The sequence below is a fragment of the Cupressus sempervirens genome, chromosome 2 (assembly GCF_028749045.1).
Source record: "Cupressus sempervirens isolate cs-2001-9-10 chromosome 2, ASM2874904v1, whole genome shotgun sequence".
Classification (NCBI taxonomy): Eukaryota; Viridiplantae; Streptophyta; class Pinopsida; order Cupressales; family Cupressaceae; genus Cupressus; species Cupressus sempervirens.
In genome coordinates this window covers 686,578,253-686,650,341 of record NC_143119.1, presented here as the reverse complement: position 1 = coordinate 686,650,341, position 72,089 = coordinate 686,578,253, and the positions used below count along the sequence as shown (strand labels likewise).

The following is a 72,089-nucleotide window of genomic DNA, read 5'->3' as shown; positions in this document are numbered from 1 at the left end:
TTTACCTAGTGGGGGTTGGATTTTATAGGCCCCATTAATCCTCCATCTAGTGCAGGTCATACATGGATTTTGGCTACTACTGATTATTTCACTAGATGGACAGAGGCAGTTGCCTTGAAGGATGCCACAGAACCATCAGTTGTTGAATTCCTTGATGGAATTATATCTAGGTTTGGTGCTCCTTCTACTATCATCTCGGACAATGCTAGGTCTTTTGTTGGAACCCAGATTTGTGCATGGGCAATGAATCACAATATCTACCTGAGCACATAATCAAATTACTATCCTAGGGTAATGGTTTGGCTGATTCTTCCAACAAGAATCTGATCATAATCATGAAGAGGACAATAGAAGACAATCAGAGGGTCTGGCATAAGAAATTAAAAACTGCTCTGTGGGCTTATAGGATAACACCCAAGAGATCTGTTGGGAATTCACCTTTTTTGCTGGTATATGGTAGGGAGGCCAGACTCCCAATTTCATTAGAATTCCCATCCTTGGAATTGGCTCATTAGCACGAATTGATTGAAGATAATGTCATGTCAGTAAGAATGGCAGAGCTGATTGAACTAGAAGAAAAGATAAATAAGGCTATGCAAACCCTAGAGATACATCACCAGCAGATGAAAGGAGTTTTCATAAGAGAGCTAGGGTCAAAACCTTCAGAGAAGGAGATTTAGTTCTAAAGTGGGATTTTGACAGAGAAAAACTAGGAAGACATTCCAAGTTTGACCCACTATGGAGTGGCCCCTATCTGATTGCCAGTTGTAAACAGGCTAATGCATTCCAACTGAGCAGACCCAATGAAGAGATTTTGCCCATTCTAGTTAATGGGATGTATCTTAAAGCTTGTTTCTAATTTGGGTCGAGTTCCTGTATATTGGTAGTTTAGTTTCTTTTCTGTTGTTTCCTACTTTTCAAGAAGTACGCGGGCACAGCCGTCTCCCTATGAGGTAGCAGATTTTGAGGTGTCTCAGGTTGCAGAGGAAGTTTTGTTTTTGTTTCTAGTTGTAGTCGTAGAGTTAGGGTTTTCAATGTCTTGATCTCCTTGCAGAAGGGTTAGGGTTTTGTAGTTCTCAGATTCACACTTTTTTGACCCTATGGCCCAATGGATTGTTACAGGCACTGGTCATGCATCGAGCAGGCTCGTGCCCCCTGTGAGTCACCAAAAATGTTATCATTTGCTCACCCGCCAAGGATTTGAATTTTAAATGTCCAGCCCATCCAACGGCTAGTCCTAGAATTAATATTATTTTAATGTGTAGGAGACATCAAAAAATCTAAACGATCAAACCATATTAAAGTTTCCACGGCCCGTAGGTTCTCTGCTGTCAAATCTAAGTTAGATCTATGGTCGGTGCTATCTCCCCATCAGAAGCTGTGCGAGATTTATGTTAACGACATGGCACCCTTTTTCCATGTGTCTAGTGGGTCCAACGGGCTAGGCAACAGGTTCGGTGATTCAAAAAAATTTTGCGGCACCGTGGGTGCTATGTCGCTATCGTGTGTTGGCCAAAAAATTTTCATAGTGACATAGCGCCCAACGGAAAGGTCTGATAGCGGGAAGGTTGCGTCACTGGGAAAGTTAGCAATGAGCGGTCAGTTTATCAGGTTGAAAAGCTTCAAAATGTGGCAAGGCGCCATGGTGTCAATAGAAAGCTCATGAGTTTTTCGATAGCGACATAGCGCCTAGTTGACACATGTCCCTCAGTAGGGTCAAGGTGGTACAAACCCTCCAAGTTGGTGCTTTTTCAGACCAAGGTCGTGCTTCGTTAGGCCAATGGGGAGCAACCATGTATGCCAGGTCAGAATACAGTCAGTGTCACTAGTGAATGAAAGGGTTAAGATCTCCACTGTCGGATCTGCAGAGATCAACGACAGGCACCATCATGCTATGGATAAGCTGCACAAATTTTATGTTAACGACATGGTGCTTGGAGGACATGTGTTCGATGGGTCCAAGTTTGGAGGTGTAGAAAAGAAAAATGGTTGGTACATGGCTAGTTTCTATTGATCGATGCACTGAGGAGTAGTATATCTTGCTTGCCATCAGATTAAGTTAGATCGACAAAAGGCGCCATGTCACCATGGTGAAGTTGCACGATCTTTACCATAGTGACATGGTGCCCTTTCACCACGTGTCAGCGGGGCCAGGTCTCACTAGGGTACGTCGGTCAGATATTGCCAGGTGTCATTTGGGTGTAGAACGGTTGCTAAGCTAGCGCCAGATATGATGGGCTCAGGTAAGAATAGTATAGTGGTATGACGAGTCTCCACAATCGTCAGATTTAAGGCATATCGATGGTCAGTGCTATCTTGCCTTCTGAAGTTGCACGGCAGATACCATGGCGACATAGTGCCTTGTTGACATGTGTCTCACTAGCTCGGCTAGGGTTGGCGGTTAATGGCTGACAGTTAGTGTGATTACTGCAGTTAAAGATAATAGTTCGAAGGTGGCGCAGTTAGTCCAACGTAAGGAACGGTTAGCACATGGGACCTTGATTAGGTGGCAAAATAAAGAGAGGCGATTGGCCCGCATGGCCTAGTTGGTGCATAAGGAACTAGTTGACTCTCTGACCCCCATTGATTCATGAACCTAAGGCGTGAAGGTGATCGATTTTATCTTGCGATCCATTCTTCATGATCAATCCTGATTTACCAGAAATGAATGTGAAACATAGGGAGACACTCCACTGTCTCAGCCGATCCATCTACCTGGTCAGAGCAGAATTATGGTGTTGTTCTTTCTTCTCCAAGCTCATTCTTAGAGGAATATCAAATTTTGGTACTCAAGACCACCAGATCTTTGATTGGATTTTTAGGGTGAGAAGTTATTACCAATAGGTAAGAAGTAAATATAATGCAAAAATCTTCAGTTATGCTTGAGCTATAAAGGCAATTCTATGATCTTTTCTGAGAGGATACTCCTTTTCTGATTTCTTTGTTACTGCTCGCAGGTCTGTAGTGTAAAATTCGCTTTGTCTCTAAGCTATATAACATTCTGTATCATCTCCTTCAGCCATCAATGTGTATGTGCATCTGTCTTGCCTCTCATTAGTGTATTGTTGAGATCAGTGTCTTGTATACTATATCTATTCTTGGCCTATTAGATAATATATAAGTGAAATCCTTCTCCTTATGTTATTCAGTTTGGTTTCTTGATCTGTATGTGGTTATTGATTGATATAAGTCTGGGTGTGTATGTCCTTCAAATGTTATCTTGGTTTTGTAGTGCATATATGGGTAGAAAGGAAGTCTGAACACTCTATTTTGGTGCATCACCTCCTTAGATTAGACTAGGTAGATTTTCTTTTGTGCTCTCCTTCTCCCTTTTCCTCTCCAAGAGTAGATAGGTGCACCCTGATAGAAAGAGGAAGCCGACCTTCTCTGGAGACTCAACCTCGCAGTTCAAGTCCCACAGCTTGGAGGTCATTTCCATGTTTCACTAGGTTGTCCTCGCGCATAGGCCTTGGACAAGGGTGCAAACCTAAGTGACAACAGTTGCCTCTATTTTCTTAATCTTTTTTTATCTTACTAAGTTCTAATTTTTCAAATATTCATCGATTTCTTTCATTCCATATTTCCCACATAATGATTGCAAGTGTAATATTCCAAATTTCTCATAGACACTTATCCTATTCTTAATTGGCCAATCCCTAATAAATCCCTTTATATCATAAGGTAAAGGGGAAGTCCAATTGAACTTATTCTTTACCCAATACCAACAATCTTGCGCAAAGGGGCAATTAAACAAAATATGCTCCATACTTTCAGATTCATTTTTGCATAGACTAGATCTGGATGGTCCTTCAAATCCCATTCTAGAGAATCTATCAGTTGTAAGAATCTAATTTTGAATTGCTACCCAACTGTAATAACATGGTTGTATCTCATCTTATGGTGCAAGTGTGTAGCTCTCTACAAACTCAACAACTAAAATTATGGTTCCAATTGGAAATGTATTCTTACATATGTGAAATTGTCCATCAAGCCAACTAGCATATTTAGAATGTTTAAAATACTTTGGTATTCTCACACTCTTAAACTCCTCCATATATATATGACAACTAACTTTATATATAACTAGATCACACCTTCTTCCAATTTTCCCATCATTCAATTGATATTCAATAGATTTGAATCTTTTTACACCAACTAATTGTTGCCAAAATGTAGTCAAAGATTTTCATGCAAACACTCATCTACCGAAAAAGGATTGTCACACATATCACATGTATCAGAAAGACATGCATTGAAAAGAAAATATTTTTCATTATGTGTCTTACAAAATAAACCTAATATGAAATCCTTTATAGTTTGAGGTGGTATTTTTATACCACATTCCTACAACATTTCTTTTCTATGCATGGTACCACGTATAGATTGAAATACATCATAATGGTAACAAAATTGAACATGAGTTTTCAACAACATGTGATTCTTTCCTTGTTAATCTTTACATACCATGGTTTACACTTTTCAAAAGATCTTTGACTAATGGTAATAGTTAGCACCTTATCATCTAAAATATTTCTGAATAATTTAATTTGAGTAATGTCAAAAAGGTGTTTAGGATGTGCATCATGTATTTTTAAGCCAACTCTCAATTTAAGATCATCTTTTGATTTAGGTGTTACTCTTGTATTATCATGCCAAAAAAATTAAACCAAACTTTTGACTTCACTAGTAAGTTTCATATCATATCTTAGGAGTCTACCACTAGAAGTCCACAAACTATTTTTTGGATCATATTTAAAGTTAACCCTTCTCTTTAAAGCTCTTTCTAATGTCTTATGATTTGCATTAAGATATACACTTATGTTACTAATCAATATTTTTCCAGTAATTGATTTGTTAACTAAAATTGGTTTAATTTCTTGTCATGCTACATTCTCATCTTTTGAATGACTTCTCTTTCCAATAACATCAAAGGCACTAGAAAAAGTGGATACAACTTGTTTTAATGACTAATTTTATTCTTGAGTTTTGTATACATTCCTAAACTTTTCATTACCTTTCACATTTTAAATATTTTAATTAGTTGCAACATCAACTGACATTGAAATGCAAATTTCTTATTATAAAAAAAATCTCTATATAATATATTACCATGTGTCCTAATTTGTCTCCATGAAACCAATCTATGAAGATTATCTAGAACATCTTTAGAAAAATGAAAACTATGTTTATGCACTTTAGTATCATTTAGACATGTTTCCTCAGTACTTGATGTTTCCATGTACAAATTCATACCATTTTTATTTTCAATTGACATTTCATTTTCAATGTTATTTGAAATTTGAATCTCATTTTCATTTTTTCTTGGTATTTCTTTCATGGCTTGCATTTCAATTAGAGTTTGTTGTGCATGATCATTTGGCAATCTAGTCTCATAAAGAGAACCTAAATCATATAAATCATAACATACTTCTACAAAATCACCAATTTCATCATGAGAAAAGACTCAAGGGTTTGGAGACATACATGCATTGAATGTTTGATTAGAATGTGCACCTAGATCTTCTTCTATTGGGTTCTCTTCTTTAGCCTCTTCATCAATCATGATATCATCAATGTCTTTCTCTTCTGAAATATTATTCAACCCTCTAAGTCTTTATCTTCTCTCTCATTGGCATTGTGCTTCTTTCTCTTTGTTTGTTGCAATCTCCTCATTTTTTAGAACTTCTATTTCTTTCTTTCTTCGATGTTTTGATCCCATGTTTGCACCAGTTTTGAATTCAAATCAATAGGTTGCAAATTATAGAAGATGATAAGAAAACTAAATAATTGTGACAAAAATTTGCTATTATAGCTTGAAACTATCATTCAATCATTGCAATCATTGAAAATTTCTTTGTGGGGAATCTTTTGGGCCCCAACAGGTACTTCAGGATTGGGTACTGAATTTTTAAATAATCAATTACCCAATTTTAAATCGGGCACATGATTTTAAATAACTAGGTGCCCGATTCTAAATTAGGCACCCAATTTTTAAATAATTAGGTACTTGATTGATTAAATATTGAGTGTCGAATTCTAATAATAGCTAAATTTGAATCGGGCACCCAATTTTTGAATTGCAAATCGAGTGCCCAATTCTAATGCCATGGGCAAGAATTTCCCTTAGGCATCAAGTTTTACCTTCAGTAAAGGCATGGAATAGGCTTGGTGGGAGCAAGCATGTATTTTTATGAACCAAATTTTGACTAAGGTAATTAATCAACAATTTTAGAGATTTTTGTAATTTTTCTATTGTCATCCCTGCAAAATGAAAACCCATTATAGGTCTTCCTGTTCTAAATTCAAAAATATAAATTTTATAGTGTTATGAGTTCATTTTCTATTTATTTATTTATTTATTTTTATTGGTAAAATGACCAAGGCCATTATGATATATATATAAAAATTAAAATAGTTACAATAGCGTTCCTCTGTTCAAACGGGCACTGGTAGAAAATAACAAGGAAAGAAAACCTCCGGTCTAGCCCGGGACCTCAGTCCTATATTATTACACATACAAAGGGGCATACCACAGTCACAATATCCTGATTAAACTTCACATTTGGTAATTATTTACATTGAAAATACTATATAGTGCTTTGTGAATCTAGCAGCTCCTTTTAGTGAGATTTTGGTAATCTTTAATCTAGGTGAAGTGATCAAAAGGTTGCATCCCTGTTTGATTGCCTTGCCATTGAAGTGGTTAGTAGTAATGCTTATATAATCTTTGAGCATTTCTATCCAGTACTAAATCAAATAATTTTGAAAAAAAGAGGCGCAACACAAACAACAATACTCTCTTGTCAAAGTTAGAAATAAGCTCTAAATAGCGCCCACATATCAATAAAGGAACCTAAATTAGATAAAAAGAGAACAAATTGACATATAGAAGCCAAATTGTTCCTGTGTTTGATCCTCTACCTTACTAAACTTACACATAAATTAAATAAGGAAAACTACGAAAAGAGATAAACAAGTTCCTGACCTAGGATACTTAGATTGGGTCATGACTACCATAGCCTGATCATACCAGAGCTGAAAAGAAAAGAATCAACATAAGAAATATAAAGTTACGTTGGAAACTCTCTAAAAACAATCATAAACTCCAATATCCAAGAGCTCACAAAAAATCTTAGACTAGGGAAATGAGGAAAAGCTAGATTAAGCCAGGCCTCCTACACTCTAAGGTTATCTGGACTCAGAATATCTATATGCAGCTACTCGACCACCTCTTGGGAATTCCTCCTAAAGAGAATGTAATGAAACCTTGCTCAAAGTAGAGCAAGAAGAAAACCTACACTAAGGCTAGCAATATAATGGTTACCAAAAGGGTAGAAGGAAAACTAGAGGATAGAGGACACTGATAACCAAGGAGATAAAACCAATATTGCATGAAGAGAGAATCATGGGGAGGGTAGAAGACATAGAGCTGAGAAGCTCAAAACATGACTAAAAGTTTGCTCCAAACCCCTGCTACCAAGAGAAACACAGCCACACTTCGAGAGATCATGCCATAATCGAATGGAAACCATGCTAAAATGCCATACAATAGCATAACAAAAGATTCTGAAATGACATTAATCCTATCCCAAAATCTAGTAGCTTTTAAGAAGATGAGAGAAGACCAAAGAACCAGACCAAGAATCCACACTTAACATAGAACTCTTATCGAAAGGAGGAGTTCAATTGGACAACCCTCTCCTTAAAAATAAAAACTTAATACAATGAAGGAATCCATACAATCCGTGTATTTTGAGAAAAGAACCTTCTCAATTACATCTGTTAAGCTAAGGAAACTCTAGCATCTAACACCATAACAGCACAAAAGAGAATAAGTATAAACTAACAAGCTAAAGACTACATAAATTATCAAAAAAAAATGAATACTTTCATTCCTAATTAGGGACCATATATTAATTCATAAGAAATTAACCTAAACAATATGTATATAGAGACCAGTTAAGAAGACAGATCTATGGCATGAAAACTAACTACTTTAAACAAAGAGGGAAATTGTGATCAGAGGACATACGCCAAAGTCTTATCAACACATTTTCAAAGAAAAAAATAGATAAGCAACCCATATAAAGAAAGAGACCTAAATTAAGAGGTGTGAGCCAACCTGATCATTGCTTAAGCATAATTATTCAAAATACCCACATTTAGAGTATGCATAGAACAAGTTCTTAAAATAAAGAAGGATCTCCATAGCCCTAAATTATGATTATCCTAAATAGTAGCCATATATTATATATAAAACTGAGAGGTTCTTATACATAAAGCTAAGAGAGTGAAGTTATGATATAACATCTGTACATATGTATCATACTAAGATATTTAACTATAGAGTTGAAAGCATACTAACAAAATTGCTTACTCTATATAAAACCTTACTAATATGATACTAGTCTTAAGAGAAAATCATATTTCAACTAGACCTCTTCCTTCCTTCCACTAGACCATGATTACATCCTCGATGTCACTAAACTATTCCACCTAGTAATTTTGTAGGATCTCAAACTCAACTTTCCTTCTACTCGTTCTTTCTGCATTTGGTGTGCTGAAGTCTAAATCATTCAGATTCTCGAATGTTACCCTGAGATGGATGTAGGTATTAAAGAGATGGAGATAATTAATTAGCCATTCCACGTTATCTTTAGGAATGATGTCCCTCCAGTGAAGAAGAAAATCCAAACTAGCCTCCATCTTTGTCCACTCATGATAAAATGTAAAGTTCTCTCGTATGAGCAAAGATTGGCGGTGGGGAGCTATGTCAAGATCTGGATGGCCAAGTGGAAGATTCATATATTTCTTGAGGAAAGGAATCCTAATTTTTTTTTCTATACTATAGACCACTTGTTCAAGCCCCTTTCTCCAAGAAGGGACAAATAGGTCATGAAAAAGCCTAACTATGCTATCAGCTTGAACTTTGGCTCTTACCAGATAGCCAATGAATGACCCAATGATGTCACTATTTTTTCTCCAAGTATATTCATAATCAGAAAACCCTGCACCCAGGACTTTTTTGATAGAAAAACGTGTCATGTCATCCATTGGGTGTAGAATTTGATTCCATCTTTCGGGTTTCACTACTCCACAAAAATCCATAGTGCGCTTCTCTGAAGTATGGAAGAGAGCTATATTGGATTCCATGCTCAATGATGATAGAGAAGAGCGGAGTCCAACTGATAACACTTGTGAGATGCAAAGGGAAAATTCTAGAAGGCAATAGTTAAACTACACGAGCATATGTGAAGAAGAAGATAAAAAATGATAAATAAATGTTGAGCCAGAGCTTGTGATCAGCCATGATGAGGAAGATAATTACACGATTCTCTTGACAATCACACATACGAAGCTAGTGCCGAGTTGATGTGAATGGTACTACAACCATCCATATCAACTAATGATTATTAATGCTAAACCATAGGGTATCAAATATATAAAGTAGACAAAAATGGAATAAATTAATATAGATAGAATAGTACTCAATCTGTTGGGACATAGTCTAGAAGAAGATTTTAAAGATAGTTTAAAAGGGTCAGATGAGAATTAAACAGGCTCAAAGAAAAATCTACCTTAAATATGGGTAAAATAGAAAATTAGAATGCTAAGGAGCTAGAGAGTAACCATCATTTAAAAGCAAGGAGTTAATTCTATCTGCTCCTAAGTTAGCAAGATGATTTGCAAGTTGATAAGCTTCTCTATAGATATGACCGATCCTAAAGTCAACAAGCTTGTCTATAAGGATAGAGCCACTTCTAGTTGAGAATTGAGTGCCCAATTGGGAGTGGACCATTTCCTTATAGCATTCACAATAATCTAAGAATCACCTTTGATAAAAACTTTAGGTAAATTAAGTTGAAGACATAACTGGATTCCTTGGAGAAGGGCCTCAAGTTCAACTATATTATTGGATGTTGGCAGAATCAACTGAGATTTTTTGGCTATCCATAGCCCATCCCCATTATGAATGATACATCAAATCCCAGCTATGCCCGGATTTCCTCAAGATGCCCCATCAAAATTTAGTTTAACCCATCCAAGGGGAGGTGGCTCCCATTTAAAATTCTTCTTGGAATCTTTATTAGCCTTAGAGTAATATAGAGGGGCATTAATCAGATTAGGCTAGGTTTTCTTCATGAGGCCATCCCAGTTGGAGAATGATCCTTCTTCTAGGTTCACTTTTCTTAAGTATGCATTAATAGTTTCTACTATGCAAGCTTCTATTTTGGATATAAGAATCTTAGGTTTGAAATCCAAATTGCAAAAGATGTAGCGATTCCTTTCCTTCCAGATTTCCCAAATCATGATGGAAGGCGAAATGTTCCAAAGTTTACTATAGACATCTATGCCACTAAAAGATGGCCATCCTTAAATTAAATCAGTAAATGATATAGGAAAGGGGGCTGACCACCCCAGCATCTATCTAAGCCATTCCCAACATTTTTGGGAATACGGGCAAAGATAAAGAAGATGATCCACGTTCTCTGAACTTTGGTGGCAGAGAGCACATCTTGAAGGGCCTTGAATACCTACAACATTTAATTTGTCCATAGTGAGGATCCTATTTTGAATTGCAAGAAAAAGAAAGAATTTGGCTTTCGGAAGGCAGGAGGGGTCCCAACAAAGCTTAAGTGGGATGTGCAGGAATACTGGTTTATAAGCTTCTAGAATGGCCTTGTATCCATCTTTGACATTGTATTTCCCATTATTAGATGCTACCCCTATAAGGGAGTCTCTTTTATTAGGCTATATAGGTTTCCTACCTTCCACAAACTTCTCAAATTGGTAGATTGATTCTTCATCAAAATCTAGACCTCTAAGAGATTTCCAATTCCATGATGGAGAGCCTTCAGAGTCCACTAGACAACAATAGTTTCTCACTGGGTAAAAGCATAGATCTGTGTCACCGTTTGTGATACAAAAACCTATTTTGGTCAAATCTCATTTCTCTATCAAAACTCAATTTAAAAAAAAAACTAAAAATACCCTTTTATAGATTTCAGATTCAATATCATCATTATATAAATTTTTGAGTGTTTTGATTAGTTATAATATGCTATAATCTAAAAATATTATAAGTCGATATTTCAACATTTCAGAAGATGCTCTCTCAAAAAATGAAAAAAATAGTAAATCATATCAAAAAAATAAAAAAAATATATTTATCACTAGAGGAGAGAATCCTCTTCATGAATATGTAATTTTTTTTCAAGAAGGTATAGATTTGATAGGGAAGTTTTGACGGGAGGAAAAAACTATTGGATTCTGACAAGGTCGAACTTGAGTACTTATAACAAAAAAATATACATCAAAAAAAATTATTTCTTGTTTTGTGCACTAGCTATACATGTCATCTATAAAATATTTTCAAATCATAACAAAAAAAGATGATTTGCACATACTTGTTTGACGGGAACTACATCCTATATTTTTTATAGTTAAAAAAGGGACTTGAAAATAAAATAAAATGAATAAATTATTAGTCAAAAAAATAATAAAAATTATAGGCATAAAATTCATACAATTCTACACATTTCATCAGTTTACATCATCTTCATATTTTAAACACAAATACCATTTTTTTTGTCATTAATGTTGAACTATCACATTCTGATATCACTTTTCTTTATAAAAGGTGACACAGGTTTGTGCTTTTACCCCACTTTGTTGACCCAAATCTCAGTTAGCCTATTCTTAAGAGTCAGGGGTACTTTGTAGGAGGAGAGTGGAGGTTTACCTTCCCAGGAATCTTCCCAGAATAATGCTTCTTCCCCACATCCAACATCCCAAGTTAGGCATTTATTGATCAAATGGTAACACTTCAGCATAAAGTTCCAACATTCAGACCCTTTAGGAGGGGAGCTAATTCTAAAAATTGAGAGTGGGTCCTCAGCAATAAGATATTTATTATAGAGGATCTTAGCCAATTTACAATTGTATTCATGATATAGCCTCCAAATGAGTTTTTCCCCTAAGGCTTCATTTTGCCACTGTAGGTTTTTGATCCCTAAACCCCCAAGGGTCTTAGGTTTGCAAATATTTTCCCACTTGATAAGAGCTAATTTATCGTCATTGTCCTGATCATTCCAAAGAAAGTTCCTCATCTTGGAATTAAGTTTTTTTAGATTTTGATTCGATATAGGGAGGCAAGACAGAGGGTAAGTTGGGATGGCTGAAGGCACTACACAGATTTTAGTGCATTTTCCAACCTTGGTGAGCCATCTATCTTTCCAGGAGCATAACTTTGAATCCAATTTTACGAGAGTATTATCCCAAACCTTTCTTGATTTTCAACCTTTTTCTAGAGTTATACCAAGTATTTACATGGGAAGGTTCCTTTCTTGAAACCCATAATCCTACAAATATGAGATTCCATATCTGGAGAGGTATTTAAGAAGAAAATTTGCAATTTTAGAGTATTGACCTTTTTTCCTAAGGCTTCCATATATAAATTCAAGATACCTTTAAGGGAGAAAGCTTCAAAAATCTTACTCTTGCCTAGGAGAATGCTGTCATCAGCGAATTGTTGATGTGTAATATTAGGCATTTTTTCGTGATAGTGATACCCGATATTCTCTACTTATTATAAGCATCTATCACCGCTCTCCCAAATGCTTATGCCATTATGATGAAAAGAAAGGGAGAAAGAGGATCCCCTTGCTAGATGCCTCTCAAAATATCAAAATAGCCTTCAGGTGTACCATTGACAAGGATCGAGATCTTAGGTGTCGATATGAATTTGAAGATTAAGTTAACACATTGACAAGAGAATCCAAATGCTTCTAACATCTTGCATAGGAATATCTAATCCACCATATCATAGGCTTTTTGGATATCCAGTTTCATGAGCATAAATGCTTCCTTATTGAGGCCTACAGATTGAATCATCTCTTGAATGGTGACGATGCCATCAAGGATGGATCTTCTTGGCATGAAACTATTTTGTTCCTTAGAAATAATCATGGGGAGAATCTCTTTAAGCCTGTTTGCTAGAATTTTTGAGAAGATTCTATAGACAGTATTGCACAAGGCTATTGGTCTGAAATTGCCTGGAGATTTAGGGTCACATTTCTTTGGAATCAGAGTAATGAAGGAATGATTGATTTCAGGAAGGATGGAGCCACCGTTTCTTGAAGCTTCAATAGCTTTCCAGAGATCCTGACCTATAATATCCCAACACTTTTCGAAGAAGAAGGCCTGGAATCCATCTGGGCTCGGTGATTTATCTGAGTTCATGTCAAAAACCACTCTGTTGACTTCTTCTAAAGTAATGGGTCTATTAAGGTTTTTATTGTCATCTTGGGCAACAATTTAGGAATAAATTTTAAAAGACTAGATTGCATAGTATAATTTGAGAAATGCTAGTTATTCAGTAGATCCTGAAAGAAATCAACAAAGATGTCTACGATTTCTATAGGATTTTCAGTATAGTTTCCTAGCTAGTCTTTAATGCATGTGATTCTACTCTTGTCTCTATTATATAAGGTAGAATTGTAAAAAAAAAATTGTATTGTGATCACCCTCAGCCAACCATTTTTCTCTTGATTTCTGTCTCCAAAAGGTTTCTTCTTTGGATAAGATTGACTCTTGCTTTGCTAGCAATTCCTTTTCGAGGAGATAGCTACTATTATCCATGCCCTTTCTGACGATCTCTAAATTTAAATTTTTAAGTTAATTTTCTATATCCATCTTTTCTTTAAATATGTTATTAAATTGTTATGTATTCCATTTAAGGATGCGCTCTTTTAGCATCTTTAATTTCTAGATAAAGATAAACATTTTTTATCCTACACAGCTGTCTTGGTCCCACCATAATTTGACGTTATGGATGAAATTTGGGTCCAGAAACCACATCTTTTCACATTTGAAGGGGTTTCTAGAAGGCTTGAGAAGCTCAATAAATTCAAATCTGACTGGGAAGTGGTCTGATCCAGCAATGGGAAGAATTGAAGACTAAAAATTTAAGTTGTTAATGTCTAATTCACCTTTGATTAGAAATCTATCAAGCTTCTCTGCAATATAGGCAAAGTCCTTTCTCCTGTTGTTCCATGTATAGGTCCCATTACTGGTAGGAACGTCAATTAAATTGTGCAGAGTGCACCATTCTTTAAAGTCTCTAGATGCTTGTGAAAGCACTTGTGAACCTCCTATCTTTTCCTTAAAATCTAGTATCATATTAAAGTCAACCCCTAATATACAGAGTTTGTTATCTAGACTATCCAAGAGTTGACCAATCTAATTCCAAACTAGTAGTTTATTTGTATTGTTAACAAGACCATACACATTAATAATTGTAAACTTTAAATTAGATTTTAAACTTTGTACTTTGCCACTAATCCAATTTCTATTACTGTTATGAATATTAATATTGACCTTCCTAGGATCCCAGAGGATGCCCAAACCTCCTGAGGCCCCTACTAATTCTTCAAACATAGAAAACCATACTCCAAGCATTTCGCTAAATTTATCTAATTCTATTAAATTTAATTTAGATTCCTGAATGAGAATAATATCAGAATTAAAGGATTTGAGGTTATGCTTAAATAACCCCTTTTTGCTAGAGGCATTGAGGCCCCTAGCATTCCATGTGGTGAGTTTCATACTTGAGCAAGAAGGCACTTCCCCTTCCCATTGTGAAATAGTTGATCTATCTTCTGTCCATCCTTGTTGAGACTCTCTGTTTCTCTAAGTTCCTTTAGTGACTTTCTCCCTCTTTTGCCTTTTGTTTTACCACAATAAGGAGACTTAGGCCCAATTTGTGTCATGTGAATCCCAAGCTGTCCAATGTTCATCTCTACTTCCTATACTCTATCAATCTTTCTTGCTAGCAATTGTTCCTATTGCTCTAAGTTATTATCTTCAGCAATCTAGTTATCTATTTTATATTGTTTGGAAAATTTTGAGATCAATTCTTTCCTTTGAATGTTCTATATATCTCTTTTGAGATTTTCACCCAAATAGTTTTCACCTCCCAATTCAAGGACCCTCCGAATGAGTTCCTCCTTCTATGTTATTGAAGACTTATCAAGATTTTTTGGATTGAAAACTTAGACCAGCTCCTTAGTAAGCTGATCAATCATTACAATGTCCTCCTTTGCCATATCTACTTTATATAAAGAATCTGAGATACATTCCTCATTTAGAAATTCTTGAAACTCCAATATTGGTAGATCTTATGCTGGGATCTCTCCCTTCTGTGTCTATTGATCCGAGCCATTAGGAGTAAATGGTGAGCTGATGCTAGCAAGGGGAGTCTACCAGAATTTGCTAAATGTTTCAGGTGGATACACCATGTTGACTGAAGCCAAGGGCCGAGTTGATAGAAAGGTGTTCATGTCCTTTCATGGCTCTTTATTGTTTCTTTTTCTACTTGAGGTAACCATCACCGAATTTTCTCTTTCCTCTAAAAGAGTTGCTTCATTATCCTCTAGGTGGCCTATTTGATATGGAGTAGAAACTTCTTCCTTATGAGGATCATAATTCTCTAAACTATTTGATTCTATTCTTGCCCTCTCTTTGTCCCATGTATTTGGTTGATCCTTCTCTAAAGTGAAGGGAGAAGATGGGTACTCATTCGGGGTCTGCCAAAATTTGGGTACTCCTTTGATTCTCTTACTGCTGTGTTTCACTATCTTTGGTTCAACATTTCTTTGTGAATGCAACCACTCCTAGTCCTGATTCTCTACTGTAATGGAGGTTTTGTTCCTTCCCATCTCTGCTGCAGAGAATAGAAGAGTGTTTTCTTTTTCTAATATGTTTAGATTTAAATTCTTATTTTTATCTCTATCCAAATCAATTTTAAATACCTCTTTTCTTCTGAATAACTCTCTTGTTTTGTAAAAAAAACATTTTAGAGAGACCTTCTTCTTTTTTGTTGTTTCTTGTTGTAAGTCTAGTTAGTACTAGGCATTCCTTATCATTCTTATCTATATCTTTATGTAATTCCTTCTCAAATGTCTTACAATTTTATCTAGTTCTATATTAAGATGATTTGGGCCAACCCAATCTTCCTTACTGGTACTGACATTCTAATTTTCCAAATCAGCTGGAGCTGAAACTAGGCACTTTCCTTGCTCTTTATCATTGATAGTATCTTTGATATGTACAAAAGCAGGTTCTTCTCCGATTTCAGCAATATTCTCCTTTTTGTTTTGTTGCTAAGGTTTGGTAGATTCATATCCACTTTTTATAGTATCATTTCTGATTACATTTGTTGCTTCTTTCTTATGTTTTTTTGATCTCTTTGGGGATCTCCCAACCTTCCCCTCTTAATTTTTTTCCGTGAAATCTGATCTTGGCACTGGTGAGGAATCTATTACTTTGCCTATTATGATGCTTTTTAAAGAGGTTCTCAGCCTATTCTGAGCATTCTGATCATTCTGATTCTCTAAATAGGAGATCTCCTTACCTTGTTCTTGCGTCCTGATTTTTATTATAGAGCTCACCCTAGGGAATTTATTTCTAAAATCTAAGGTAAGGGGAAAGATCTTGGGTCCTATTTTGTGTAACTCATCAGATCTCAGTATGTCAATGATTTTCCATTTATGTAATTGAAATTTAATGTCATAAGAAGCTTTACCTGTTTCAGCTCTCTTTTGGATTTCTGAAGGATGTTTAATGTTAACATTAATGAGGATTTTAACATTATTACAATAGAAAAAAGATGCATCAATAGCTATGACTTCACCAATTGCAGAACATAAAGAATAAATAATGTCTATATTGCACAACTCCGGAGGGAGAGCAATCAGGGAAAACCATGTGGGGATCATGCAATCAACCATTTCTAAGTGAAAATTATGGAACCATTCTAAAAATTTGACACAGTAACCTCTAAGAAAACATTCAAAAATAGAAATGAGTTCTTTCTTAACAAATTCTTCCTCACATTTTAAGAACAATGTATTGTCTGAATGGTGAAAAATACTTACATGTTCCTGACAGTTGTCTTTTAGCCACTCTATTAAAAGTGAGATTTCTTCTAGTAGGCCATTCCAGATAGTAAAAACCCCCTTCTTAAGACAATCATACCAGGAGTCATCTGCTGCTTCAATGGAAATCTTAATAGGATTATCTTGGGGTTTCTTAGGGGGAAATCCTGAAGTTGTTTTAGGGTTAGATGACTAGTTGGTATTGATTTGTCTGGGATGAGGGGGAATGTAGGAAGAAGGGGAAAAAGGCTTGAAGGGAATCTTAGTGGCTAGGGTCATGGCCATCTGTGATTTACTCCTTGGATGAGATAGAGGATTTATAAGCTTGGGCTGCACATATCTAGTCAGATTGAAAACTTGAATTTGATCATCTAACTGTTCGACGGTGAAAACTAGGAAATGTGCACAAGATTCATATCTATTGGAGGAGTCAGAAGAGGCTTTTGCAATGTTTACTTGAAGTCCTCCTTCCTAGCATTGGTGTTGATTTCCTTCTGTATGTTCTTCCAAGACCAAAAACCTATTGGTCGTCGAAACCTCAAATCTAGCACCCGCTTTCCCAAGCTTGTTATGAATTTTGTTGCGTTAGCTATGGAGCGGTCTCTCCTATGGGGGTCTCTAGGATGTTTCTTTTTGTTTCAATGCCTCCACTTTTGGCCTACATTTTTCGAAAATTTAATGTTTGAATTTGTCCAATTTTCTATTTTTTTATTACGTATTAATCAAAAGTGTCGTTTAAACATAAAATAGTGAGATTCACTAAAACTTTAATAAAAAAATTTATTTTTCATATTTCTTGAATTAATTTACATGTCATTAATCTTCACACAATTCTTTTGAAGTTAAAAAAAATCTTTAAAGTTCAATTTTGATTAAATTATGGTGTTCGTACACAAGAGGTTTTAGAAATTAGTTTAATCATCAATTAAAAATTAATAATAATAATAATATTCATTAAAAAATTTAAGAAAATTATACTAATCAATCTTTGGTGTGTCAGGTAATTTCATTTGAAAGGGTTCACAAAAATTCATATAGTTGTGTAAAATTATTGTATCCATACATGAGTGTGGTATGGTCCTGAAATAGGAATTTTGAAATTTTGGTTTTTAAAGATCCATACCAAAAAGGTTATCTATCATATGGGTATAAAAATAAATTATATATTCAAGAAGGAGATTCAAGACACTTATTTCAGAAGTTTTTTATATTTAATTTCTAAATGCATCAAAGTTTCACATCAATTGACAATATATTTCAAAAATAGGAAAAATAGTTCCACTTTTTGGCCAAAAGTGAGACTCAACTTCTTGCACTGACCCTACTAAATTTTAAAATATCTTGCCAAGACTTTTTTTCCTTGAGATACATTAAAAAGATAAGTTAGAGATGTGCCTCACCCATGCATTGTGTGCTTGTATAGGCTAAAGATGGGAATGAGATGATACCTAGTGAGAGGTATGACTAGTTTTCCTCATTTTAGTGAGATAAATTAGCACATGATCATATGAATACCTTCACAACATAGACTAAGGAAAAGGAAGATGAATTGAAGAGTGTAATCAATCAAATCAAGAATGCAGATGCTCAAGTAATTTATAAATTTCACAAAATAGTTAATTTTCTAAATATTATTTATGTGATTTGTAACTTATTTTAAACAACCAACTAGAACAATCCATGTGGGCATATTTTTATGGTCAAGCTATGTGGCTACATATCTCACCATTAGATGATGTAGAAAGATATGGGAGGCTTAGAAAAACTATTGTATGTTGATTGGGATTCACATGAGAATTATTGAATAGACTAAAGCCATGTGGAGTCTTAGTGATAATAATTGGGGAAGAATGTAAATAAAAATTTATCAAGAGAGGGAAAACCTTATCTTTTTTCTTTACTGAAGAAAGAGCGAAAAATGGAGGAAAAAATAAAAGATGATTTAAGAATAAATTAAGGAATTAACAAAGGAAGTATGGCATCATAATTGATTTGAGAGTGAGCATAGATAATGGAGATAATTGAATCACCATATTCATCATAGATTTGTGTGTGAGGTAGATGATAATTCTCCGATTGTAGTATTGATCCATTTCGATAGAGAAAATCCCTATGGTTGGTTTTATCTTGTCTAAGTCCATTAGTTGTGAGTAGTACCTTGATGAGTTGTGATATGTGACTCTATGGTAGTACTTTGGACATTGGTTTATATATTTTTTGTTCTCTGTGTGATTTTATCTTTCTTATGCTCTTGCATTGTGTTTATACTCAAACCTTGTATTTTCTTTAAGTCATGCATTGGTTGGAATGAGTGTAGCCTTCTTGGCGTGACTAGTGTCAACAACCACATAAAATGTGTACCTTACAAACTACATTCAAATTTCTGCATATTTTATTTTTACACATATATTATATAAAATAAATAACTTGTACATATTTTAAATCATTTTTTCTAACTTTTTTTTTCTCTAAAATTTTATTTCTACTTGAGGGCCTACTTTGGCACATCATGATCCTAGACATACCTCAAATGTTAATTTGTCCTTGCTATTTCCATTTCTATTTAGTTTCCATTAGAGGTCAGCTATATACAGTCTTGGTATTAACATTTTGTAGTTTCTCGATTTCACAATAGATTGAATTTACTTACATAGGCTATATGTATACTTGCCTCAAATAATGATATATTTGATAGATGAATTTTAGTAAATTCTTCTACAATTATTGAGTTATTCCCATATAAACCATAATAATATAAGTGATAATTATAGAGGTAGAACCAGACGATGTTACTATAACATGTATTAGCCATATATATATATATATATATATATATATATATATATATATATATATAATACCCCACTCTAACTCAACACTTTTAGAAGGTAGGAAGTTAACCCCTTAATACTTGTCCTTAGTTGTTATTAGGGAAAGGAGTGATTTATTTATCCTATGTTTATAGTATCGCAAAGCATGGACTATCTAATAATGTAGATTCTAACATCACTCTAATTTATATTAATATATTAGAATTTCAACAGATAGTAAAATCAACAAATATTATTTTATTGTTGATTTATGTTATACACATATAGATATGTGTATGGGTATTTTACTTATTTAATTAGAAAATTCAATACTAACTGATGACAGTGATTTGTACCTTAATTTTTACATGATTTGATTTTTTAAATACCCTTTTGAACATGTATTTTAATGATTTTTTTCATACTTCAATCTTAGAATAAGTCAAGAAAGTACAATATTGATGATGCCCAAATATGTAAATATGCGTCAACAATAATATTTCCAAAATATATTACACATACATTCATCATACTGATGGCTATATAAAATCATTTGAATGCCTTGTTAAATGTAAAATGGTGGAACTGTTATGATGGTAGTGGCTTCCCAGCCAAAAAGGATTTGGTCATGGTCAAGGCTCTTGAAGGTTGATAGTTAGGTACTTCATGCCCAGCTCCTCTAACTGTTGCAAATGTCAAGCCCTTATAAATTACACTAAACCCCCCAACATCGAAGTCTCCATTCATCCAAGGATACCATTCTTCTTCTATTGGAAGCTTAAGTGCATTAATGGAATATCTTGTGCCAGTCACAGGAACAATCGCATCCACATCCCCGTTACAATCAAAATCATTTACCATTAGTTTGATTTTGCTACCAGATTATTCTCATTAAACACTTCCTATCAATAACATTATTTTTCCTTTATACCTGTAGACTAGTATTCTCAATCCTGCTGCCATCATTCTTCGATATATTGGAAACATTGTGGTCTCAGATCTTGAGTATGAAAGTACATCACTATTTAAAGAAGAAGATTGGAAAATTATTAGATGGTACTCTTCAAAGTCCTAGACTTTGTAAGATCAAACGAATAATCGTACATATTTAAAAATATCAATTTCATACACTCGTACCTGCATTCAGTCCATGGATAAGACAAGTCTGTTACATTCCCATGAAGAGCACTTTGCACTTGTGGGGTGTTAAAGGTGTGTAAATACATAACCAGGACTACATGCATCAAATCCATTTAATCCATTTGTTGAGGTATCATTCTGCAATTTAAGGAGAATAAAACATATATCTACTTATTCAATACATATAAAATATGACATAGAAAGCATTGTACTACATCAAAATTTCTATGTCAAGAGATTCTAGCACCATGTTTACATACTTACAATAGAAGTAGAAGATGGCCAAATGGGATCTGGATGGGATGGACAAAGTGGGGCATAGATATTATAACGATTTATCTCTCCATCGGTAGATTCTGCTTTAGACTCAAATTTATTGTTAAGAATTCTATGGCTTGATCCAGATGAACTACAACGCTGATCTGCATAATTTTCATCTGATATTAATGCATGTGACCATGCATAATCAATAGATCCACAATCATCTTTATCCGCATTCATTATTCCATTTCCAATCTATACAACACAGTTTTTCAATAATAAGAATTCCAAATAATCCACTCTATCAATGTGTATTGTTTATACACATTTTCCTCACTTATCTAAAGATCACTAAGATTTATTCTACTTTGAGGAATTTTTCTGCTGCAGGAGCAAGTGCTGGGCAGAGGAATAAATTTTTGGTTTGCAATTGTGATGGTGTTTAATTTTAGGGCTTAATTTAATATTTTGTTATAACTTTAGTAAAGGTTTAAACAAAACCTTTACGGATCTGGTGGTTGCCAAAACTAGTTCTTAACTGTTTGACTTTGTTTATAAATTCCCTCTAAAATCTTTTGGGAGAGTATGATTTGAGAATTTTCTTTTCTGTGTGAAGAAGGACTGAGATGGACAGATGAAATAAATAAAATTGTAGTGCTTTCTTGCTACTTGGATTTTGGTTTTATTTTATTCACACTGCAAATTGATTAGGGATGCATATCATATCTTTTGTTTTTTGAATAAAATAGTAGTAGTAGCATTGTTTTCTTTTTGTAGAAGTTATCATTGCAACAAGCCAGACTCACACTAGAATCTTTGGAAATTAAATTGGGCATACTTTCAGAATCAGGCATAAGAAAGGACAAGCCAATAAGGTGGCTGATGCACTTAGTAGAAGAATGTTAGCAGTGCAAGAAGTACAAATCCAAAGCATGGGTGTAGATGCATTGAAGGGAATGTATGCGGAAGATAGAGATTTCAGCGAAGCATATGAGGTTTGCACTAAATTGGAAATAGTTTTCATTCTACTTTTTCTGAATTCATTGTGCAAGATGGACTGTTGTTTAAGGGAAGCCAACTATGTATTCCCAAATGCTCTATGCGGAAAAATGTTATTAAAGAAAAACATTGTGGAGGTCTTAGTGGTCATTTTGGACTCAACAAGACATTAGAATTCAAATAGACATTAGGAAGTTTGTGGAAGGTTGTCTGGTGTGTCAAAGGGCAAAGGGAATATCAACAAATGCTAGACTTTATCAACCTTTACCCATACCAAACAGACCTTGGGAGTGTTTGAGTATGAATTTTGTCATGGGATTTCCAAGGACAAAGACAAGTTATGACAGCATATTTGTGGTTGTTGATAGATTTAGTAAAATGGTTCACTTTATTCCATGTAGAACCACTAATGATACGAGTTATATTGCTGGACTATTTTTAAAGAAATAGTTCATATTCATGGTTTGCCATTGAGCATTGTATCTGACAAGGATAGCAAGTTTGTGGGTCACTTTTGGAGAACCCTATGGAAGAAGCTAGGCACAAATTTATCTTTTAGTTCAGCCTATCATCCTCAAACAAATGGGCAAACTAAAGTGGTTAATAGATCCTTGGAAAACCTTTTGAGGTGCTTGACACGAGAACATGGAGGTAGTTGGGATGCTATCATACCTCAAGAAGAGTTTGCATATAATGACTAAGTGAATCATATCATAGGCATGAGTCCTTTTGAAGTTGTTTATGGGAGAGATCCAAGGTGAGTTTTGGAACTCAAAAATTTGGATGGTTTGGAGAAAAGGAGTTGACATGCAGAAGACTTTGCTGAAGCAATGGTGGAAGTGCATAAGTACGTGAGGAAAACTCTACAACAGAATAATCTAAAGCTGAAGACTAAGGTAGATTTGAAAAGAAGAAATGTACAGTTCAAAGTTGAAAACATGGTTATGGTTCACTTGAACAAAGATCAGTTACCTCGGGGCAGCCATACAAAGTTGATGATGAAGAAGATTGGCCCATGTAAAATTTAAGAAAAGTATGGAAAAAATGCTTACAAAGTGGCATTGCCTCCAGATGTAGCTATTTCACCTATATTTAATGTCTTAGATCTCACATTGCATAAAGGTTCAAACAAAGAAGTTGGTACAGAAGCAACAACACATGAATCAAATGACTAGATTCAAGAATTGCCTTCTAAAGAGACACCCCAGATGGAAAGCATCATCAACAATAGGGAAGCCATGAGGACAAGACACAAAGTACATATGGAGTACTTGGTTAAGTGGAAGGGCCTTCTAGATTCTGAAGCTACTTGGTTGCCTGAAACAGAAATTCTAAGGCAAGGTGGGGATATACAATAGTTGGTCTCTAAGAGGACTTGAGACAAAATTCACCCCCGAGAGTATGCTGCAGGAGCAAGTGTTGGGCACAAGAACAAATTTTTGGTTTGCTATTGTGACGGTGTTTAATTTTAGAGATTAATTTAATATTTTGTTATAACTTTAGTAAATGTTTAAACAAAACCTTTATAGGTCTGGTGGTTGCCAAAACTAGTTCTTAACTATTTGGCTTTGTTTATAAATTCTCTCTGAAATCTTTTGGGAGAGTATGATTTGAGATTTTTCTTTTCTATGTGAAGAAGGACTGAGATGAACAGATGAAATAAATAAAATTCTAGTGCTTTCTTGCTACTTGGATTTTGGTTTTATTTTATTCACACTGCAAATTGATTAGGGATGCATACCATATCTATTGTTTTCTAAATAAAATAGCAGTAGTAGCATTGTTTTCTTTTTGTAGAAGTTATCGTTGCAGGAAGCCAGACTCACACTAGAATCTCTGGAAATTAAATTGGGCAGTAATGCCTCTTGCTCGCATAATCACCATGTGAAGTGGCCTGAGTGTGGTGGAGAGTGGGTAGGAGGAATGTACATTACTTTCTTCATGGCCATTTGTAGGAATGGGCTACAGTTTGAAGAAACATGTGTTTAGTAAGGCAACATCCCTATGTGCTCGCCATGAATGAACACATGTAACCTGCAAGGTGTTGTTCATATTTGATGTTTCCTTGTAGTTTTTTTTAATTTCTTCTTTCCATCCAATATTGAGCCTATTATAGGCTTTGTTGTTGTTATCTCCTCATCATATTGGTATGAGAGCGAGACAAGATCTTGGTGGGAAGTGTATGTCTGCAGAAGAATGACAGGCTGGGGCTGAGGCTCACACCATGCTTTCAAAAAGTATAACTCCAGATGCCATCAGAAAGATGATGAAGGAACTTCTAGAAGAGAAGTTGAAGGAGTTCAAGAAGTCCAGTAAGAAGGATAAGGAGAATGAGGTGGAAGAAGGTACCAGTGGAGATGAAGAAGAACAACAACACCAGGATCCACCAACAAAATTTGGTACAGATCAAAAGGCACTTGTTGATGCCTTAAAGTGAATAAAAGGAGATATTACTGATAAGCTACCTACATATGGAGGTAATCTCAATAGTGAGGAAGTGATTGAATGGATTGAAGCAATCAAAAATTACTTCGAGTTGAATGAAGTTCCAAAGAATGATAGGGTAAGGATTGCAAAAGGAAAGTTGAAAGGATCTACTCTCTCATGGTGGAATTATATTCAAGGAGAAACGATACAAAATAACAAAAATATGATCTATTCATGGGAAGTGATGAAGGGAAAAATCAAGGCACAATTTTTGCTTGCAGATTATGAGGTGCAATTGTTTAAGAAGTTGCAAAGCTTGAGGTAGTGAGACATCAACGTGAATACCTATATAGAGGAGTTCCATAGGTTAACTCTTAGGGGGAAAAAAAAAGAGAAGGAACCAGAAAGAGTGGCTAGATATTTAAATGGTCTAAGAATGAACATACAAGAGGAGATCAGCCTCTTGGCCCCAGATACATTGGGGAAGTGTTTTCAACTTGATCTTAAAGTTGAAGAGAAGTTGAAGAGGAAGAGTGATCAGAAACAAGGAGGGAGAAGTGGAAGGAATGACCGAGGTAGGGGAAACTTCAACAATAGAGGACAAAGCTAGAGGTCCCAAGATTAGTCTAACCCTAAGGAGCAAGCGGGTGACTCAAGTAGCAGAGGAGGCTATGGTGGAAGGGGATATAATGGAGGAAGGTTAGATGGATTAGGTAGAGGATCTAGGTTCTCAAGAATGAAGTACTACAGTTGTGGTCGGATAGGGCACCCAAAATATAAGTGTCCAAAAAGGGCATCTACTTCTCAAAATGGTGAAAGGAGAGTCACTTATGTGAAAGAAGATAATGTGAGTATGAACTCACCAAAAGTTCAATTGATGAAAGAGGCTCAGGGAGAAAGTCTTATGTTAAGGAGGACACTTCTTAAGGAACCACTAAAAGAAGATACTACTCAAAGGAGGGCTCTTTTTTGAGTTCAATGCAAGGTGAAAGGTAAGTTGTTTAGAGTAATAATTGATTTAGGTTCCATAGATAACATCATCTCACTTGAAGCTGTAAAAAAATTGAAGTTAGAGAGACTTCCACATTCCTTTCCATACAAGGTTAGTTGGTTGAACAAAGGGCAACAAGAAGTTGTGAATGAGCAAGCTTGGGTAGAGTTCAATATAGGGGAATATAAAGATAAAATATTGTGTGATGTCTTGCCCATGGATGCTTGCCACCTCTTGTTGGGAAGAACTTGCCAATTTGATAGGAAGGCATGCCATGATGGTGAGAAGAATTCTTATAGCTTCCAAAAGGATGGAGTAACATACAGATTGAATTCTGAAGGAGAAGAGAAAGGGGTTGGTCAAGTTGGACCAAGTGTGTTGATGGTGGGTGAGAAAGAGTTCATTAATACTCTTGAAGAAGATGGAATAGGCTTTGCATTGGTGTTGAAACCTAAGGAAGATAGGAAAAAGGAGTGTTGTTGGACAGCAGGCTTGAAAGAAGTTGAAGAGTTGTTGAACCAATACAAGGAAATCATTGCTGAGGTAATGTCTGAGTCTCTGCCACCAATAAGAGACATAAGTCACCAAATTGATCTTATTCATGGAGCAGTGCTACCCAACAAGGCAGCATATAAGATGACACCACAACAAAATGAAGAGATTGCTAGGCAAGTACAGGAGTTGCTTGACAAGGGGTTGATAAGGAAAAGTGTTAGCCCATGTGCCATACCCTCAGTTCTTGCTCCAAAGAAGGATGGTAAGTGGTGCTTGTGTACTGATTCTAGGGCTATTAATAGGATAACTATAAGATATAGATTTCCTATTCCTAGAATAGAATATTTGTTGGATTGTTTGGGGGGAGCTTCATATTTTTCTAAAATAGATCTCAAAAGTGGGTATCATCAAATAAGGATATGAGAAGGGGATGAATGGAAGACAACCTTTAAAACTAATGAAGGGTTATATGAATGGCTAGTTATGCCATTTGGTTTATCTAATGCTCCTAGTACATTTATGCGACTAATGAATGAAGTTTTGCATGACTTCATTGAGAAGTTTGTTGTGTTCTACCTTGATGACATTTTCCTGTATAGTAGGAATAAGGAAGAGCATTTGCAGCATTTGAAGATGGTTTTTCAATGGCTACAGGAGAAAAAGTTGAAGATAAAATTGGCAAAGTGTGACTATTTGAAACAAGAGTTTGTGTATCTTGAATTTGTGATATCCAAGGGAGAATTGAAAATGGATCCATCTAAAGTGTAGGCCATCATTAATTGGCCAACACCAAGGGCTGTTGGAGAGGTTCAAAGTTTTCATGGCTTGGCCACATTGTACAAGAAGTTCATAAGGAACTTTAGCAACATTTGTGCACCAATTTTAGACACCATCAAATGAGGAGGTAACACAAAATTTGAATGGAATAATGCAGCAAATAAGAGTTTTGAGGAACTCAGAAAAAAGGTAGCCAAATATCCTGTTGTTGTTTTACCAGATTTTAATAAAGTTTTTATGGTAGAATGTGATGCTAGTGGCTTTGAAATAGGGGCTATTCTTAGTCAAGAAGGCCATTGCATTTTTTAGTGAGAAGCTGAATGAGGCAAAGAAGAAATATTCTTCTTATGATTTGGAATTGTATGCCATGGTCCAGGCATTGAAAAAATGGAGGCACTATTTGTTGCCTAAAGAGTTTATTGTGTATACTGACAACCATGCTCTTAGTTTCTTGAATGGAAAGGAACAACTCAACCATAGGCACATGAAATGGGTTAAGAGTTTGCAGGCTTATACTTTCACAATCAGGCATAAGAAAGGACAAGCCAATAAGATGGCTGATGCACTTAGTAGATGAATGTTAACATTGCAAGAAGTACAAATCCAAAGCATGGGTGTAGATGCATTGAAGGAAATGTATGTGGAAGATACAGATTTCAACGAAGCACATGAGGCTTGCACTAAATTGGAAGATAATTTTCATTCTATTTTTTTTGAATTTATTGTGCAAGATGGACTGTTGTTTAAGGGCACCCAACTATGTATTCCCAAATGCTCTATGCAGGAAAATGTTATTAAAGAAAAACATTGTGGAGGTCTTAGTGGTCATTTTGGACTTAACAAGACATTAGAATTGGTACAAAGATTTTATTATTGGCCTAAGATGCAAACAAACATTAGGAAGTTTGTGGAAGATTGTCTGGTATGTCAAAGGGAAAAGGGAGTATCAACAAATGCTAGACTTTATTAGCCTTTACCCATACCAAACAGACCTTGGGAGTGTTCAAGTATGGATTTTGTCATGGCATTTCAAAGGACAAAGACAAGTTATGAAAGCATATTTGTGGTTGTTGATAGCTTCAGTAAAATGGCTCACTTTATTCCATGTAGAACCACTAATGATGCTAGTTATATTGCTGGACTATTCTTTAAAGAAATAGTTCGTATTCATGGTTTACCATTGAGCATTGTATCTGACAAGGATAGCAAGTTTGTGGGCCACTTTTGGAGAGCCCTATGGAAGAAATTGGGCACAAATTTATCTTTTAGTTCATCCTATCATCCTCAAACAGATGGGCAAACTGAAGTGGTTAATAGATCCTTCGGAAACCTTTTGAGGTGCTTGACACAAGAACATGGAGGTAGTTGGGATGCTATCATACCTCAAGTAGAGTTTTCATATAATGACTCAATGAATCATAGCACAGGCATGATTCCTTTTGAAGTTGTTTATGGGAGACATCCAAGGGGAGTTTTGGAACTCAAAAATATGGATGGTTTGGAGAAAAGGAGTGGACATGCAGAAGACTTTACTGAAGCAATGGTGGAAGTGCATGAGCACGTGAGGAAAACTCTACAACAGAATAATCCAAAGGTGAAGGCTAAAGAAGATTTGAAAAGAAGAAATGCACAGTTCCAAGTTGGAAACATGGTTATTGTTCACTTGAACAAAGATCGATTACCTCGGGGCAGCCATACAAAGTTGATGATGAAGAAGATTGGCCCATGTGAAATTGTAGAAAAGTATGGAAAAAATGCTTACAAAGTGGCATTGCCTCCAGCTGTAGCTAGTTCACCTATATTTAATGTCTTAGATCTCACATTGTATAAAGGTTCAAACAAAGAAGTTGGTACAGAAGCAAGAGCACATGAATCAAATACTAGATCCAAGAATTGCCTTCTAAAGGGACACCCCAGATGGAAAGTATCATCAACAATAGGGAAGCAATGAGGACAAGACACAAAGTACACATGGAGTATTTAGTTAAGTGGAAGGGCCTTACAGATTCTGAAGCTACTTGGTTGCCAGAAACAAAAATTCTAAGGCAAGGTGGGGATATACAACAGTTGGTCTCCAAGAGGACTTGAGAAAAAATTCACCCCCGGGAGTATGCTGCAGGAGCAAGTGCTGGGCATAGGAATACATTTTTGGTTTGCAATTGTGATGGTGTTTAATTTTAGGGATTAATTTAATATTTCGTTATAACTTTAGTAAAGGTTTAAACAAAACCTTTATGGGTATGGTGGTTGCCAAAACCATTTCTTAACTATTTGGCTTTGTTTATAAATTCTCTCTGAAATCTTTTGGGAGAGTATGATTTGAGATTTTTCTTTTCTGTGTGAAGAAGAACTGAGATGAACAGATCAAATAAATAAAATTGTAGTGCTTTCTTGCTACTTGAGTTTTGGTTTTATTTTATTCACACTACAAATTGATTAGGGATGTATATCATATCTGTTGTTTTCTTAATAAAATAGTAATAGTAGCATTGTTTTCTTTTTGTAGAAGTTATCGTTGTAGGAAGCTAGACTCACACTAGAATTTTTGGAAATTAAATTGGGCAGTAATGCCTCTTGCTTGCATAATCACCATGTGAAGTGGCCTAAGTGTGGTGGAGAGTAGGTAGGAGGAATTTACATTACTTTCTTCATGGCCATTTGTAGGAATGGGCTATAGTTTGAAGAAACATGTGTTTGGTAAGGTAGCATCCCTATGTGCTTTCCATGAATGAACACATGTAACTTGTAAGGTGTTGTTCATATTTGGTGTTTCCCCGTAGTTTTTTTTATTTCTTCTTTCGATTCAATATTGAGCCTATTATATTCTTTGTTGTTGTTATCTGCTCATCATTTTCAAAATGATAAATATAGTTAGAATACAAATGATAGACTGGTTATGAGCGGAAAAGGGGAAGAAAAAATTAACTGTACCATAACTCCCTTGAGATTTATGAAGGATGTATATGAGTTGTTATTCTCAAGAATTGTGTCTGCTAATTCAGGTACACAGAACCCTACATGCACATACAAAAAAGACACCAGAAGAGAGTTTATTTATAACATTGTGATGAGATTTCTATATTCAGATTTATCAATAGGATTATTGTTTTGCATACCAGCATAGCTTTCCCCTGCAATATAGAAATATTCAAGCCAATTCAGAAGAAATGTGTGTGAGTCTCGAGCTATTTACCCATGAAAAACATTTGTTTTCATTAGTAAATATACATTGAAATAAGTATCGAAACATTGTTTACCCATGACAAACATTGTTTCCATTAGTAAATAAGCATTGAAAGATATCTTTATTGTGTCCAGTCATATCCCAAAATCTGTTTTATAACTTATAAAGTGAAATACTAGTGTGATCATTGTTGTCGTTTAGATAATTAGAGGAGGTATTGAGTATGAAAATCCAACACCGGCAGCGGATTCCAAAAACAGGGTGTTTACTGCTACACATTAATACAAAAGTTAAATGAATCTCCGGGAAATATTGAATAATGACATTTCTAGTTGGAAAAGAAACTTATGATATAAATGATTATAACCAACATTAGTTATGAATAGTTCAAGAATTATATTATATTAATTTGGGCAAAAGGATCGTCATTAAACATCACACTAAGAAATAAATTAAGCTTAGAAAAATAAGATAAATTTGATTATTTAACACTTTTAGTGTAGGAATTAAGTCTTGGTATATGATATTTAAGCTGTCCCAAGTAGAAGCATTATAGAAAGTAGAATAATATATATAAAACCTTGGTTCCATGCATATAGATTTTTAGAAAGAATTTGGCCATCCGGTTGTACACGGAATGGACCCAATTCGTTCATTGCTCCCACACCAAATAATGAGCATCCTAGTCCTGAATATACAACTTATAATAGTCAGTAAGTTGCAATTGTTGGTGTAGCGATGAGATCCCTTTTCATCTCTACTATTAGTATGTACTTTTGATATGATGGCAAAATCTACAGCAATCCTATTCTCTATAAACATATCTTCATTGAAAAACAAGAAAAATATGCGAACAATTAGAAAATACCTCCATTGAGCTAGAGTAGGAGAGGCTTTGTAGATGGGTCCTTGGTGGCCTCTACAAATTAGTAGAAAAGTGTTCTCCCTACTTGTTCATCAATGGTCACATACCCTGCATACTGTGCAAATGTTATTCCTTCTAGTTGGCTAGGGAGAGAAGTTATTTTTGTGAGAAATAAATCACAACATTAAAATTTTGCTCTGCTCTAACAATTGCTGAGTGCCAGTTTTTCTTGGCACATGAAGTTGTTGAGTGGCAATGTGCTCAACATATGAAGGTGCCGACTGATAGGCAGTAGGTGCCAAGTTAGCTCGGCACAAGATGAAGCCAAGTAAGCTCGACACATGAAGAAGCCAAGTTAGCTCGGCACACAAAGGGCAATGCTCGGCAACAATGGATGTCGAGTGATCTTGGCTCAAACTAAAAAAATTATAACTTAGTGAAATTTCAATGTGAATGTTTCCACCATTAAAACAAGAGAGCCAAAGCTTGAAGCTTCTAAACAAACTTCACAAATGCAATGAATAGAAAAAGGACAATGGATTCAAGTATGTCTTCTTGTTTTCTATTCAACTTTGATTATAAATATTACAAAATTTGAGAGCATTCAGCTTCAACCAGAAAACCCTAAAAGAAACTTAAATTGGTAAAACTTCAAACTTCAATGAGCTTTTAAACTTGTAGCTCTAATGGCTGCATACAATGGTTCTTGGAGCAATCATTGCTTTAACACCACAAAACCAACAATAACGAACTTAATGAATGAACAGAGGAATCACGTGCAACTGGAGAGATTGGATCTGCTGATAAATTTTTTCTTCTTCCTTCTCTGTTCTGCTCTGCTCTACTAAACTTTTGATTTACTGAACTTACTCTCTGAATCTGGTTGAATGAATCTCAGACATTCCTTTTGTCATATATTTCCTCCTCTTTTCTTGATTTCAAAACTCACCTACCGCATTCATGTTTATGACTGTTGTGTAGGTCGTCAAAGATAGTAGGTGGGCATTTGGCTCCAAGGGCAAACGTTTCATGAATGACACGTGTCATTTTCCATTAGCACTTTGTATCCATTTTGAATGAACTAACCAATGCTCATCAAATTGTGCTTCATACCTAGGGTGAAATACACATTTTGTATTTCCTTCTTCTCACCTTTCTTCGTGCGGACCATAATAGATCCTTTGCCCACAACTGGTAGGGTTCCATTGTTACCCATTTTAATCTTAGATTTGAAACTCTTGTCAATGAATGAAAACAAGGTTTCATTACCACTTATGTGGTTGCTACATCCACTATCGAGGTACCAAACCTCGGGGCTTCCTTCTTCACCAACATTACACATGATGAAGGCAGTGGCATTGTTTCCACTTCCCATGTTCACATCAGCCACATTTTCTTGTCTTGACTAATTATTTTGCTGCTTCTAGCATTCACTTGCATAATGCCCATATTTATGATAGTAGTAGCATTCTACATTACTTCTATTTGAGTTTTAGTTTTTCTTACCTCCTCTTGAAGTATTTTGTGAGCTACTTCCTCCATCTGCTCTTCTTGAGCTTTCTGATGCAGCATTTCTTTGTCCTCCATTACCTCGGCCTTTGCCTCTAGAGTTTCTTCTTGAGCCATTTCTTCCTCTCCCCCTTTCTCTTCGATTTGACTAAGCTTTGAATGATTGCTCTTGGGAAGAAGAAGATGGAAATCTGTTGATCCTATGCTTATGGGTTTGAAGAGTACCCATCAACTCATCCATTGTCAAAATAGTGAGATCTTTTGCCTCTTCTATGGTCATGACCAAATTGTCATACTTATGAGGTAAACTCCTCAATATCTTTTCCACTACCCTCTGCTCTTGATAGTCTTCTCCATTTGACTTTAGTTGGTTAATCACATTGGAAGTCTTTGAACTAAAGTCTGCAACTTATTCATTTTTTTTCATTTGAAAGTTCTCAAACTCCCTCCTTATATTTTGCAGCTTTACTGTATGGACTTTATCAATCCCCTTGAAGTTCATCTCAAGCATATCCCAAGCTTTATTTGCATAATTTGTTGCTACAATCTTGGGAAAAATTGTCTCTATCATTGCTGCTTCAATAAAACTTAATGCCTTAGCATCCTTCCTCCTTGACTCCTTCAATTGAGTCTTTTGAGCATTTGTGAGAGCAACATACCGAGTTGGGTCTGTCACATCATTGAACCCATTAACTACAAACTCCCACAAATCATCTCTAAGGAGTGTGATTGAAGACCCCTCATGGCTATGGCACCTTAGGTATGGTCATCTAGGCTATGCTGGTTTAAATTTGTTGTCAAATAAAAGAATGGTAGAAGGCTTGCCACGTATAGGAAATTCATGTGATAAGTGTGAGGCTTGTATTTTGGGTAAGCAACATAGGCTTCCTTGTAATTCTAGAAATTTTAGGAGAGCTAGATATCCATTAGACTTAGTGCATACTGACCTAGCCAATTGTATGCAAGTTACTTCCATTGGGAGGGAGTACTTATTTAATGACATTTATTGATGATTTCAGTCATAGGACATGGGTGTATTTCTTAAAGAATAAATCTGAAGCATTTGATAAATTTGTAAAATTTAAAGCCTAGGTTGAAAGAGAATGTGGACAGTATATCAAGGTCCCAAGATCAAATAGAGGAGGGGAGTATACCTCTAATTCTTTTATAAATTTTTGCAGGAAACGTGGCATAAAGAAAGAGCTCACAACTAGCTATACACCACAGTAGAATGGAGTGGCTGAAAGAAAGAACATGACCATTGTTCAAATGGCAAGGAGCATGATGAAAGAGAAAGTTCTCCCAACTAAATTTTGAGGAGAGGCTATGGAAATAGTAGTTTACCTAATTAATAGGTTTCGTACAAAGGCAGTTCGTGATAGAATTCCAATGGAAGCATTGTCATGAGGAAGATGGATAGTTGAACACCTAAGGGTGTTTGGATGTGTTGCATATGCACATGTACCTAAAAAGCAAAGGAAAAAATTGGATGACAAAGGTGTGAAGTACATCTTCATAGGGTACAGCTCAGAATAAAAAACATATAGATTGTATGACCCATTGAACAACAAGATGATTCTCTCAAGAGATGTGGAATTTTTTTTAAATTAGTCTTGGAATGGTCCAACTGATGAGTCACTGAGCACTTCAAGTAAAGTGCCAATTATGAGTGAAGAAGATGCTAATGAAGAGCAAGAAGAAGGAGCATATAGAAGAAAAGGCAAGTAATCTCAGTCATTGTTGAGCTCCTCTATACATAACTGAGTGTTAGTGCTGAGTACCAGTGAAGACTGAACTAGTCAACAAATCAACAGCAGTGAAGATTCTGATCTCACACTATCCTATCTATTACCAAGAAAGACAAAGAGTCTTAGGGAGATATACCAAGATTAAAGGTATGAAGATTATGATGAGAGTGTTAATTTTGCATTATTTTCTCATAGTGATCCAATATATTTTGAAGAAGCTATTAAGAAGAAGAAATGGTGTAAGACCATGGATGAGGAAATAGATGCTATAGCAAAAAATGAGACATGGGAGCTAACTGAATTGCCTCCCAAGAAGCAAGTGATTGGAGTGAAATGGGTCTATAACATCAAATGTAATGCTGAATGAAAAATTGATAGACATAAGGCAAGGCTTGTAGTCAAGGGCTACAAATAGTAGTATGGTAGAGATTATGATGAGACATATGCCTCAGTTGCAAGAATGAAAACTGTGTGTGCTGTCCTAGCAATTGTAGCTCAGCACAAATGGAAGGTATACCAAATGGATGTGAAGTCTGCCTTTCTAAATGGTATATTGAAAGAAGAAATCTATGTGGAGCAGCCACCTAGTTATGAAGTTATAGGTGAAGAACACAAAGTATATAGATTGAAGAGAGCTCTTTATGGGCTCAAGCAAGCTCCAAGGGCATGGTATAGTAGGATTGACTCATATTTGATGAGCAATGGCTTTAGCAAAAGAAATGGTGAGCCTACTCTCTACATCAAGGTAGCAAATGAAAATGTTTTGATTGTTGTCTTATATGTAGATGATTTGATTTTTACTAGTAATGATAAAGCTTTAATTGGTGAGTTCAAGGAGAACATGAAAAATGAGTTTGAAGTAACAAACCTTGGTCTCTTGAAGTACTTTCTAGGCATAGAAGTAAAAAAAATGCATGACGACATCTTCATCTCTCAAGAAAAATATGCAAGGTAGATTTTGGAGAGATTCAAAATGTAGAGCAGTAAGGCAGCCCCCACACCAACAGTAATAGGTCTGAAGTCGAGCAAGGAAGACTCTAGCAAGAGAGTGGATCCAACACAATATAAGAGTATGGTTAGAAATTTAATGTATTTGACTGCAACTCAACCAGACCTAATGCATGCAGTAAGTTTGATTTTCAAATTTATGAAAAGATGAAAAGATTCCCATTGGCAAGCGAGAAAAAGGATCCTAAGGTATGTGAATGGTACTGAGGGATTTGGAATTTTGTATACTACATCAAATAGTTTCAAGTTGTTGGGTTATACTGATAGTGATTGGGCTAGAAGTATAGATGATAGGAAGAGCACTTCTGGATACATGTTTCATATGGGATCGGGTGCAATTTCATGGGCATCCAAAAAGCAACCTATTGTTGCTCAATCTACAGTAGAGGCTGAATACATAGTAGCGAATGCAGCAGCATGTCAAGCTATTTGGTTAAGGAGAATCTTTACAAATTTGAATGAAAGGCAAGAGGATGGAACCACAATTTATTGTGACAACATCTCATCAATTGCATTGTCCAAGAATCCAATCTTCCATGGTAGAAGCAAACATATTGAAATCAAATATCACTTCATCAGAGAGTTGGTGGAGAATGAGGATATTTAGATGGAATTTTGCAGGTCTGAGCAGTAGCTAGCTGACATTTTTACAAAGCCATTAGGAATTGGAACTTTTGTACACCTAAGAGAGTCTCTTGGTGTAGTTGATTTGGATCAGCAGTGATCCTTGTTTGTTTGGCTCGGGACAAAGGGGGAATGTTTAAATATTAAAGGCAAAAGGCCGTTTGTCTTTAATATTCCAACCATTTTGTCATTCTCTGGCAAACCATATTGAGCGTATTGATTGATCTTCCATGAATATTCACTGCTAATGGAAGGAACCACCCATTTATTTCCCTCTCTAGTGCTCACATCAGACTTTGATCGTGCTTCATAGTGACTCGGTTGATGAGAAGGATGAACCAGAATAGCTAATGCTATCGCCAAAACTATTAAATTTTTCATCTTGAACTCACAACACAAAGATATGTTCTGAAAAAAACACTAATTGGGGGTGACTAAATAGACCCAATTGCTATGTTGCTCAGTCAGATTCTCCAAATTAACGTACGTCTCCCATTTCTGCGTGAAACTTGTTATTAGGGTTATTCAATCTCAAAAAAATTGATCTTGACACGGTGGTTTATTCACCAATTTGGTCTTTGGTGTTTAGAAACATTATCTTCTATTTGTGCCACTTTGTGTCGCAGTGCGATAAATGGGTAAAATCCATAGACTATACTATCTTAGACAAAGATGCCTAAGTTTTACAATCATTGAAACGGCAATAGATTTGCGGTGGGGATTGAGAAAACAGATTGCGTGGATAGGGTGGAACATCACGAGGAGCTGTGAATTATGTTTGTGTATTTGGATGAATCTATTTTCTATTGGTAAAGTGATTTACTATAGAAAAGGGTAATAATGTTTATCTATTAGCTTTCATATATAAATGTTCATAAATTACATATATGAAGATAACATCTTATGTAAATTATCTTTAGATTACAAATATTTTTAATCCTTAATTTCTATTCTTATCTATTATTTTGACAAGCTCGTTAATTTCTTAAAATGTTTGTGACAATATGATCTTAGAAATAATTGATGAATTTCACTAAATGTTAGAGACATAATGAGTCTATTAAAGATTGTAGACTTGACCTCAAATAATTATAGGATCAAAACTGTATGTACATGTTATTCACACAAATGGAGGTTCATCAATGTGAAAAATGATGTATATCAAATGTTTTTCTTGGTATGTGAAAATAAATTTGAAACATAAAGGCACCATGTAAAACATAGACTAAAGATTACACTTTATAATAATGAAAATATTTAAGTATGATACATTAACATTAATGTTATGCAATAACTCTTAGCATTATTTTGACCACAATCAAATAAGTAAGTTTATCTACTGATAGAATTCAAAATAAATTAATGGAAAGGTGTATTCATCAAAAAGAAAGAAAGAAAAACTAGTTTTCTAGTTTATAATATCATAAGATATGACTTATATGTCTTAAGATCAAGATTTCTTCAAATGTATTTAATCTCATCTAAGTGATTAGCAAAGAAATATGTAATGGTGACATACACAAACTATAATAAAATGAATCTCATTCCAAATATGGATGATTCAAACCTAAATAATATAGTTCAATTACATAAATTGAATACATCTAATCTAACATCACAACATCCCACATTAACTTATACTATGAAAAGTTCAAAATATCATAAAGATTGCAACTAAAATTCCACATAAAAAATACATGTATTTTTTGAAATAAAATATAACACTAAATATAATGATAATACTCCATCAAAACTCTAATGTAACGGAGGCAATAGAAAGAAGTTGGAAAATATATAAAACTAAGCCATCATCATCAAGCTTACATGAAATATTGAAAGAGATTAGTCAGAAATATTATCCATTTCTCAAGCATATTATTGAGAGATTAGTCAGAAATCTTATCCATTTCTCAAGCATATTATTTACTGGAATAAATACATAGACTATTTTAGGCAATCATGAAGCTATAGTGAGAGATCATAAATAGACTTCTAGGATAATCAATCTCACACATAACTTGTGTCTCAAGAAAGACACTAATAATCTACATAAGGCTTGTAAATTTATTTTCATGTCACCAATGCATAAACCATGGGGATGAACAAATCAATACTAAGTCAATACACAACCATGATTGAGTACATAATGCATCAATACTTTAATGCATAATTGACACCTTGGAAATTAATGATTAAAAAATATGAAAATAAAATAGGCTAATAAAATCAAGTATCAATAATTCTAGTTTACTAATAATGTTCTTTACTATTCATCAACACTATCCATTCTACTCATGAAATGTTTTAGGGTGCCTTTCAAAACCTTATGGCTCCATTTAGATTGGGCCACCCTTTCATTTCTCTTTTTGCAATTAGATGTTCTCTTGAGATTAGTTGGTTTCAAGATGCCTTAAAAGATAATTGATTTTGAGGTCTTTGTGGTTTCTTTCCTTGTTTGTTCTAGGTAGTCCTCCCACTAAAAGGTTGTTAGGAAACCTTTCAAAATCCACTATTGGTTTTTAGTTTCCTTTCTTGTGTTGAGTCTAACACAAAGGTTTTTGTAGTTGGAAGATTATTTGGGGTTTCTTCCTAAAACCCTCTATTTTTATTTTGTAGGTTGTTGGTTCTCATTGATTGGTTGTCCCACTCAAAAGTCTCATTTTCTAAAAAAGGGTTCTTTCCTTTCCTTTATTTGGCAGTCTCACTACTCTTGAGTTACTTCCCCTTCACTATTTTTTGTAACTTATAAGGGTAATTTATCTATACACAACACTAACCAATTCACTTCAAATCAATTTAGAAAAGAAGATAACTCATCAAGCTATAATTAGAATTCATACATTACCATGTGTTTAATCACCATTTACATTGAATCATCATAAAATGAAAATAAAGAAAGATGTTATCCTACTAATAACCATATATAGTGCACATTAATTCAAGAAATGATACAAAAGGGTTATGGAAATCAATTACTAAAGCCACATGATAAAAATAGTGACAACCACCAATATCAATAAATACTATGGTGACCTAGAGCACTTCCACACTACAACCACATAAACATATTAGGTGCAATTCCCTATTACAAATGAAACAACCATATTACCCAAAAAAAGTAACAAGGTTAAGATTCAAAAGAATTGAAGATATCTATATTCATATAAACACTTTCTCCCTTTTAAGTACTAATATCAAACTAGAATGGTTGGGTGAGCTTATTAGCATGAATGTTGATGATACTACATTGGGGGAGTATCCTAAGCATTCGAGAGAATTCACATATTTCATTCATGACTATGTTTGTCATTGATGCCAACATAGCAGAAAGTATTTGAAGACTAGCAGAGTAGCAGAGAGAGATCAAGTTGTATGAACAAGGTTTTTATCTAGTGATGCACGCTCATGGACATGTTCTACACTATGTCCTAATAAGAAAGTTTAATGTACAACATGTAAGTGGAAGGCTTATGGAAATTGTACTTGATTTACTAAGAGTAGTATAGAGACAGAGTGGTTGGAAAGAAGTTCCTAATGCTTGTATTATAGCTTTCATCTAAGATGTAATAAGAAGATGCACGGTTAGTCAGTGATAGCGAATAGTCTAATAATGACAACAACAGATGTGCAAGCTCCCACTAGTACATTTGGGCTCATTTTTTGACCTTTATTAGTTGAAATTTCGACCCATTTTTCAACCAATCTTTGACCAACAAATTGGGCGATAATTTTTTAGTCAAAAATTCAACAAACATATTGGATGGTCAAAATTTTGACCAATACGTTGGTCGAAAAATGTCTAGGTCATTGAGCCATTTTCTGCCATTCATTGGTCAAACTTTTGACCAATGCTTGGTAGAAATTTGTGGGGCATTGGTCAAAATTTTGACCATCCAATAGGTTGGTCGAAACTTCAACGAATACAGTGGTCGAAAAATGTTGGCGTTGTTAGTGCATTTTCATCCATTCATTGGTCGAACTTTCGACCAATGCTTGGTAGAAATCTATAGGGCCCATATCATGCACAGCAATATCATGGACCCACTTCCCGTGTACTAGGTATGAAGATTTTTGATCATGAGATCGAGCTGGGATCAAAGGGTGGCGTTGACTTGCTATGAAGAAGTGCTTGTAAGTTTAGCGAGTTAGCAAGTGTGGCCCACTACTATTGAAGTAAAATTTCTATCCACAAGATCAAGTCTGGATCGACGATGCTCGTTGACTCGCTATAAAGAGATGTGCAAAAATTAGGTATATCAAGTTAACGAGCAATGAACCCACCATTTTGTTCTTAAAGGTTGTTTCAATTGTCTACCACACAATTAAAGTAAGATCAGTGATCATCGCTAGCTCGCTGCAGAAAGGTGCTTGAGAATTATGTATAACGAGTTAGCGAGTTGATGACACGTGTGCGTAGTCATGCATGGGCCCGGTTTGAAGCACCAGCCTTGAAGGAAAGGTAGAGGTGGAGGTGTTTTATTGTCTTGATTGCCAATGTGTTAAGAAGAAAGTTGAGTCAGCCTAGTTGTAATTCCCAGATCGTGGGATTTTTCAAGGATCAACGGTACAAGTTTAAAAAAGAAAGTGCGACACCACTCTATTTTTCTATTCGGCACATTTATGATAATTGAAAGCTTCACGTGTGGGAGAAACAAAGAATAACATAGAGATTTTCATTAATTCTAGTCCCACGCGAACAAAGATTGCAAATTTTCTTAGCACAAGAGCCTGATTGATTATGTCGTGTTAAGCTTGGTAAAAACGTGAAACTATTCTTTTGTCATTCGAGAGAAATTTTAGAAGTTCAGAGAAGAACAAGTTCAGAAAGTCAAGTAAGTACTCATATTATAACCTCTGTGGCATTCCAATTCTCTCAATACTGTCAAAATGCCTCCTAAGAAACCATTCTTTGGGCTCATTAATTATATAGATAGGAATGTCCACGATGATTTATTAGAATTACTCCCAAAATCTGTTGTATAGCGTGCACAAGTTAAAAATTTAATTTCCTTAAACCCTAGGCTTAAAATTGGTGATGGCCTATATGACAAGGGAAACTGGGTTAGGGATGCAACAACTACTCAAACTGGTCTTATCTTGTTTAAAAAGTTGTTTTCAGAAAGAAAGTTGTTTTCCTTGCATGCTAATGTCTAGAATTTTGCTTTGGGAGAGTTAGTAGTCCCAAGTGTTTTCATGGATTATGATTTTCTTGAAGCCATTGCTAAGAATTATGACCAAGCCATTAGGGTTGTAAGAAGAAAGGATGGTGTGCCTCTGGTCTCGATTACTCCTGAAGAAATTAGAGAGGTTTTTTACCTGGAACCATTATCAGACTACCATGTGCAAATCAATCTACTAGAATTAGAGAATCTATATAAAGAAAAGAAGGATGTAATTAGGGGAGGTGCACTAAGGGCACATATTGGTACAATAGGAACTTTGCCAATAATTACTGCAGCCTCTAGAGAGCCTTTTAAGAAGAGTCTTTTCACTTCCTGGACTATAGAGATATATAGGACCTTATGCTAAGTATTTGGTGAAGATGAGCAAGAATTTATGCCCATTGGTTTCATGTACATGATGGTTTAGATTGCTTCCTTTGGTGTAGATGTTATTTTTGATTTTGCTTCCTTTTTGGCTGAAGAAATTCACATTGGTTTAGTTGGGATTGCGAAGGGAAAGGTGGAAAAAAAAATTTGGTCACTACTCTCTATTAATGCATATGTTTTTGTTCAAAGGAGTGACATATTTTGGTAATGAGATGGAACTAAATAGAGAGGAGAATGGGGAAATACTACTAGTCTATTTGTGGAGTGCAAATATGACCTAGGATGCAAGTAATGCTAGCTTTGTCAGATTTGATAGATATTTTGTTGCTAAATTGAGATGCCTCATATTGAGTGACAATCCCAGAATCCCTAGGGTACTAATGAGTCTCATCAGGCCTATGGATAACCCCCATGACTTGAAAGTTTCACATAATTGGGGAGATATCATCCCCTACCCTGTTTCTACTATTTTTAGAATCTATGGTTTCAAGGGGAACCCTCATGTTTTTCCTTACCAAGTTCCTTTGAAGGTTGGAATGGTTGAATTTTTATGGTAGTTAGGGGGGGTGGAAGAAATGTTTTTGTTGAAAAGGAAATTAGGGTCAATTTTCCCTACCTGCATAGTGGCCCATCAATTTGTGATTACAAAAGGGGGATGGGTATTTTTGCATAAAATTTTGGAGCAATATATGATGGCTGTCTCTCATCCCTGTTTTTGTGATTCTGGGGAGATTTTCAATCAAATGTTGAGGCATAGAATCAAGTTGGGACCGGTCAAGCACGATTCTTATTATCCAGAGGATATTATAAGGAATGAATTCTCATTGCAAGAGTAGGAAACTAAAAAGGAAAAATGGAGAGTTTATTCTTGGGTCTTACACATCATTCATTATTTTGATAATAAATATGATCCTTTGGATAATGCTATTACAGAGGCTGACAAAATAAGTAAGCTCATGAATACCTTCCCTGAAATAATGGAGGTCATGAATGAAAATAAACCTTTTTTTATTGATTCATATCCTGATAAGGCCAGAGAGGTCATGAGGAGGTTGGCTTTCATTCCAAATGTGAGAACTGATAAAATAATTGTACAAAAGAGGCTCGGATATACTATAATTTAGAATAAAAGGGTTCCTATAGACAAGGGCAAACAAATAATAGGATCTACCAGTATGGCCCAAGAGGAGAGACCTAAAGAGCCTAGTCCTAAGAGGCAAAAGGTAATGATAGAAGAAAGGCCTCAAGATGAGGAATATTCACCCACCCAGTCCCCTTTGAGGATTGGAGAAGAGTAGCTCACTGGTGAATAGGTTGAAAAAATAGGATCACAGGGAGATATTTTCATTACTCAAGAAGAATTAGATGAGGGTAACCCTCCAGAACTTCCTCTCCCAAGTTTGGACCTAACAATAGCTAATTATAAAGGTAGGGAGTTGGACCCTATATTAGAGCAGGCAAGTCATCAATTTTTGACTAATGACAGTTTTGTGAAATCAAGGGCTTTTCAATAGTTTACATGGAGGACAAACATGAATGTTTTCGAGGAGAAATGTAAAAAGATGAAAATAGAGCATCTAGAAATGGATGAAACTTCCATGCAAAACCAAATTAAAGAAGAAATGATGAAGGAATTGCAGAATATAAGCCCTGAGGAGGGGAGGAAAATGATAAAGGCATCTAACATTTTATTATTGCCCAATTGGGATATTGCAGAAGCATTAATTTTCAATTATGTTTCAAGTAGATTGGAGTTGCAAGACCCAAATAGAAGAGACTTCCAAGGCACTTCATTCATTGAAGATCAAGCTGCATTGGTCAGTTGGTCATTGAGAAAGGGATCTAGAGCCACACCATCACAATCAGATGAGTCTGGGTTGATGGGAAATATACTTGTAAGAAGGGTTGCCGACACTTCACATGTATAGGCAGCATGTGGATTCTTCTAAGTTTGTGTTGGCCATTGCTAAGAAGGAGGAATAGGTTATGTCTGAGTTACAGAATAAATATGGAACACTTCTTGAGGCCTATAATAGGGAGGTAAAAAGGAGAATTGAACTTGAAAACAAGGCAATGGGAAAATCCACAAGGCCAAGAATAACATACCCTCGTCCTCCAGTGGAACCTTTTAAATCCACCCCCCTTGTAGAGATACCAGACACACCTCAAAGGCCTGAATATTATACAGTCGAGGAATTTGAAGAAGAGAAGAGCAAACTATGGGCCTTACATGTAGAGTTAAATACATAGTATGAGGATAAGCTTAGAAAGGCTCTAATTTATTTAGTGGACAAAATTGAGTGGCCCTTATTCTTCGATCAGTTGGTAAAAGTAATAGATATATGGGAGGAATTGAAAACTCATGATGATACCCTAAAGCCTATTTTTCAACATGGTAGCCACATATTCTGAGGAGCTGGAATAATGAGAGACAAATCAAAAGTTGATGATTCACAACAAAAATTGGAACAGGCCTACCTGAAGGAATATTTGATACGCCTGGCATTCTGTTGTGATTGTTTTTGTCTTTTGTATGATGCTTTGTTCCTTGGACACTTGTCAGATCACAATTGCCCTTTGCTTGTTGCAACTCATGCTATATAAATGAGTTTTCAAGGCATTGTGATGGTCTGAGACTTGTGCAATTTTTTGTTTCTTTCAAGAAAAGTACATATTCAGTCGGTCCAATAGTATACAAAGGTTTTGAGTTTGCTTCCATTGTACTTTCTAATAAGCAAATTGAAATGATAGAAATGACAATCTATTCTGGGCATTCAATTGGTTTTCTATTGGTTATTGTATTAGTCATATGAAAAGGATAATAGAAAGAGGTATTTACACTATATCTGTGGATCATCAATTTATGTCTCCAGTTTATGGGTTTGTTTACTTTGAAGTCATTTAAATAAGGTTTATTTAGGTGAATGTAGTCTGGATGGGTTGTATGTTGGTTTTATTGTTGCTTTTAATTCAACCAATTATATAAATGCTTCAATAAATCAGTAGGGTTTATGAGTTTATAAAAGGGATATTGCATAAGAATGGAGATGGGTGATTGCAGTTGATTAATTCTTATACAAGTTATTTGAATTAAATCTCCCGCTAATAGTCAATTTCTTGCCCAATGGATAAGGCACTGGTCCTATAAATCAGAAGTAAACAAGGATGAATTCTGTTGCTACATATCAAATCATCTTACAAAATCAAAATTATTTTCAATCCTGTTCAAGAATTATAAATGCTAGTCTCAACTCATTTATATCTAATTCTTGAGTCTTAGGTAGCTGCTATTTCCAAGAATATTTGTAAATTTGAGGAGAATTATGATCAGATCTACTGATAAGGGATGTGTATAACTTTAAGAGCATTGAAGAATTGAAGTGAGCTATGTATGTATGTGAGGGTAACAGAGGAGAATTAGAATGAAACTAAGATAATTTCATTTTTGAATTCTACTGCACCATGCACTTGTACAGATCCTTTCTTGTTCCTCTTTGTGCCCACCACTTAGCCTACATTATTGAGTTTCCTATACAAGAAAGTCTTATAGCAAGCAATTTACCCAAAATTCTTGGAGTTGTTCCATTATAAGATATGATGAAATCATGAACTAATTGCCTATTATTTAAGAAAATGAGAAACACTATAAGACACTTTGTAGTGCTGTAATAATAGCCAAATCACCAAAGTAGGCATGCTTTTTGGATCATATTCTCTCTCAGACACAGATGTAACATGCATTTTGGTTGCAGGTGATTTCTAGGAGCTTGGGGTTCACTATCAATTCCAACACCTTCGACTAAAATTTTTGAACAAGTCAAAAGTTGTTCCACTATAATGATTACTAATAAACTTTATCATTGTTCAAGTCAAAATTTTATCATTAGCAAAAATGGTAAATAATTTTGTTCATGGTCTCAAGGAAAACAAAGACTGCTTGACAATAGAAAGAAACAACACAGATGACTTAGAAATAGTCTATCACAATGAAAGACATATTTTGCCCACCATAACACTAGCAGTGCTCTACTATCTCATTTTTGGTAACAGAGACACCCCCCAAACATGAAGGATTCACCCCCCAAACATCTTCAAACATGAAATGATCCACTGTCTATTAGATTGGTGTCTAATCCAAGCTAAACCTCCATCAACAATTACCATCCAACACTACACTTGCACCAAGTTTTCCCACTCTCCTGCATTTAGTTAATATAGTACAAATAAACTATCACAACCTCATTGTCTCCCACCAATAACAGTGACTAAAGGTGGTAGGAGAGAATCTACATTGTAAACTTCAGAATAAGTACAATTGACTGTGCCTAACCAGTCACTAGTTTGAATGCACCAGTCTATTATTCCTTACTCAACCAAAAATGAAATTAAAAGAATGTGTGGACAAGGTAACAAAAATAATAAAATGTTCTCACATTAAATATTAGTCAAAATGCATTTGATACATCATAGGAACTCACTGCTCCATGGGACAGAGACTGAATTGTAGAGAACAAGATTATTTTATTGATTATAATTTTATCACAATGCCTTGTCTCACCACCCCAACTCTACTTCTCCCCCAAACACTCAAAAAATCCCTTCTAAATAACCAAACAATAGTAAACAACCATTGCTTTCTAACTATCTGACTGTTACCAGTTAGTTATAAACTGAAATTTGTTGTCTAGTTGACACAAAGTGTCAACTTCAACAACTTACAATCATATATGCCTTTAATATATTTCAGTAACCTTTTCAAATGTTTTATAACTTCACTAACCCTTCCAAAGACACCTAAAACCTTTACAAGCTGTACTAGGCCTAAAGACACCTAAAACCCTTACTAGCTTTTCTTTGCATTTTTTCTACATTTGATACTTTTCTTATAGGTGGACATGTCTATCACAAACATCCAACATGTCTGTCCTTAGAATTCATGGAAAAAACCCTACAAACAACACAAAAAAAATAAGGACATGAACCATCCAAACATCTCTAATAGCTTGTGGATATCCCAAAGATGCATAAGTGCATGACTTGTGAAAACTAAAAAGATAAGACTAACTTGTATAACAAGCGAATAACCAAAATGATTTTATGTATGTGTTATGTTTGACAATGACAATGATATTTGGATTCAAGTATGAAGAAATTTGTATCAATCAATTCATCAAATATCATTTGAATACAAAGAAGATTTTAAGAGATTCAAGAGCATACTTATAAGCCAAATTTGTGGAAGACCGAAATCAAACCTAAGTGAACAGACATGTGAAGGCTTATTTTGAATATGATGAGCAAATCTAAGGCAGAATTTTTATGAAGGTATATTCCAAGTTTAGAGCATTTATTGAAAAATAATATTTCAAATCTTGGTGGATTATTCATAAGTACAAGGCAGATTTGTTGAAGACCTCGAAGGAGATCTAAGGCAAATCTACCTACATTATAAACACTTTGCATTTCAAAGGTCAATTCCTTCTGCATTGCAAGATTTGAGGTTGGTGTCTCTTGCTAATTGAGTCTATACATTTGTTTGAAGTTATATACATACATACATATATGTGTGTTTGTGTACATACACACACAATTCACCTACAAGGATTTCCATGCTAAATAGTATATGCATCTTGTCTTGTTTTCTTAGACATCAACTATGTGAATGTTTTCTATATTGCTTTCAGTTGACTAAATATATATAATAAAATATGTAGGTTTCTATGCCAAACCAACTCTAATGTGGACAAATATCTAATAATTGGGATTTAAACTAAGAAAGAACTATATGCTCAAGGAACCAAAAGATGATTGCAATGAGACTATTACAAGAGAAAAAACTTCAGTCTCGTTAAAGAGAATTGGGATGTGTGTTTGAAGACTTAACAAATTTTAGCTTCACTTGGTTTCAAGAATACTATAATATTCTCTACTTAACAAGGCCAACCACGTAAAGGTGGAAGCTCATCTGGCCTTACCCCCCTCTCCCTAACATGAATCTAAAGTACCCATTATCATCTAATTACATACTTCATTCATTAATTCATCCATTTATGAACTATAACATTCAATCAATGCAATCACATAACATTCATTAATATGATATAAAAATCATTAATACTCAATACTAATCAAAACTTCATTAAAACATAACAATATTCATTAACATAAAATAAAAATCTATAGTAATACACATCATTCATACATAATTACTTAAAACAAAGTTCTTTCATTATCCAACAAGGTTTATCAAAGAAGATTTTTAAAACATCATTTCTTTTTTTTGTTTTTCTGAGCTCTCTTAAGAAAAGTGCTCATAGGGACATCCATATCTACTTCATTCTCCTCCTCTTTTGGCATGTGTAATGTCAAATTATGATGGCTCCTTCTCTTTAGAGGAGTAGGAGGTTGCTGCACTAAAGGGGGCTATGTTGCAAGAACAAGTGAATGCGATAAATTGGCATACTCTTTTTCTTTTTCTAACTGTTACAAGTTTGTAATTAAGTACGAGTACAACATAAAATGCATTTTTCTTACCTGAAAATGCCACATCATGTACATTAACATTTTGATTTGCCACTGCGTCAACATGTTGAACACTTGGAACATGGTCCAGTCCTTCAGCATGATTTTCAACATGCTCTGAAATATTCAAAAAAAGGATACATGTCAAATTCCAATTGAAAATGTTAAATTGTATTCATAATTGCATAATTAATTTCCAATAGCAAATTAATACCTCCACCACTATAATGCACATCATGGCCTTCGTCAGGAGTAGGTTCTATGGTAGGATATGAAGGTTGCAGTAAAATGTTATGCACATTGTTATGTAGTCAATTTACATTTAAAACTAATACCAAAAAAGAATCTTCTCAACTATTTAATTTCATTTACTTTTAATCTGACCAATTTACCTTTGAGATATCATTTGGTGCACTAGATTCTTGGGCAAGGCTTACATATTCTTCATGTAGGCGTGCAACCACAACTTTATAGCCTTCCTTCAAGGCAATTTTTCTATCTTCATCTGTGACCTCCACATTGAAATCTATGCCCTATGGTTTTTTCTTGATAATGTTAGTTTTACATGTATGGTTTCATTAAACAAAACTATTTGCAACATTATATTAAGAAAAAAACAAAATTCATTGCTCTACTTACAAGTTGAGACTGCAGATTCATATAGCCACCAGAGCCAAGTTTGTGTTGGTCAACCTTTTCTATTCTCGCTTTTGTAGCCACGGATGTGTCCTGCAATCTATGAACAATTTCAAACATATTAGATTATATATTTACAAATATCAATAATTAGTGCATGATTACAATGTACTTAATACTATAATGAAATACCTATTTTTGCCCTGTGCTGCTTCATTATCTCTATCTTCACATAGCCTTTTCTCCTTTGCATCTTCTATTATTTCATTCAACTCCATTGGTGGAATCATAGGAGGACGGTCATACTTTGGGTTTTCCTTAAGACCCCTTCTACATTGATCCCTCACAGTCTTTATATGCTTTGCTGCTCTTTTCAAAAGTAGGCCAGTGTCAAAAATGTTTTTCCCAAATTTCTCCTCAATGGATGCGATCAGCTGATTTTTTAATTCCCCAGCTTATAAATTCCACCTTTTTAAAAATAAATAGATTGTTAGATCAATAACTTTAATATATTACAATAAATGGAAGAAAATAAAATTATGTAGCAATGATATGAAACTACGTACCTTTTACGTATGGTGGGTCCAAACGGTCTCAATGTCATATGAAAAAGATGTTCAAAGAAAGCATTATTACCTACAAAACCATAAAGGATTTATCAGTCCAAAATGAGTAATGTAAAAGTAAACTAAATTTACACTTTAAAAAATATAAATTTTAAAGCACCTGGAAGCTTTTGTTCTCTTAATGGAAACATAATTTTCTTATTCAATAACAATGTCCCTTCATACAAACCAGTACTAATCACACGAACTGCTCCAAGAAATGGATCAACTTCAGTAGTACTGCTCTCTGTTGCTCTATCAACTGAAACATCATAACAATTAAATGACAATTTTAGTACTACTCTCTATTGGTCTACCTCCCTGCCTATGTCCATGTCTCTCTATGTGGCTATATATATATGTGTGTGTGTGTGTGTATGTATGTATGTATGTATGTATGTATGTATATATGTATGTATGTATGCCTGGTGTGTGTATGCATGTGTTTATGTGTATGCAAGCTTCTGTAGACATCATTTAAGCACTAATGTGCTACTTCATTGTTGATCAAATTGTAGAAAGACATTACAAAATATAGCACATTACAAAATATAACAAAACAAGGTTTTACCAGTTCTATTGGGCATAGATGATGATGTTTGCATGGTCCTTGTTGCCGACAATGCAACAGACAATAGTGGACCACCAACCGAAAGAGGAGTCTGCACTTCATCATGAGCTGAAGAATAGAATATTGTTAGCAAAGACATTTGCAGTGGATAAAGATCAAATGGGATACTAGTTAAAAACATCAACAAAAAAAAAGGTAAGTGTTATAGTGTTGATAAAAAGAAACAAAGTGTTACTTACACGAAGGTACTATGAAACAACCCTGACCATGTTTAGTATATAATGTCGCAACTGGCACATACGTCTATAAAAGAACACATAAAATTAGAGATCATGGTCCATAAGATACTATAAAATATTAATATCTATTGAATTTCTATTACTGGTTTAGTTGAATTACTGCTTACTTTCAAAGATTGGATTATACGGTCCAATTCTATTCTTAGTGCCTCTTTCTCCTCACTTTTGTCACCCTTGATGATAATTTGAACAAGCTCATCAGTGTATCTTTGTGTAATTTGTTGGGTGATAAATACAAGGTCAGTACTAAGGCCAATGTCATGTAGATATGACGCCCGTGTTTCAGATTGCATTTGATCAGCGATCATTGTAGCTTTTTCCTATCAGTTGTGACATCAAATATTCGTATACTTTCATCAAAATAACTCCAAAGCCATAAAGAAAAGAATATAATAATAGGACATTTTTTTCTATATTAACATTAAAATTTACAATAATTAATGTTTACCTCTACTGAAGGTGTCTGACATGGTGCATCCATATCGCCCTGTGAAGAAAATTAGTAAGTCTCAGAAATCAGTAGCAAATTTAAAGTAATAGACTCACCAAAAAAAATATTAATAATAAAGTAGATTGTATATGTAAATCATTTGACTTAAGTTAAAAATTTAGAGTAACTAATGTTTATATCTAAAAAAATATTTGGCATGTTCTATTTAATGTTTATATGTGCACATATGGTTTGGAAAGAAATATTTGGTCATACAAGACCCCATCATAGTTGACATTGATCGTACCTGAAGATTTTATTGATCATCATGATCATCATCCATGTCATCATCATCACCATCATCATCACCATCATTGTACTTGTCACTTTGATCGTTGTCGTCACCACCACCATCTTCATCACCATCATCATCCTCTTGATCACTATCATCATCATGACCATCATCGCCATGATCATCACCATCTTCATCACCATGATCATGATAATCATTAGCATCATCATCATCATTATCACCATTATTGTTAGCATGACCAAAATAATCACCATCTTCTTCTTCTTCATCACTGGGTAACTGTTGTTTCTGATAATCATTTACTTCCTCTTGTGCTTCTTTAATATCTTCTTCTTCGATCACATTATACTTTACCGGCCTTCCTCTTGGGTCGTGTCTAACAACAAATGACCAACCTAGTTTTTCTGGAACACCAAAGTAAAACACTTGCTCACATTGACTTGGAAGAACATAGGGCTCATCTCCGATTGGCTTAAATGACCTTGTATTAATCATAGTAAATCCACTGTCGTGTTCAATAACAGTCCTATCGGGATCATTTCAATTCAGTCGTAACCTAAACCATTTGATGACAAATAGAACTATTTTGAATGAATTAAAGTCGCACTCAAGTATATCATCCAAAATGCCATAGTATCGATTTTCAGATTGTTGAGGATGTATGTTAGTTCTAGATGAAATATTGGTGACCGCGAAGATAGCACTTATCCCAGAATCACACTTTTTTTCATTTCATCTAACTTTTTTGTGTGGAATTTATAGCCATGGTAGTACATAGCTTTGTGCTGTTTGACTTCTAATTATTCAAACATGTCAAGAATCTTCTCATTGATCTGTGAGTTGATATTAAACTTATGTCTCATGATTAGTAATCTTATGCATAGCTTTCTATCTCTTAAGCCATATATTAGATCAAGTACCGTTGGCATAACATTGGGATATCCATTACAATGAGCTTCTTTAACCAACAATGCAACACCATCCCATGTTAATGAGAAACATTTTCTTGACACTATTCAATCCACACTGTCATCCAATCAAGATTATTTGCAATATACAAGTGTAGTGCATCCCACTCATGACCAACTATAAAGAAGACAATTACACCAGTTAGAAACAACTTATATATATTGATGATGGATAAGAATTGTTAAATTACAAAAAAAAAATTATAATTACCTCTCACCCTCCTCAATCTACCTTTCCCCGTCAGGTACTCCCCTTTGAATTTTTCATTACAGTTGGGATCCCAAATGCGATCTAGATGGATACCTGCTGCAAACTTTGGAAAATATTCACTAATATACACCATGGTCTGGTATATAATATATCCCTCTATCATAGAACCCTCAGGACATGCTCTTTGTTGAACCAAGCCCTTCATAAATTTCAAATGCCTCTCAACCATCCACATTGATCTAGCTTGTACAGGTCCACACAATTCAATCTCCTCAACTTGATGTATGAGGTAGTGTTCTTGAGCATTGAAAAACGTTGGAGGTAAACACTTTTGCATTTCACACAATAGCTGTGGAATTTTTCTCTTCCAATATTTTATATCTTTTATATCAATTTCTTTAGATGATAACCACCTAAATGAGATTCAACATGCAAAAACACATAGAGGGGATTTCAAATGAAATTATACAATAGATTTTAGATAAAAAGCTACAAATATAAGAAAAAACACTCTTCTAACCTCATGTATTTTCTAAGATCATATATAACTTGTTTAACACTATTGTCAAACTATTGTGGAAGGGATAGAGGTAGGACAAACTACAATCATTAAAAAATGATCATTTCAATATATTATTAAATAATGCAACTGGTACTACATCCAATCTTACAAATATATTGTAAATAGAAAACATGACTTACCTTGAGGAAGGTATGCTAATCACATGTCTTCAACCCTGGCCCAAAATCACCTTTCTTTGATAGAAGAGTTCTTATATTTGCAACAAATCCTGTTGGAAATTTTTTTTTTTTATGACTTCTTTTAATGCATCACTTTGTTGCTCCGTTAATAACCAAGGAAGGGCACTTGTATTTATGCACTCTCCATTCCTATTTGATTCAATGAAAAAATTTAGTGCATGATTAGATTCATGAATGTCAATACAAATTTTAGCAATTTGTTCTCTATCATGCCTTCCATCCAACATTTTCCATAGTGTCTCTGTTACATTCTTTCCAATATGCATAGCATCAAACAAATGCATGATTGGGAGATCCTTGTAGTATGGTAACCTACTAAATTGAGTTGGATAACTTTTCATTCCTCTAGGAAGTTGGTCATTGATGCCTTGACGACCTTCACAAGCATCAGTTAAAGCATTAGTAAATATAAGACAATATCAAAATACAAATTGTAAACTTTGGACAACAAATTGGACATTACCTCGATGATTTAGTCAATCGTATTCCAACTTCCATAAATGAGGTGTCATTCTTCATGGCCTTGATGATGTCTCTTCTTTCCCATTGAAAAGTTGTTTTTTGGAAATTCGACATCTATGATTATTGTGGAGAAAGTGTCTAAACTCATCAAACACCTACTTTCCTAAACTTCTCAACTGACGATATTTCATCTTTGGACCACAACCTGGACATGCAAATTTTCCCTTTGTCTGAAGACCTAAAAGATCATGTATAATTGGATCATGTACAATTATCATACGCAACTTAAGCATTTGATAGTAATGTGTAATCACTATAACAGACCAAAAATATGTGATCTTAACAATATAACATACCGCAAAAATGAGTTAGCCCAGGGGCATCATGTATTGTCCATACAAGCATTGCATGGAATTGAAATTGTCAATGTCCTATCGATCTAGAGATGTCATACATAGTGATGTCATTCCATAACTTCAACAACTCGTCAATTAGGGGCTCAATATACACGTTCATATCTTTAACTTGGTATTTACCTAGCAATTGAATGAACATAAACATTATGTAATTATTATAACCATTTTCATGCACTATTTATAAATTAATTTAGATAACTATAAAAAAAAAAATTACCTGGCACAATCATTGACAACATTATGTGCTCCCTCTTTATGGACATCCAAGGAGGAAAGTTATTGTTAATAACAAAAATAGGCCATACTGAGTAAACAGATCTCATATCTCCATATGGATTGACACCATCCGTCGTCAATAAAGTTTCAGATTATGAGGTTCTTCTTTAAAGTGTGACTATGTTTCTTCTATCTCTTTAAATGCAGAACCATCGGTAGGCATTCACATAATGTCATCCTGACTTCTATTGTGTGCATGGTAATCCATAAATTGTGCCAAGCTAGGGCACCTGAATAACCATTCCAGACGTGGAATAATGGGAATGTACTGAAGAACCTTGTGAGGCACTTTTTTTGTTATTTGATCTGACCAATATCTACTAACATGACAATCAGGACATTCTGTTGCAAATTCATGTTGTTTATGATATAGAATGTGATCATTGGGACATGCATGTATTGTCTAATACTTCATTCCAATCTGATCCATAATGTTAGATAATTCTCAGTACGAACAAGGCAAAATATTTGATGGTGGTAAAAAAAACTTCCTAATCAACCTACAACAACAAATATGCATTGTTAATATAATGAATAGTAATTGTATGCTAACGTTGAAGATGAAAAAAATGAGATACCTTAGCATACGTGACATTGCTACATTGGATATGCTATTCATAACCTTTAAGTTCACCAACAACACTATAGCTAATAGTAGAGTTGTTTGAGAGCATAGGTATAAGGGCTCGTGTGCCTTCTCAAGTAAAGGTATATCAAGACCATCTTCATCATTATTATCAAATTTGCTAGTACCATCATTGTGAGCCTCTTCATCACTTGCCCCAATACCATCTTCTTCAATCATGTCCTCTGGCACATTATCATCTTCTTCCATGGGAGCATTATCCTCAACTTGGATATTCACACCTCCATCTTCCTCTAGTAGGAAATCCACATTCAGAAATGGACGAAAATCGTGGCCCCCTTCAACATGACCATATTGCCTACAATGACTCTGGGCTGTTGTGATTAGAATTCTTCGATTCTTTAAACCCTTACACCTTTTGCAAGGACAATAACATTTATCAAGTTTTCTTCAAAATTGAGCCCACAATGTAGCCATTGTCTCATTATTTTCTTCTAGATTCATATTGTCAGGCATGGTCTTTCTTCACAGGAAAATATACCTAAAAATAAATTGGACATGTTGTGATTAATGTTTATATTTGCACATATGGTTTTTGTTAATTAATGTTTTCAAATGTAACTAAAATGATTGCAAGCATATCAAAAAGGATCTTCACAGGTTCTTATTACATTAACTATTCTAACATGGTCATGTTGGTTATCTTGAGACCTTAATGTCTTCTCATGCCTTCAACCTTTACCTTGATGCTCCTGCATCATTCTCCCAAGGATCAAGGAAAGTTGGATCATCATGGAATTGAGTAGGTAGACCTTCTAGGAAGTTGCAATACTTCAACCTTGTAAGTGTCACGTCAATGCAATGGGTACTAAAAAAACAATTTAAGTTGATGAGAAATGGTTGTTATGAATTCAAAGTGTAAGCGTCACCTCAATGCATTGGGTATTAAAAAAACAATTCAAGCTGATGAGTATGGGTTTTTATAAACCACAACTCATGAAATATGCATTAAGTCCATACCTGCTATTTACAATGAGTATGGGTTTTTTTTCTAAGAACATACCTATTTTTTATAGTCAGTAAGTTTCTATATCCTCTAACAAATTTGAAGCAATGATCCAAAGTCACACAGTTGAAGATGATCATTGTCCCCTCAAAGCGCCATCATTTGATAAATTGTTACATTGAAATATGATCGAGAAAGGGACTTTGCACATAGTATGTTGGCACTATTTGGCAATCATCGATCATGCGATTATTGCAAAGAGGCTAAGGACCAAACATGGAATCATGTAGATAGTGCACAGATGTACAAGGAAAATTTGTTGCTCTTTAGCTACTAATCTTGCTTTGTGCTTGTCAATTAAAAAATTATTTTTAAACTTGATCTTAATACTTTTTATAATCAATGGCTTTCTTTCCAATGTCTATCTCTCGACTCAACACATTTTTTCATTTTTCTTTCCTTCTTGCTTCATCATAAATACTTGGTTCACAAGAACTTATGGTGTTCTTCTTGCTAAGATTATGAAGTGGAGAATGACTTTCAATCTAGATAATCAAATGTTTGGCTTAATTTTTTTGGATATGTGATGATATGCAGTGCACTATAAATTTTATCTTCAATGAAAGGATTAGCACCTCTAATTTTTTAATGGCGATCAACCAGAACTAGCTAACAATCTAACCTAAAAAATACATTTTATACCAAATTCCAATCATAGTTAAAGATATTTAGCTATTGGAAAATGGCAAGATTATGTCTTATTTCAGATATGCAATAAAATGGGCAAGAAATGTGGAAGAACGTTAAGTTTTTATCCACCAAAACATGAGTAAAATTGTATAAACTGAATGTATTTTTAAAAATAATGTCAATTCGCTTCAAAAGAAATATTTTGCATGCAACTTACTTGCTGAAGATATTTCAAGTTCAGCAACTCTTTAATCATAGGATCCATAATAGTTCGAAGCTTTAACCTGTCTGTCAGTTGTGGCTTGGCCTGCAGGAACAAAAAATTCTTAGTATATGCATCTCAACATTTAAAAAATACATCAAGAAATTCAGGTCAGTTACAGTCTGTAAATTAACTGGCATTTGTTTCTTCTTTAACATATTCGACGATCAAGTACAATTAATAGGAATACAAGAGCAAAACTTGGAATTCTACTAATGTCATCAATGTTAATCTTGGGTACTAGTACAAAGTCAGTAAGAAATCTACAGTTGTACCAACCAAGATATTTACAAGACTTGATCACAAAAGCTTCATTTAGCACAAAACAACTTCAAAAATATTGTATATATACACTCTTTGACGTTGTCAAAGGGAACAATTATTTTAATGATGTTTTATGTAAGAATTTCTAGAGGAAATGATAAGCATGAAATATATTCAAGTTTTGACACTAAGGAATTGAAACATCTGCACTCAGGAATTGCTTGGAGTATTTAAAGAGTGTGTATCCCACAAATGAAATTGGTATAAATGTTACAACCACCAAATTTGGAGGGCATGGAAATTCAGTCATCACTATCCTATGTAGTACACTTAATTTCATATGTTGGAATCATTTTGTGACTTGTACACATGATAGCCCAATAGTTTTTAATGTCATCTTCATCACAATTTTTCTATGATAGTCTAATAGTTGCAGGTGGTATCTTCGTCACAATTTTTCTATGATAGTTTTGTTGGTCTAAATTTTTGCATAATCAAATTCCTTTGTCCAAGGTATAGAAGAATTCAGATTGGGATCCACCTATGGTGAATAGGGTTTCTAGCCAAGTCATATTTTGTAGGTCTTTGAAGCAAATTTTTGTCAAAACCCTAGGTCTTGTTTTCTTTTAAATTTTTCGGGCGTGAAACTAAAAATATGTGAAGATTCCCATCCTTTTCAAACTTTTCGTACCTGAGTCACATCTTTTCTTTTGTGTTTCTGACCGCTCGATACCTAAAAGATCTATGAAAATCACTATCTCGCTATGAAAAAGTTACAAGTATTTTACCCTTAGCGACATAGCGACCACCACTAAGTTGAAAAGTGGTATTGTCAAGTGGAAATATGGTGATTGTAGATTGTATTATTTCTGAGATATTTCATCACATTTACAACAGACATGTCAGAACCTGAAAAGGAATTACAACATTGAGGTACAAAAGGCATCAATAGAAATCTTAGCTTTTTCAATTAGTCTCTTTGTTGCTATCAGAGAAATTGGGCACTTTGCCATTAGCGACATGATGCCTTCACCAAAAATAATGGTCGGCAGTCACTTTTAAATTTTTCGATGATTGTAAGTTTTTTCAGGCTGTGTGGTGCACGTGCTATTTTATTATGTGTCAGATGCATTAACGAGGGTAGTTATGACTTCACTCACCTTTATCTTTTTGACCCTAAATTTTGATGAGTCACCAAAAATTGCTATGTCACTATCGAAGAAATTGTGTCTCTCGCCGTTACTGACATAGTGCCCAGACGAAAAGTAGTACTGCGACAACTTTTCAAAGTAAGTGGGTCCCAGAAAGTACTCCATCAAATATCAATTATAAAGCTTTGGAACATGCTAGCATCTAATGGGCTACACATATACGTTAGGAAAAGAAAAGACACCAAGATTTTCTATGTTGCTATCGAGAACTTGTTCTTCTTGCCGTTAGCGACATAGTGCTCGATCGAGAAATAAACAAATATGGGCCCCAGGAAGCAGGTAATATAGCTAGGATTTCATCACGTCATCAATGATTGGACCCACACCCTATTCACAAAATATATGAAAGACTAATCATTAGATCTATCTCAGATCCATGATCGTCGCTATCTCGCTATGGCGAGTTGCATGAAGGTTACGAATAGCGACATGGCAACAAGGGGCCCACCATTTTTCTTTTGAGCAATGCATCAAATGTCATCTGCATGATCAAATAAGGATCAATGATGGGAGGTATCTCGCTATGGCAAGGTTCTCACTCTTTATGTATAGCGAGATAGCACCTAAGTGACACGTGTCCTCAAAGTTCTGTGGGTCCAGTTCAGAGGCACCAACAATGAAGGAAAGGTACACATGAAAATTTTTTATTGAGTTGACTACTAGCTTGTCAAGAGGAACATGAGTCATCTTTGCTTGCATCCCTGGATCGTAGGATTTTTTGTAAATCTACGGTGTAAATTTGAATATAGAAGGTGATGCCACCCTGTGCATTTATGAGAGATGAAAGCTTCACGTGTGAAGAAAAATAGAGTATAACACAGAAGATTTTCTTAATTCCACCGTACTCGAACAAAGATTCAGACCATTTCTAAGTAGAAACAGTTGTTGAGAAGAACGTGCTAGATTCGGTAAGATTGTGAAGTAGTTTGTTCGTAGAAAGATTGCAATAACACTAAGAAGAACTAGAGAAAAATTCAAAGTAAGTACTTGCATTATAATCCTCCTGCTATTTCAATTCCTTCGAGAGTTAATTAAAATGGCTCCAAAATAGAAAGAATTTTTTGGTCAAGAGAACTATTTGGATAGGAATGTCCACGATGATTTGCTTGAACTGCTCCCTTCTTCCACTATTGAAACTGTAGAAGTTAAGAGGCTAACTTCATTAGACCCTAGGCTGAAAATAGCAGATGGGCCGTATGACAAAGGAAACTGGGTTAGGGATGCAACAACTTCACAGACTGGTCTTGTTTTATTCAAAAAATGGTTTTCAGAGAGGAACCTTTTTGCCCCACATGCCCACATCTAGAATTTTGGTCTAGGGAAAATGATGGTTCCCAGTATTTTCATGGATTATGATCTTTTGGAAGCTATAGCTAAGAATTATGACCAATCCCTTAGGGTAGTGAGGAGAACTGATGGTGAAATCTTGATTACAATCAGTGCAGAGGAGATTAGAGAAGTTTTCAGTTTAGGGCCTATCACTGATTATCATGTGCCCATTGATTTGAAAGGGTTAGAAAATGAGTATATGTCTAAGAGAGATGTAGTTAGGCAAGGAGCGGTGAGGGCACATATAGGTAGAATTGGAACACTGCCTGCAATAATAGCATCCTCTAGGGGGCCTTTCAAAAGGGCATACTTCAATTCTAGGGCTATAGAAATATATAGGTCCTTGTGTAAAGTTTTTGGGAGAGATGAAGAAGATTTCATGCCTGTGGATTTTATGTATATTATTACTCAGATTTCCTCTTTTAGTGTGGATATAGTTTTTGATTTTGCTTCTTACTTAGCTGAGGAGATTCACATTGGACTGATTGGAATTGCTAAGGGTAAGGTGGAAAAAAATTTTGGCCATTATTCTCTATTAATGCACATGTTCTTATTCAAGGGAGTAACATATTTTAGTAAAGAAATGGAATTAGACAGAGAAGAGAGTGGGGAAGCATTACTAGTTCAATTGTGGAGTGCAGATATGACTTGGGATGCAGAGAATGCCAATTTTGTCAGGTTTGATAGGTATTTCGCTTCAAAGCTAAGATGCCTCCTATTAAGGGACAATCCCAAAATCCCCAAAGAATTAATGAATCTCATTAGGCCTATGGACAACCCAAGTGGTTTGAAATTTTCACATAATTGGGGAGATGTCATTCCATATTCTGTTTCTAGTATATTTAGAATATATGGTTTTAAAGGAAGCCCTCACATACTACCCTACCAAGTGCCTTTGAAGGTAGGAGTTGTTGAGATATTATGGCAGCTGAGAGGAGTGGAGGAAGCCCTTCTATTGAAAAGACAAAAGGGGTCAATTTTTTCTACTTGCACAGTGGCTCATCATTTTCTAATCACAAAAGGAGGTTGACTTTCTCTGCACAAGATTTTGAATCCTTATAAGATGGCCACTTCCCATCCCCGTTTTTGTGATTCTGAAGGATTTTATCATTTGGCTCTGAGGCAGAGAATTAAGCTTGGTAAAATTGAGCATGAATTTTATTTTCCTGAAGACTTAATAAGGAATGAGTACTCCTTGCAGGAGCAAGAGACTAGGAAAGAAAAGTGGAAAGTCTTTTCTAAAATTTTGGATTTCATTCATTGTTTTGATCCAGATTATAGTCCTTTGGACGATGCAGTTACAAATGTAGATAAGATGAGAAAACTTATGAATAATTTTCCTGAAATAATAGAGGCAATGAATGAAAATAAGCAATTCTTTATTAGGTTCTACCCGGATAAGGCCAAGGAAGTAATGGGAAGATTGGGTTTTACTCCCAATATAAGGGCAGGTCAATTAACTATCCAAAAAAGGCCAGGATATACTATTGTTCAAAATAAAAAGAATACAGTGGACAAAGGCAAACAAATAATTGAGTCCACTAGTAGGTTTTTGAAGAGAGGCCTACTGAGCCCTCCCCTAAGAGGAGGAAAATAATAAGAGAGGAGGATTCTCATGTTGAGGAGCATTCACCTTCACAGACCCCTTTGAGAAATGGGGGGGGGGGAGCAGCTCACTATTAGGCAAATTGAACAAATTGGATCACAAGGGGGAGTTTTTTTCACTCAAGTAGAGATCCATGAAGGGAACCCCCAGGAACCTCCTGTGCCAAGCCTTGCGCTGACTGTAGTTGATTTTAAGGGAAGGGAATTGGACCCTATTTTAGAACAAGCCAGCCAACAATTTTTGCAGATGACAATTTTGTAAGGTCTAGGGCTTTCCATCAATTTGCTTGGAGGGAAAACATCCACAATTTTGAGGAAATATGTAAGAACATGAAAATAAAGCATCCAAAAATGGATGAAGCCTCCATCCAAAACAAAATAAAGGAGAAAATGATGCAAGAATTCCAGAACATTACCCCTGAGGAGGGAAGACAAATGGTAAAAACTTCTAACATACTATTGTTTCCTAATTGGGATATTGTAGATGAATTGATTTTCAACTCTGTTTCTAATAGACTGGAGTTACAAGACCCAAATAAAAATGAATTTGCATGGACTACTTTTAGTGATGATCAAGTTCCTCTTTTTATGTGGTCATTAAGAAGAGGATCTAGGATTGTATCAGCAAAGCCTGATGGTTCAAGAGTGATAGGTAATATTATTGTGAGGAGAGTTGTTGATACCTCACACGTACAGGCAGCCCACATGAATGTGGATTATTCTCAGTTTGCCTTGGCTACTGCTAAAAGGGAGGAAAAGTAAATGTTTGAATTACAAAGTAAATATGAGGCAATTATGGATGCCTACAATAAACAGGTAAAAAGGAGAGTTGAGCTTGAGAACAAGCTACTGGGAATATCCACTAGGCCTAAAATAACATACCCTCACCCCCCTGTTGAACCTTTCAAATCTACCCCCCTCGTTGAAATACAAGACACACCCCAAGGGCAATAGTATTACACTGCTGAGGATTTTGAAGAAGAAAAGAGTAAACTATGGGCCTTACATGTAGAGCTAGAATCTAAATATGAAGATAAACTAAGAACATCTCTTACATATCTAGGGGACAAGGTTGAATGACCACTAATCCATGATCAATTGGCCAGGGTGATTAACATTTGGGAGGAGTTAAAAGTAGATGATGAGGCTCTAAAGCCTATTGTGAACAAATGGGTGAGAAGGGAGAAAGCAATAACCTTATTGTGTCTATGTGTTATAAATAATTCTCATGATCAGATTGATAAAACCTTTGACATTGTTTCTGATCTTGCTAATTTTGATAGCAAAAGGATACATTTATAGAAGATAATAATAGGCTACTTAGACAAATATAAGAGCCAAAAATTCAATTTATTTCCTCATGCCCTAGATAAGAAAAATAGTTTGAAAAGAAAAGAGGAATGGGCAAAGGAACTTGATGATTTATTCTGTTTAAGAATGAATCAAGGCATAAATGAAACAGGGCATGCACAGTGCGCCACCACAACAGAAGAAATGGTTGAAAGCCAAAATATTCTTTGATTCTTTAAAATAGGAATTTGTTGATATTGATAATGAGGCTGATTATATAATAAAGAAACAAAAGGATATTTTGCAATTCAATTGGCCAGATCATACATTATTTGACAGGTGAATGGTAGAAATCCTTCTAGTGAACAATTTGATGTAGATGAAACTGACAGTGATGAGGTGCAAGGTGAGGAAGTCCAAATCATTGATACCATCACTACTCAAACCCAATAAGAAGAAGAAGACAAGAAAAACCTGTCACTTTTAGTTGCAAAACTGGGACGACAAGATGCCAATACAATTAAAGAAAAGGAAAAGGTAGAAGTTGTCTTTACCATGCAGAATGAAGGTGGTGGAAGCCTGTAGGTGGAGGTTAATGTGCCCTCGTCAGAACAAGCTTCATTATTAGCTAATTTAGCAGTTACATATGAAGATGAATCATATCAATAGCCAACTCAGCAACATCAGAACATGTAATAGAAGCTGACCCACCAAAAGGAATGATTTGATTTCGATATCTTCTGTTACCCATAGTTTTGTCATTTTGTGATAGGTGTATGTAGATATTCCTTGTAAAAGAAACCTGTTAGTTTCTCTTAGCCTGAAGCTTGTTGCATTTCACACTATATAAGTGAAATTCCAAGGCGAGAGAAAAGGTTCAAACTCTATTTGCTAAGTGATACACTTAGTCTATTTTTGGTCCACCATTTTTGAGAAAAAATTCATGATGTATTTTCTCTGTCAGATCTTGAGAATACATGAATATAGAATGATCTGTGTTTCTTTCTGAAGTTCATTCAGAGTCTATTGAAATTTGTATACAATTTTCAAGGAAAATGAATACAAATTATGAGTTGTCCCCATATCAGTTCTTTCTCAACTTTGTCTCCTTTTGATTACTTGGTTATCTTGATGTTGTATAAGTAAAGGCTTGTGCAATTGAATGCAGTTCAATTAGGTTGTATATCTGTTTATCATGGTTGTTAATTCAATGGATTAAGTAAAAGGTTTGATGAATTTGATAAGATTTTTGCAATAGTGGAAAGGATTTTGAATGACGATTTCTGATAAGAATTGCTGATAAAATTTGTTGTAAGGAAACAAATTAGATCTAGAGATTTGTAGTAGACTCTGAACCCCAATGATTTAGGCACTGATCAAATTTAATCTAGCTGAAAGAGAAATGTGTCCCACATGATTGTCAAAATGCAGAATTATAATCAACTTTACTTTTATTTCCTATAGATGTTCAAAGTTGGCCTCTACTTGTTTGCATGGAATGTTTTAGATTTAGTTAGCCATTATTGCTGAGAACATCTGCAGACCTATAGAAGATTTTTGGCCATATCTATTATATGGGATGTGTTTATTAAAGTATCAAGAATTGTACATGTATTGGAGAATTTGAGATGAGAATCAGAATGAAACTAAGATAATTCTCATACAGTTTTTTCAGTCTTATATCATCCTTGGGTATATCCACCCTAGTTTTGTAGAGCCAAAAGAGTAGAAAACCACCCTTGGTTTTGTAGAAGTTTGGCCCAAATGGTGTGCACATACAATTGATAATAAGAATTGGCTAGTCTTTAGACTGTGTGAGTATTTTCATCTTGGTATTAAGCATTTTGTTGCTTAGTAGTTTTAAAACACCAACAAGTTTGTTATTCATCCAAATGGAAACCCTTGTAGGAAGACCTAATTGCAATGCAACAATTAAATGTAATGTTGAAATATAGGAGAGAGATTCTTTTGGTTGACCTGGAAGATAAATCATCTTCTAACAAAATGACAGAGACTTTTGGTGAAGGATCCAAAGTACATCAATTCAATTATAGTCTAGTAAATTTAGGTGTCATCTTCATCATAAGTTTTTGAAGATAGTCCAGTATTTGTAGGTGTCATCTTCATCAAAAAATTCCATAATAGTCTATTAGTTTGAGGAGCATCTCCATCACAAGTTTTCCATGGCATACTTGTAGTTAGAGGTGCATTGAAGACCTTTTATCACTACATGAGCTAGTAGTAGATGGTGATTATTCATCATCATCATCATCATCTAACATAGAATCACATGAATATCATGTTTTATAGCCCACATGGCCTAGGTATTGAGGGTACAACTCCAAGCACTAAACACACCAGATTTCAAATTATTATCTTTATGTGTTGATGTTTATGTTGAATGTTCTAGAGTTGAAGAGAGAAACACACTCAATTTTTTTTTCTTTTTGTTCTTTTTTTGAATATGAAACTGTTGTCTAAATGATACAATATAATTATGTATTATTAAAACAAAAATATAAGAAAATATGATACCAACACAACTATATTTATAAAACAATTTTTTTTTCATTATTATTTCTTCTAAGCTTTTACAAATACAGCTTCTACATATACATTTCCTTTCTTTTCTTTCATTACTATAACAAAAAGTATAATAGTTGTTACAATAGACCAACATTCCAAATGATAAATCTGCATCTACACATTTTCAATAAAATGAAACAACAAGTACATTACATTCTTTTTGCAACTAGACTCTTTTTAACACTTATCATCAAAACATCACTGAGAAAAAACACTTGAGTGGAGACCCTCCCATTTATATTACACAACAATGGCTAAACTTTGGCATAAAAAATAATAATGATAGTAATAGTATTCACTTCCATCTTCAATATTATCATAAAAAACTATAACACAAATACACATGTACCTATGGAAATATGCTCGAAGAGAAACCCCTCTCCTCAACCACCAGAGATGTAGGTGTGATTGGAGGTCATGAATGGAACAACTTTTGAAGTCAAGCACATCAGGAAGAATGAAAGAAAGATAATATCGAGAGTTTCGAACTACTATTCTGCCCCCCCTATATTGATGCAAATGCAGGGCCCCCTTTCATATTATTCCTAGGGCTAGTAGGTGTCATTAATCAAGTGGGTGGAGAAAACCTGAAACGAAACTGGGCTCAAAGAAAACCATGCGAAAATGCTCCAAAAAAGTCAAATGAAATCGGGCACAAAAATCGTAATTGGGAAAATGTTTTTTGAACTTTGTGGATGTATAAACCCTATGTTGGTCAAAACTTTGACCAACATGGGTCTTATATGTAAAAAAATGAAATTTTTGTGTTTACATTCCTACCACCCTAAATTTATTTAGTTGATGGTCAAAATTTTTGGTCAAAAAATGATGTTAAATGTAGTAGTGTCCAATATCGCACATCTGAAGTTTTGTATATACTATGAGTCGATAGTTCTATTGTAATTATATATAAATGAATTATCTTATTATGATTAATTGGGAAAGCCTAAAGGCCGATTCAAGGAATTATTTTGAAGATATGGTATAAAGGTAAGATTTTTTCCTTGTTTGTAAAAGAAGTATGTGTGTTGTGATTATTGTATAAAGTGCAAAGTGTGAAAAGGAGCAAAGTGTTTACTAAATGTGAGTAAGTGATCCAAAGGATTACTGAATGTGAGATTTTTGATCTAATTAGAAGATTAGAAGGAGTAGAGGTCCACTTGACAAGATAGTGGAAGAAATTACTATTCATTTCTATTATTATACAAGGAATAATACAAAGATCATTTGGATAGTGGGTTTCTTCATCTTACGCTTGAATCCATTTGGGCAGTGGGTCATCTAACTTCCTAAACTCCTAATAGAGTTGGTACAACTACTAACGAGGTTGGAATCTCCTAACAGGGATTCAAATTCTCCTGATAGGGACTGGTATGCATTGAATTTTGTTTGAGACTCGTAACATAGTCCATCCTCTAACAAAGAATATTTATATTAGTACATAATCTTGTGGGTATCGTCCCCACTGGGGTTTTCCTTTTGATGAATGGTTCCCCTACTTAACACATCTTGTGTGATTATGCATGAGTATCTTGTTGTGGTTTCTAATTATATTGCTCATATGGTTTAGTTTTTTTAAGGTTAATAATTGGATAATTGATTGACCCCTCCCCCCCCGCCACAACCCCCCCACCCCTCCCAGTTATATTGGTATTAGAGCATCAAGTCCATGAAGGATAAGTTTAATAGCTTTGGGAGATTGATGGAAAATATTTTCAAAAATGATAGTCCTATATTTGATGGGGTCAACTATGATTGTTGGAAGGAGAAGATGAAGACTTATTGTTATGAATGGGTCTAGGTTATTGTCTCTTCACAAAGAGTGAGAAGACAATTTTGAAAGAGGAAAGATTTGAAGAATGCAGTGAAGCAAAAAGAGATACGTTCATGTGCAACATGAGAGATGGAGAATATTTAATATCAACTCTTCCAAAGAATGAATATAGTTAGGTAAAATCATTTCAAACATCTCATAAATTTCAAAAGTATTAGAATCTATGTTTGAAGGTGATACACATACAAAGAGAGTAAGATTAAAAAATTGGATATGTGCATTTCAAGATAGTAAAATGATGGAACATGAATTTGTAAGAAACAATATTGATAGGATATTAGAGATTATTTTAGGAATCAAGTCACATGGTGCAACCAAGGAAGGAGATGAGGTTGTCTACAAGATCTTGAAATTTTTGACACCACCATTTAGGCAAGTTTCTAAGATGATTTAGCTACTAATACCCTGCACTAAGGAGTTTACCAAGGAAATGTTACCTTGAAGATTGGAAGTAGCAGAAGTGAATTTGAGACAATCTATAGAATTAACAAGAGTGGAGACAAATAAGAAGTAGGTGACTAAGAAAATCAATGAGTTTATCGAACAATTAGGAGATGATTTTGAGAAAGTAATATATAAGCATTTTGAAGAATTCAAACAATAGATGAAAAAAGGTAAAGGGTACCTAAATTATTTGTAGAAAAATATTATGAAATATATATGTTTCCTACCTGATACAGATTGGACCTATATGCAAGCAGTTATACCTAGAATTGCATGGTTGAGGACATTAGGGTATGAAATAAACATTGATGAGGTTGTATAGTTGCCATTATTGCATTACTGGATGAACCTATTAACAAAGATGTCAAGCTATTTGTAACATATTAAATAGCTAGGATCAAAATCATGATGGAAACCAAAGTGCCAAAGATGCAAAAAAAAACCAAAGACTTTAAGAAAAAAAAACAAAGACTTGATTATAAAGACCTTGGAAGAAATGTTTCATGAAGCATCATTGCAGATAACATAGGGAAAAGGTGAAGACCTAACCAGTGATGAAGAAGAAGATGATAATGAAGAAGACTAAAAAGTAGAAGGTAAAGGCAAGGAGATTGTGGCTTCTGATCCGTGAGCTACTAAAGAGAAACAAATTCTTGTTGCTAAGCCTAAGTAAAGAAGAGTCTAAATAATGCTGTTGTAGAAGAGACACCAGCTCCACCAAGGTGACGAGGAAAAGGACTAAGACAACTAGCACTATAATTTCCACACCTTAGAAGAAAGGATTTGTCAAGATAACAAAGCCAAATCAAACTAGGAGCTCTACAAAGAGGAAGACAACCTCTGAGGAAGAAGAGTTGAGAATACCAATGAATAAACCAAGGAGAAGGCTTGTGGTTAAGGATGATTAAGAAGAGGAAGCAAAGAGGATAGAGTCAAATGAATTGAGTTAATTTAGGATAGCTAATCACGTGAAGCCTCAAGACCTAGATGAGTTATGTAAAAATATAAGGAGTAGTGTAGGACTATCAACTTTTCATTTCATTAAATGTGATGCTTCAAGTAATGTTGATAAAAGAAAAGTAGATGAAGCAATGTTAGATATGATGGTCAATTTTAAGTATTGACCTATAGAATTAGGTATGATGATTCCAGAAGAGCTATACAAAAAATTTTATGCTAAATGGAAATGGGCACTAGTGACTAAAAGGAAAATAAGGGAAGCCTCAATAGCTAAAACTGTCTCAAAACTGACAAAGAAACAAGTTTACTTAGCAATATGGACCATTTCAAACAATTTTTTTCCTAAAAGAAGAGCATACTTGTTACTAAAGAGTAGAGTTGAAGAAGTAGTTCAAGAGAGAAATATGATATGGAAGAAGATATATGCTCTAGTTCCTGATGATGAAGAAAGAAAAGATGAGGAAGAGAATGAGGTGGGTGAAGAACAACTAGACAACAAAGAGGATATGTCTGATGATGTTGAGAAACTAGTTGATAAAATTCAAAGAATGGCTCAAGAAAGCGAAAAATAAATAGAAACAATCACCATAGAGTATGGACCCATATAAGATCAATAGATAGGTGGGAATGATGCAAAAGAAGAGCTAGAGAAGACTACATTGACCAAGCTAGAGTAGAAGGAGCAAGCTCCTACACAAAATGTAGAAAAAGAGGTGTTGATTAACACCAATTTTGTGATGATGTTGAGAAATTAGTTGATACAATTCAAAGAATGGCTCAAGAAAGTGAAAAATAAATAGAAACAATCACCATAGAGTATGGAACCATAGAAGATCAATAGATAGATGGGAATGATGCAAAAGAAGAGCTAGAGAAGACTACATTGACCAAGCTAGAGTAGAAGGAGCAAGCTCCTGCAAAAAATGTAGCAAAAGAGGTGTTGATAAACACCAATTTTGTGCTAGTACAAGTGAACGAATACACTAAAATTGATACACAATTAACTTCTCAATTGTCTAAAATAATACCTAATCCAGTTGATACTCTAAATCTTGTTGATAGTCAAGCACATATAAATGTGAGTGTTGTCAAGCAACAGATTGTGCCAACTAATGGAGGTGATACTGCACAAGGACCTTAACATATCAATAATGATAGCAAGGTTAGTACATGCATTAATACCAAAAGAGAGGTGAAGGAAGAGATTTCACATGCTATAGTAGATCAGTCTATTGTAGATGTACCAACAAATTTCTCAAGACCTCTGATTGGGGGAATAAAATAGGTTGTATAACCAACTTCAACAGGTGAACTCATTTCTATTGAAGAGAAGAGTAAGGTTATATCACCTAAATAGAAAATGACAAGTACTAAGGAAAGATAAAGTGATGAAGAGATAAGGGCAAAAGGTTTCGAGGAGTCCCAAAGATTGAGTGTGGAAATTCCCAGTCAATGTCTACAACTATTTATGTCAAGCACCAACACCCTAGACTGAAAGGGAAAGAAATTCAAGAAAAGAAAGTTGAAACCTCCTAGAGGAATACAAGGAAAACCTGTTACACTTGACAAAGTTATTTTAATTCCAAATTGGGACATAGATAATCTAACTTACAATCAAATGTAGACACTTCAAGATTTTATACAAAGGAAAAATAGACAAGAGGATATGAGAAGATAATGATAATAGAAAGAGGTACTTTATGAGATCAAGGACATATTCCTTTATACAGTTGTTATTGATAATCTAAATGAGAAAGATTCCATCATTAAACAATTGGTTCAAATTGTGGACATATTAAATGACCCATAAATGGACACAAATCAAATACTAATGTAATGTTCTAAGAGGAAATTTGAGAAAAGCTCATGGAAAAGATTGTAGCAAAGATTGCTATGAGATAGGTAGACCTTTCCAAATGTGTAGATAATTTAGAAAAAGGCATAAAAATGTACATATATTGTTTAGGAAATTATGTGATGTATCTCTCTTCACAAAAGAAATAAAAGCTATAATGAATAAGACCAAAGCTGATTTGAGGTATAGTGCTAATACATTGAACATGGATGCAATTTATAATTCAAAACATTTTCGCAAGTCAAGAGTTTTGCAAGAGAGACAAGTTGAGTTGCGGACAAAAGATAGTAGAATAAGAGAAAAGATTATTTCAATTTAGGCTATGCTAACACCTTATTTTGAGGTCATGCAAATGTATTTATAGAATGAAAATGAGCTAATAAAGAGAGATCCAAACTTGTCAATAGAAAATAATATGGTTGATCTCACAACTAATTGGAGATTGAGATTGAAGTAATAGAGTTTTTGAGGATTACTTGGGATAGCTCATTGGCAACAATTTTATAGATTCATAAACCATTTTTTGATAAGTATGGTTTAACCCCTTCTATGACCTCAGAAAAATTGTGACAAAAACAAGGGGGAAGTGATGTATGATCAATATCAAGGGGAAATAAAGATAGTAAGAAAAGGTATGGAACACATCCTAAGGGTGAGTTTTTGCAGATTTTGAAATTTTGAAATTTTATTGTGCATGAAATGTTGATCATGATAAGTGTTTTTTCTACTAAAGCCAAAGGGGGAAAATGTTGACCCTGAATAAAATCTTGATATTGTCTATTAGTGCAAAACACTTAGTCATTTTCTATGGAATATTGGTTGATCAAAACTATGACCAAGCCTCTATACAGCTTGAGAAAGTCTAATGTAAATTTTACATATTCAGTTAATGCCAAGCACTAGTTAGTGTGAGTACACTTAAGATTCACTAAATAGTTTAGTGAATGTCAAGTGATTTGAGATATACAGTACATATTGAGCAAGACAAAGAACTTACAGTTTAAGCCTAACAAAGTTAAGGCTAAGGGACAACATGAAGAATAGTATGTGTCAAGCATCAAAAGAGTGTTAGTACTAAGTAACACATTTTTTTATATATTTTTAATGGCACAAAAACTAATGTAAACTAGTTTTGTTGAACTTGAAGCATGTCTTACAAATTGAGGAGCTAATCAAGGAGTTGATTACACATGATAATGAAGATCATTAATCCCTATGAAAGGGAATCCACCAATCAGAAAATTGCAAGGACCAAATTACAAAAGAGATGAATCTAGATCATTGATCATGATCTAGAAGCTTCACAAAACAGCTATATAAGGATGATTTTAGACCTAATTTAGGTTTAATGAGAAGAGTGTACTGAGAGGATTTTACATAAAAATTTTTAAGGTGAATCAGAGGTGAAAGACAAAGGCGACTAAGTAGTGCAGTGAGGAGTCATTGAAGATCAATCACAGTGAGGTAATATCATATTGGATAGAAGAGACCTATTACTAACATTGAAATGCATATAGAAGGATCAGGTACTAAACCTTCAAATAGTTGTTTCAAGTTTTAAATCTCTTTATAGAGTGGCTTTAACAGGCCTTTGTAAATTCCTAATAGAGTACTCACTTTGTTGTGATACAAAATCCTTTAATCAAGGTATACCTAATAGTCTTGTATGACTTTAATAGGTCAAGCCCCTCATAGGGTAGACCATCAAAAGTTATCAAAAAATGTAGCCTTAACATACACATTTTATTGTTCTAGTAGTGAATATTTTGTAGGTGTCATCCCCACCATATTTTTACCTTCACCTTGGAGAGCTTCTGCGATATCAAATCTTTGTGTCAAGTGAGTTATGTGTTTATGCCTTTTAGTCATGCAGTTAGATATTAAATATGGTGTTATGTTGAAGTACATGATTCACCCACCCCCTTTCCCCCCACCCTCTTAGTATCTTACTTTCCCTATTAAATTTCTAACAATGCACTCCTCTATAAGGTCATGGATTGATTTTGCATGAATGACACCAATACATAAGATAGATTAATGATAAAGGATTACTAACATTACAAAACATTATTTAGTGCATTAAAATAATGCACCAGAAGAAGATATAAAGAAGGTTATCCAAATCACATAACAAAAATAATCGCATGCATATGTTTTCAGTAACAATAATAGTAACTCAATTAGTGGGATAAGTATATTATAGCTAGATGAAGTGGTTGAAGTAGGAAATAAAGTATGCTAAGAAATAAAATATGAAAAATTCATGATTATAAATATTTTGTTTTAATTTAATAAAAGTGGCCATATTGTAATGAAACCCTAGCCTACAAACATAACCTAATATCCAAATCAATATTATTACTTGAAGAAAA

General features: G+C 34.7%; 1 pseudogene; it reads right to left on the bottom strand.

Annotated features, from left to right (window-relative positions):
• Positions 1–20,335: 20,335 nt before the first annotated feature.
• LOC149575245 (serine carboxypeptidase II-3-like) lies at positions 20,336–36,156 on the bottom strand (annotated as a pseudogene).
• Between the last annotated feature and the right edge of the window lie 35,933 nt (positions 36,157–72,089).